General features: G+C 50.0%; 2 protein-coding genes and 2 non-coding genes across 19 annotated transcripts; all 4 read right to left on the minus strand.

Moving 5' to 3' along the window:
• Window positions 1-626: 626 nt before the first annotated feature.
• Baz2a (bromodomain adjacent to zinc finger domain 2A) lies at window positions 627-39,625 on the minus strand. Of its 16 annotated transcripts, none has more exons than XM_076554025.1 (30): window positions 39,446-39,610; window positions 39,027-39,221; window positions 33,942-34,026; window positions 21,675-21,812; window positions 19,421-20,014; window positions 17,936-18,121; window positions 17,011-17,229; window positions 15,755-16,147; window positions 15,407-15,467; window positions 14,079-14,187; window positions 13,864-13,965; window positions 13,547-13,757; window positions 11,744-11,844; window positions 11,372-11,437; window positions 10,895-11,128; window positions 10,526-10,780; window positions 9,201-9,415; window positions 8,860-8,934; window positions 8,501-8,681; window positions 8,344-8,403; window positions 8,032-8,180; window positions 6,285-6,930; window positions 5,934-6,156; window positions 5,662-5,817; window positions 5,417-5,568; window positions 4,469-4,891; window positions 4,232-4,378; window positions 3,680-3,906; window positions 3,454-3,597; window positions 627-3,308 (listed from the first exon to the last, which is right to left on the minus strand). In XM_076554025.1, the coding sequence occupies exons 4-30, from the start codon at window positions 21,808-21,810 to the stop codon at window positions 3,143-3,145; spliced, it is 5,631 nt and encodes a 1,876-aa protein (XP_076410140.1). In that variant the 5' UTR covers window positions 21,811-21,812; window positions 33,942-34,026; window positions 39,027-39,221; window positions 39,446-39,610; the 3' UTR covers window positions 627-3,142. The 16 variants fall into 16 exon arrangements, with proteins under 16 accessions (XP_076410140.1, XP_076410143.1, XP_076410138.1 ...); XM_076554028.1 differs by having other exon boundaries at window positions 3,680-3,903; window positions 39,446-39,608; XM_076554023.1 differs by having other exon boundaries at window positions 3,680-3,903; window positions 5,910-6,156; window positions 39,446-39,608.
• A 1,200-nt stretch (window positions 39,626-40,825) lies between these two features.
• Atp5f1b (ATP synthase F1 subunit beta) lies at window positions 40,826-47,671 on the minus strand. The gene is made up of 10 exons (XM_006987361.4): window positions 47,289-47,671; window positions 46,702-46,884; window positions 46,301-46,475; window positions 45,732-45,853; window positions 45,316-45,500; window positions 44,754-44,912; window positions 44,544-44,666; window positions 42,431-42,643; window positions 41,929-42,130; window positions 40,826-41,066 (listed from the first exon to the last, which is right to left on the minus strand). Exons 1-10 carry the CDS (start codon window positions 47,413-47,415, stop codon window positions 40,966-40,968), a joined length of 1,590 nt encoding a protein of 529 aa, XP_006987423.1. The 5' UTR covers window positions 47,416-47,671; the 3' UTR covers window positions 40,826-40,965.
• LOC121823860 (small nucleolar RNA SNORD59) lies at window positions 45,584-45,655 on the minus strand. Its single transcript, XR_006065497.1, has one exon. It is a non-coding gene; the product is annotated as a small nucleolar RNA SNORD59 (small nucleolar RNA).
• LOC121823861 (small nucleolar RNA SNORD59) lies at window positions 46,554-46,629 on the minus strand. The gene has a single exon (XR_006065498.1). It is a non-coding gene; the product is annotated as a small nucleolar RNA SNORD59 (small nucleolar RNA).
• Window positions 47,672-57,467: the final 9,796 nt, after the last annotated feature.

Consider the following 57,467-nt stretch of genomic DNA (forward strand, 5'->3'; position numbering starts at 1 on the left):
GAGGGCTGTTTGTGATTTTTTTTTCTCTTTTGGGTTTTCTGAGACAAGGTTCCTCTGTGTAGTTTTGGTGCCTGTCCTGGATCTCGCTCTGTAGCCCAGGCTGGTCTCAGATATCCGCCTGGCTCTGCCTCCTGAGTGCTGGGACTAAAGGCGTGCGCCACCACCGCCCGGCTCTGTGACTGATGGGCTGGAATGGATGGGTCTGCTCCTGCCAGTCTCTGGGGTGAGTGACAGCTCCACTGGATGCACTCATCACCCTGGAGAGGAGGTTTAACTTATACTTAGAACACATTTTGTACATTTCCCCTTTACCCAGAAACCTGTAGTTTTATATTCTCCCACATCTGCCAATACTACCTCCTGCTCGCTCTCCTCGGCCGACTTCTGGTTCCCATCGCTCCCCTGTGATTTGGAAGAGCTTTTGCTAACTTCAACCTTTTCTTTAAAAAATAATAATAATAATAAAACACAAAAGCCTGTCTTGGCGTCTTATCCATGGCTAGTGACCTGCCCACTCTTGCCGCCATGGCACACGGTGACACTGTAAGAGGAGCCCTGAGTGCCCCACCACACAAGCAGAGGTCGGGCAGCCTGCTGCCCCAGAGAAACACGCCAGTCTTTCCGAGTCTCTATCAAATGTGGTTTTATTCAATGACAAGCACTTTCTACAGCCGCACCTGTGGAACATCACATGGCAAAAACGAGGTGGTTTTTTTTCTCTAGACTTTTTTTTCCTTTTTTTAAACCTTATTAAAAATGAGATTGGTCCTAAAAATATAGAAAGAAATAAATTTAAATTCACAAAAAACTGTACATTATCAAAAAGTCACTAAAACACCACATTTGGTTATATAAAAGTCAGTCCCTTTTGTTGTAAAGGAACATGGGAACTTGTTGGTGTTGGTTTCTTGCCGTTACCAGATGGGGAGGGACACAGAGGGCAGGGGTGGGTGTCTCTTTATTTTAACCTGCGTTCCCTACCAAATACTCTGCCAATAAGAGGAGATCCACCTAGCTGGAGGGGCAGTAAAGATGAGAAAGAAAAGCGAGAAATGGCCCCTTGGATCATGCCCTCCCCCAGGACCCCTTCACCCCCCACTTCTTCAAGTCTAGGACCTCCGCCCCCGTAAGAGTGCCTGGTCCCTAGGACGGAGCTGGAGCTGGAGCGGAGCACAAAGCCGACGCGACGGCCTCTCTCCCTCCCACTCCAACCGCGAATGACTCCAGTACATCTTATGCTGAGGGGAACTTGCCACGGGGAGAGTTGTCCCCGGTCATAACAGTTCCAAACATCTAACACAAAGTTTGTTACGGCGCAGTTATTTAGATAAAATATAAATATTTATGCATAATATAAAGTCAATTCAAATATTCTTCAATCCACCTCTTATTTAAAAGCAAAAAAAAAATTCTCAAATAAAATTAAGTTTTGAGGTTTATCGACAGAAAAGGCGACTTTAGAAATAGGCAATAGGGAGTGGAGTGAGGGGGGCTGGAAAGGAGAGGGGCTGCCCGGGAGCCGCACTGCCCCACCCCTCAGGACTGCTCAGTCCAAGGACTGCTCCTCCTCCTCCTCCTCCTCACCTGGCACCCTCTGCCCCCACCAATGGACATGCTTGGACGCCTCAGCTCTCTGCTTAGGCCCTACAGCTAGCAGCCACCTCCCCAGTGCAAGTACCCGTAATTTCTGATGGGAGGGGCTCTGCTGAGCAGGAAAGCAGGGGCCAGGGGCCCATGGCTATAGCTTGGAGTTAGCAGCTTTCCTCTCGTGTGTTGGGGGCTTAACCTGGGCTTAGTCACACACAGGGCAGTGGTAGACCCAGAACCTCTCCTCTCTACCCATCCTGTGCTCCAGGAGTTTGCTCGATGCTGGGGATATGAAGTAGATTAGATGCAAGGGAGGAAAGACACTAAACCCGACACTCATGGTTAGGAGAGACCCAGTTCTACCCTCCCCAGCAAACTCTCAGGACTCAAAGCTGCTGAGAGGAGAGGGAGCTCCTGCTGAAAAGATTGCACAGTTTGAAGAGGCTGGAACAGAGATAACCATGAGGGGAGACAGCACTGTCCCCAGAGAAATAGTTCCTGTGTTTCCCCAAAGACAGAAAGTGATGGCATGAAACAATGGGAAAGGTGAGAACAAAACATCTGCGGAAACACGGATGGATCCCATTACACAAAACAGGGTCACGGTCACAGCTCTCATTTGTGTGCTCCCGCACACACACACACGCACACGCACACGCACACACACACCCTCTCCCCCTCTCTCTGAGGGCCTCCATCTCGGAGCAGCACTCAGACTCAGCAGTAGTTGTCCCTGAGGAGTTCCCAAGAGGGAGGTTTGGGAAGCGGGGAAGAAGGCTGGAAGGCCCAGGGCGCCCGCCTGCCCGCCTGCTCACCCCCCAGTCAGAGTTTCAGGCAAGGCTAGAAACTCAGCGCACGAGGAGAAGGACATTTTGGAGGGTAACTATTGGCAGGAGGAGGAGGACAGTGACAGGGAGCTCTGAACTGTTTTCCACACAAGGGGAGAAGAACCCGTACACGATAGTTTTACATTATTGGGTGGGACAAAAATCGTCCAACTAGGGAGGAGAAAGGGGAGAGAAGAAAGGGCGAGAGAAGCAGGGATCAGGGAAGGGACTGAACATGGAAGCAGCATGTTCAGGGCCCGGTGTCCGGCTGACACACTGGGGAGTTAAGTCCACTTTACTGGCCGTCACTGCGGGTCCACACACAGTACAGAGTGTTTCTCGGTTTTACACATTCACTAGAACTATTGCTATTGTTAAATAGCCCCAGGAGGCTGGGGCGTGTACAGGGAGGGGAGGAAGCCAGGAAGAGGAAGGGACTTCTTTACCCCTCTCCATTTTAATTAGTTAAAAAAAAAAAAAAAGAGGAAAAATTCTTTTCTTTTTTGGCTTTCCGTCCAGAAGGACCTCATCTCTGCATCTCTTCTTTGAGGAGCAAGAGGAGGAAGGGAGGAAAGAGATTGGGACAAGAGGATGTGGTCTGCCCAGGCAGAGGCAGGCATCAGCACTGTCTGATGCGTCCGCCCAGGGCAGCCGTCAGCAGGTCAGAGTGGCAGGTTCTCGTCAGGAAGGCTGGGAAGATGGAAACCAGTGGTCTCCACCTTCCTCCCTCACAGATTGGCCTGTTTTCCCTGATAAAATTCCTCCCAGCGGCTCTCGAAGAAGCGGCGCATGATGTGCCCAGCCTTGCCCACTTCAGAGTCATCCTCATTGAAGGTCTGGCAGTTGTCAAAAACCAGAAGGGCATCAGCTGCAAACTCCTCTGAGCTAGTGTACCTGGGCCAAGGGGAGAATGGGTTGTGAGCTCTTCAGAGCTGAGAGAGAGAGAGAGCCAGAGAGAGCGAGAGCGAGAGCGAGAGCGAGAGCGAGAGAGAGAGAGAGAGAGAGAGAGAGAGAGAGAGAGAGAGAGAGGTCTTCTTACCCTCCCCGGAGCAGCCGTTCTCGCATGGTGGAAAAATCCATAGGGTTCTTGATGACTCGCCGGTACCCACTCACCAAGCGAGGGTTCACAGGCTCCAGGAAAGGCCAGGCTGCGTCGTGGGACTCCATCTCCATTAGGATGATCCTATTAGCACGGGAAGCACACACTGACTCCTCCAGCCCCTCTGGCACACACAGCCAGCCATCCCTACGATTCACTAACTCACTCGCAAAATGTGAGGTCACTGTGGTGGCTTCTCATTGAAAGTCGCCGTCTCTTGGAGGGCGAAAGGCCGTCTTCTGGGCACCGAGACACTGCTGGGCTTTCTCGACTCCTTGACAGAACCCGACGTCGACGGCTGTCACCCTCTGGGAAGTTCAGTGGAAAACTACTTTTCCGCTTCTGGCCTCGTTTTGGGAAACCAGGCCTCTGAGAGAATTCTTCTTCTACCTGCTGAGGATGGGCAAGGGAAGGGCAGCAGTGTGGGTGTGTGCTGCGTGTCCTCCTGTTCATCCGAGTCCCGCCTACCAGTAACTGTGCCTTCCAATGGTCAGACACACGCCAGCATGTGAGCTCAATCAGGTGATCAGCGGGAAGCGGGGCGATCATTATTACCATTGGACAGAGACATGGCTGGGGCTAAAGACTGACTCAGTCAAGGAGGACTCAACCCTAACATGCCGTCAGAGGCTCATCCCAGGAGAGCCGGGGGACAGGGACATCTGCGGTTTAAAAAAAAAAAGCGACGAGAAGGAGAACCAAGCAGCAGAAACCTTACCTGGGCCAAACAGACAGTGCAGAACCAGTCTCCTTCTGGGACAGCCTCCATCTTGGGCCGATGACAATAAATGTGGCAGCCCCGGTCACAGCCATCACAGAGCAGGAGAAACTCGTCATTGTCGCCCTTCCGGCAGACCAGGCAGGTCTGGACCAGAGTTGTGAGGAGGCAGAGTGAGGCCTTCGCCCCCCTCTGCCTGTCGCTGACCCCACCCCCACCAAGGCCCCAGACACTCACCACTTTGTTGACAGACTTCTCCCAGGCGATGGACCTCTCCAGCTGGCCCATGCACAGGCACACTTGGGCTGCGCTACGGCACCTCTCGAGTGTCTGCCGCCAGACACGAACACGCGGGGTGATCTCGTACGATATCTCGGTAGTGGTGCCATCAGGGGCACCGTCGGGGGTGCTCAGCAGGGCCTTCTCCACCACCACCTCCTGGGCGGCCCAGAGGGGCTCCCGCAAGTATCGCCGCTCCACATTCTGTTCCAGAGCAGCGAGCCGCATCACAGCCAGGTCCAGAGGGTTGGTGTTCTGGCGCTGAGGGACAACCCCATCTCTGCCCCGTCCTCTCCAGGGGATCTCCTCCGGAGAGTCGGGCAGATGCTCGCAGTAGGCCAAGTCTTCTCGGGTAGAGTCTGGGCCTGGGCATGTCCAGCCCTTCCAGTGGGAAAGAGGAATAACACACATTGTAAAGGGAGGCGCTCCATGTCTTGGTAAGTCACTCGGGAAGAAGAAACCAAGGGCTTTTCCCGACACCCACCCCACAGCTGGGCGCAGTGGCTCCTGTCAGCAATCCCAGCGCCTGGACAGCTGAGGCAGGAAAAATGCCTTGAATCCCAGGCAGGTCTCAACTACAGAGACCTTGTTTCAAAAACCAGCACCTAGGGCCGGAGAGAGGGCGCAGCAGTTAACGGTGCGGGCTGCTCTTCCAGAGGACCCATATTCAGTCCCCAGCACCCACAACGGGGGCTCACAACAGTCTACAAGGCCCAGTTCCACAGGATCTGACCCTTTCGGTCTGAGGGCACTGCACACCCGTACCATGTGGACACGCAAGCAAAACACACACACACACACACACAGACACACAGACACACACACACACACAAATCAAAACAAAAAGCTAAACGAAACCACAACCCCCCCCTAAATAGCTCCCACGCAGTGCTGACCCCAGTGTACCCGAATCTGCAGATCAGACAGGACAACCCTCTGCTCCAGCTCCTCCACCCACTGGAGCACAGCTAGGTCCGTCTCGTAAGTCTTCTCTTTGGGACACCAGCTCTTCAGTCCTTCTTCCGAGGCAGGCAGCTGACTAGGCTCAAAGATAGGGTCTGCGGAGAGAGAAAGCGGGGCGGTGGCCCGTCAGGCCCCTCTGCACAGCGGCCACTCCCGTCGAGCTGGCCGGCTGGGCTTCTCTTACTCACCAGTTAAGGGCTGTACGCAAACTTCCTGCAAGAAGTCCTTGTGCTTGCTAAGATGTTTGTGGAGCGCCTTCTCCCTGATGCCTCGGGGATGCAGTGCCTTGAGTATGACATCCAGTGTCTCAGGATCTCGGATCCACCACCAGCCAGAGCACATCTCTGTGTACAGAGGGTATGTATATGGGCCAGGGGATGGAAACCACATGAGTCACACTGCCCATGATGACAACTGCTATTACCTCCATGCTTACCCCATCCTAGCCAAGCTCGCTCACCAGGGGGGATAGGCTGGGCTGTCAGCTGGGTTAAGTAATGCTGCTCCACCTGCTTGAAGAACTTGCTAGGAGGTCTCCCCCTCCGCTTGGGTTGTCCCAGCCCGGTGGGACTCTGTGGCATTTCTTCAGAGTCTCCTGATGGCCTCTTAGAGCCCCCTCCAGGCAAGTGGGTGGAAGAGAACTGCCCTGGAGAACAGGGATTGGCAGCACCGGGTGTATTCATCTGTAAATACGGAGACATGAAGGAATGGAGCCATTTTATGTCTATAGGTTTCCCAACTTCAGGCTACAGCCTCACAGCTAGACACAGGAGCCCGGGGCAGGAGAAAGCAGACGGATCTGGCTACTTACTGGCTTAGAGGAGGCAGGCAGCTGGAGGGAGGGAGCAGGCTGGTCCTCAGAAACTGCGGGGGGTGGTGTAGGGGCAGCATCACAGGGTATCTGGGCTGAGAAGCTAAACCAGGGTCCTTGAGGGGCAGGACAGGGTTCCGGCTCATCAGGATCTGGCTCCCCCAAAGACTGGGATGCAGCAGAGTCTCCCTTCCCTGGGCTGCTATCAGGTGTGAGGACGGAGCTGCTCAGCAGGGAACTGTGGTTCTGCGTCTGGCTCAGCCAAGACAGGAAGGCCGACTGGCTGAGGTCATGCTGGCTCTGACCCAGGGACAGAGGGGAGCCTTCCGGCTCTAGGAACCCATTATTTGATGGGGGATGGGATTGAAGATGGGGCTGGATGGAAGCCTGAAGCTGCAGATGAGACTGAGGTTCTGGCTGAACTTGAGGCTGGGGTTGTTCTGAATCATGGTCCCGAAGAGCAGATTTAGGGTGCCTAGGCTGCATAGACCCAGGCTTAGATTTTCGAGGTCGGCCTCGGGCGCGGGCAGGAGAAGCAGAGGTGTTGGAGCCAGTTAACTCTCTCTTTCCGGAGTCTGGGGCCGAGCAGGGGGTTGAAGGGACTGCTTCTGTCAAGTTCCCAGCTTCCTGCTTTATCCCCTCTTCACTACCTGTAAAGAGACAGAGAGCTCCAGACGGACTGCTGGACAGTGGGAAAGAAGGGAATCTACAAACGCGGACACACTTGCTTTCTAAAACCTGTTAGGATTCTACTGGTTAACAGCTTAAGTCAATGGACAGAGCATCTGAGGAAGAAGTCTTGTTTTTGAGACAGTCTCTCTCCATGTAGCCCTGGCCAGCGCTGAACTCACTATGTACACCAGACTGGCCTTGATTCAAAAGACAGACCTGCTCTAAATAATGCCTAGTCACAGCATAATCTAAACTGCTTTACTGGGAAACAACCACAGGTTAAGCACTTGTTTTCCGAGACAGGGTACTGCTATCCAGTTCCGTCTGTCCTTGACCTCGAGGTCCTCTTGGCTCAGCTTCCCAAGCACTGGGATCAGTCTTTAGCTACACCTCAGTTTAGTCCCAAAGATACCCGTGCAACGCCCGCCACTGAGCCACACCTAGACTCTGTCAAGCACTATCAACATTTTAATCCCTCCCACCCCTCAAGATAGGGTGTCTCTGTGTAGCTCCAGCTGTCCTTGAACTCAGAGATCCACCGGCCTCTTCCTCTCAAGTGCTAGAATTAAAGGTGTGCACCACTACTCTCAGGCTTACACATATTTATTCTTAGTAGTCATTGAAAAACAACTATGTGAGGCAGGCGGATCTCTGTGAGTTTGAGGCCAGCTTGGTCTACAGGGCGAGATCCAGGACAGGCACCAGAACTACACAGAGAAACCCTGTCTTGAAAAACCAAACCAAACAAAACAACAAAAAACAAACAAAAAAAAAAGGGGGGGGGGAAGAAAAACAATTATATGTATGTATGGACTCCTTGAAGTTACAAGCCACGTGACACGGATGGGTGCTGGGAATGCACCTCAGGTCCCCTGGAAGAACCGTGCATGCTCTTAACCATTGTCCCGTCTCCAGCCCCAATTCTCAGGTGTCTCATGAAGTACATTACTACCAACACGGCCACTGTTCCCAGATGAAGAGACCGAAGCGTGCAGCCGGCAAGCAGTTTTACACTAGAGCCGGTGCTGCATCAGGAAACTGAAGACTGAACTCAGAATTCAAGCCTCAGACACACCTACCTGAGCTCCCCTCTGAGCCTTCCACAAAGATTCCAGCCAAACACGGCAATACCCAGTAGTGGCGTCTGTAGCGGTCCTGACCCAGAGACACTGCCCGAAGCATCTGGGATGAGTGAAGCAGCTTTTTTCTAAAGAAGAGCTGACGCTGGGTATGAAATGGAAAAAGACGATGAATAAACCATTTCCAGCGAGGCATGACGGATTTTAATATGTAGGAGGACTGAGGCTTATCTGCTTCCCTGGACAACAGATATAATCTAAAGAGGGGGACGATTCCTGCCAACTTTTGGGAGACTCAAAGACAATACCTTACTGAGTTTTTCTATCTGGCGCTCTAACTCTGGAATGCTGGATGCTGCAACATCAATCTGGGCAGAAGCAAACACACATTGAGAAGTGTGAGTTTCCAGACCCAAGAAAGAATGTTTTCTGGCCCACCCCGCCCTCCTTCCGTTGGGTCAGTACCTCTCCATCTCTTCGAGCCCTGCGGCCATGGACAGCTGCTCTGGTTTCCTCCTCCTCCTCCTCCTCTATGCCGCTGGCTTCCTCCATGATCCGAGAGCTGCGCCTCCGGCCCAGGCCTTCTTCTAGCCCTTCCATCATAACCTCAGGCCGCCCAGTTCTCTTGGCCAGAGCAGTTTTCAGTCTTGAAAAACAAGAGATTAGGGGAGACTATATATGGAGAAGAACATAATGCCCAAAAAGAAACACCTGAGATGTACATTTTCCAGAGCCCCGGCAAAGGGCCGACCGAAGAAGGGCATCATAGCCAGGCAACATCCTGGCTGCCCTCTCTCTCTGGGTTCTAGTCTGCTGTGTCCTACCTCCGGAGTCGGCCTTCAACGATCCATTTGTTTTTCCTGTAGCTGGACATATTCTCCAGAGTCTTGTCAATCTCACTGCAGAGGAAAGGCAGATGATTTTTGAGGGAAAAGGGGCAGCAAAAAAGAAAAGAACAATAAGGTCTTACAAGGGGATTTCTGTCCGGTCACAACCTGGATGAATGACCAAGGCAGGCTTACACTGCCCAGGGAAGGGACCACGATTCTATCAAGTCATCATGCCAGCATCCTCAGAGAAGAGCAATGGACACTCACTCACCCTGGACTTGTGGAGAGCTAACCCTCCCCACCCCACCCCCTCCCACCCCAGCCCCGCCCCTCACTTGATGACCACGGTGGAGCCATTGAGCTCGTGCACGAGGAAGGCTAGAGCAGCAGCCTTCTGCTGGGGGGGCTGGGCCTGGAAGGGCTGGGTGCGCAGGCTGTCACACAAGGCCGGCTCCACGCGGTAGGCCATGAGGAAGCAGCGCAGTATCTCAGACACATTGTCTCTGGTCAGTGGGATCTCAGACACCTTCTCCCCCAAGATCTTCAGGGACTATTTGGAAGAAAACACAGTGGGAATCAGAGGGGAAATAGGAACAACTCAAGTTCGGTGAACCTGGGAGAAAACTACAAGGGCGAAGATAAAACTCTCAGAGAAAGCCGGGTGGTGGTGGTGCACGCCTTTAGTCCCAGCACTCGGGAGGCAGAGGCAGGCGGGTCTCTGAGTTCGAGGCCAGCCTGGCCTATAGAGCGCGATCCAGGACAGGCACCAAAACTACACAGAGAAACCCTGTCTGGGGGGTGGGGAACGGGGATGGACGACAAGGAAAAAAGAACAAAAAAATGTAGCCCTGGCTGGCCTGGAACTTGTTATGCAGAACAGGCTTAAAGAGGCCTGTCTGGCCGGGCAGTGGTGGCGCACGCCTTTAATCCCAGCACTCGGGAGGCAGAGCCAGGCGGATCTCTGTGAGTTCGAGGCCAGCCTGGGCTACCAAGTAAGCTCTAGGAAAGGCGCAAAGCTACACAGAGAAACCCTGTCTCGAAAAACCAAAAAAAAAAAAAGAGGCCTGTCTGTCTCCGTATCCCAGGCACTAAAGTTAGAGGTGTGCATCATAACCCAGCTAAAAGAAATTCTTGTGAAAAAAAAAAAAAAGAGAAAAAGACTAAAAACTGCCAGGACGCGGGGCTGGAGAGATGGCCCAGGGGTTAGGAGCACTGGCTCCTCTTCCCGAGGATCTGGGTTCAGTTCCCAGCATCCACAGGGTGGCTCACAACTGTCTGTCACTCCAGCTCCAGGAGACGACACCCTCTTCTGAATCAGGAAGGGGTCTCACACCAACCACTTCTCTGGGTTCTTGGGGAGGGCAGGGGGGGGTCTCACACCACTTCTCTGGGTTCTTGGGGGAAGGGAGGGTGGGGGGTCTCACACCACTTCTCTGGGTTCTTGGGGGAGGGCAGGGTGGGGGGTCTCACGCCACTTCTCTGGGTTCTTGGGGAGGGCAGGGGGGGGTCTCACACCACTTCTCTGGGTTCTTGGGGGGAGGCGCAGGGTGTGTGTGGGGTCTCACACCACTTCTCTGGGTTCTTCGGGGGTGGGTGGGGGGCGCACAGGTACGTGTTCTCAAAGAGAAAGCAGAACTGACTCCAACCCAGGGAAGCTCACCTGGCAGTAGGCGGGCAGACCGGGGTCACGGAGTGCAGCCCTCAGGAGCTGCACCAGCAGATCTTGCACTCGGCCCAAGCTGTCTCCTTGACACAGGAGGCCTTCCTGCAGGACTCCCAGACTAGGGACATCTTTGGTAAGGTCAAAGCCTAGCACTTTGCCAAAACTATGCAGGAACTCCACGATGGTTAAGCAGTCTGAGAAGGCCCTACTGGACAATGTCAAACCAGGGATGCGGGTGAAGTCAGGCAGGGGCTGGGGAGATAAAATCGGGTAGGCATCCTGTTAGACTGACCAAGAGGCAATGTCTGGGTATTCAGAGGTCTTCTGTTAAATGTCCCAGAACTGGCCCTTCCATGACCTTCCTACCTGGTGGTCAGCTAGACACATGTCCTCCGTGGGCTTCTTCATCTCCTCCAAGATAGCCTGCTGCCTCTGCCGCTCCTGCAGACGCCTCTGCGTGGCAAGGCTCCTCTCTGGTTTGCAGGGGGGTCTGGCTTTGGCCGCCTCTTCCTTCACCTTTACTTTCTCCTTTTCCTTCTTTTCCCTCTTCACTTTTCCCGTTGGTTTTTCCTGCTTTGTCTTTGTCTTTTCTTTCTCGGCCTACCCACCAGGAGAAAGGAACAAGTGTCAGAGATACCTGTCTAGCCAGGCCTGATCTTAGTCCCTCCCAAGCAAGAGTCCAAAATTACACCAGCACAGGAGCGTTTGGAAAGTCTCTGTGGTGGCTTCGAATCAGCCGTGAGAGATGGAGACTTGGCTCTGTGGTAGCATGTCTGTCTAGCATGCACAATGCACCCTGGAAAGGAAGTAAACTTGGCGCACACACTCATCACACGTACACACCTTGGCTTTCTTCTTAGTGTCCTTCTGCTTTGCGCTCTTGGCCTCTTGTCTCCTCTTGTTTCTGGCCTGTAAACCATAAGGGAAGTCATTTCTCCCCAAACTCTGAAAGCACCTCTGCTTGGGCTAGGATTCAAACACAGAAGGGTGCTGGGGAGGAGAGGTGAGAGATGGGATGATGAGGGACTGGCAATGGGTCAATTCTCTCACCCTAGAGATAGATGCCCTATTTTTCTTGAACAAGCCCGTTTTTCTAAATCAAGCCCAAACAATTCCATTTTATGAAGGTGCACTGCTACACTGAGGAGGAAACGGAGATGGAAGAAAACGCGAAGCTGCCCATAGAAAACGTTTGCGCACGGCTGTCCTCCTCACCTGCCCTTGGACAGGAGTCTGACTCTCTCCCCGAGGTACCTTCTGCCTCATCTTCTTTTTGCTTTTACTCGTCTGTGCTTTATCCTCCTCACTCGGTGTTTCTGTGAGGCAGAAAGGAAACGGGGAGAAGTGAGTGTGGAAACCGAGCGTGGCATCCATGGCAGCCATGCCTCCTACAAAGCTGGCTTCTCATACAGCTTCATGAACAAATACTGTTTTGCTGTTGGTTTGTTTTTTCAGTAGACAAAATAAAGCATTTAAGAGAAAGGGGTCAGAGAGGCACCTGCTCAGGTAGCTGTACAATGCACTCACACAGCATTAGCAGCCCAGAAGCCACAGGCTGACTCCAGCTGATGGAAGAGGCTACCAATGCAGAGTGAGTGCCTTTATAATCTCCTTCCCGGCCTATGGAGCAAGCATAGTAACGCTCAGACTGATGCACACAGCCTGGTTTTAGTGCAAGGAGAGCTGAGAATGGAAACAAGAACCTAAACTGTCAGCGAAGAGGGTATTGGTTTGTAACACTGGCAACCCAGACTCCTCTAACTGTCATAGCCAGTGTTTACACTCAGCTTTCAGAGCTCACTCCACTAACAGATTCAAATAAAAGTATAAATCTGCAAATAACTCATTTCTAATTGATATTCTGACCCAACAGTACCAATTCTTTCATTTCTGATATAGAAGCATCATGATACATTTTTTATGGCAAGCTTCTAAAGTACTTTGGGCAAATAAGTCGCTTAAAGCTTTTATTAAAATGAGACAGTGGGCTAGAGAGATGGCTTCGTGGTTAGGCACTCTTAATGCTCTTGCAGAGGACCTGGGTTCAGTTCCCAGCACTCACATGACAGCTCACAACCATCTATAATTCTAGTTCTAGAGGATCTGACACCCCCTTATGACCTTCACAGGCACCAGGCACACATGCATGAAGTGCCTATGTGTAAAACACCTGCACACATAAGATAAACCTTTTTGAAAAAATGAAATACACTGAGTTTGGGGTTTTAACTCTGATAGAGTACTTGATAGACAAGTGCAAAGGCCTAGGATTGACCTCTAGCATAGAGGGGAAAAAGATATAGACAGATAGCAGAGCAGGAACTCTGAATGGAATTAACAAGACTATTCCATATTCTGCACACCGTACATGTAATACTTACTTAGATAAATACAATGCTTACTTAGAAAATTAGACATTTTTGCTGGGCAGTAGTGGTGATGCCTTTATTCCCAGCACTGAGGAGGCAGAAGCAGGTGGATCTCTGAATCCAAGACCAGCCTGGTCTACAGAGCTAGTTTCAGGACAGTCAGAGCTACACAGAGAAACTGTGTCTTGAAAAACAAAACAAAACAACCCCGTCCCCTCAAAAAAGTGAAAACAAAAAAAACACAGACATTTTCCTATTTACCTATCTGACTAAAACAGTGTACCAATTATCTTTTGTATTCAGGATGAACTGCAATCTCTACACAAAAACCTTGGAAATTGTATGAATGCAATCAATACAAGCAAGGAGCTGGAAGATGGACAGGAAAAGCATGGAAGTCTTCTCCTTTGGCCTTTACGGGGACAGCCCCAGGCTTTACTAGTAAAAGCAACTCAAAGGAAGAAATTATCTGGAAAAAAAATGTAGCAAGAAGCTGGGATTCTGATCATGCTTTCCAAGGGAAGAACAGATTTAGATTCATCTTTCCAGATGTCAGTCCCTCCTGGGAAATCCAGGTACCAACTGCAATTCAGCAACCTTTCAGATACCTTGTGGAGGGAGAATACCTGAGCTACAAATAACACTGTACCTTGGGGTTCCAGTTTCTTTGGAGGTCGGTTGTCTGTTTTAGTCAATAGCTCAGAGATCTTGACCTTAGGTGGCCGACCTCGGCCCCGCTTCACTTTGGGAACTTCCTTGTTCTTGGCCTTTTCATTATTTCGAGGTCGGCCTCGTTTGCCAGTAATTGCTTGAATTCTGGAAGGGATCTCCTCCGGCGATAACTGGACCCACTGCAAGCCCTAAAGGAACAAGGAACCCTGTGTTACAAGGGGACAATCAGTGCAGGCCACTACGCCCTCTGAACTATCCCGGCCTCCTGAAGACCCCAAACCCGTGGGCCGGCACCTCTGGCGTGTCTCTTTCTTCGAAGAAGTCTCCGACAGGCATGCGGGGGCTGAAGCTGAAGTGCTCCCGGCGGACACTGTGCACCACGTTTCGGCTCAGGTACTGAGAGGAAGGACAGTGGGAAGTCAGAGCCCTGCCACGTCTGTGGCCAGCTGCAACACAGGCACAGACAATGCTAGCCAGAGTCCTTTGAAAGCTACCAGTGCTGCCGTTACCTTGATGACTTCTGGAAACTGCTTCATCCTCTTCCCACAGGGGCCGTAGTACCACGTCTCCCCCTGCCACCGATGGCAGCCCTTCTTGATGCGCACTTCTCGCCGCCACCTGCCAGAGAAGCACATGGGCCCTGCCACCAGGTCACACCCTACCCACTCCCGTGCCACCCAGGAGCCCAGCCCACCGGGCAGATGCCCACACCTGTCCCACCAGCCCCGCATGCACACCGTCCCGCAGACAGTCCGCACACACAAACAACACAGCAGCACAGGGCTTGACAAACGGGCTCACGCTGCTCGAGCTCATACTGCAGCAAAGACTCTGGGAGGAGCCAAGGCGCCAGAGAGCGACCATGTACAAAGACCCCACTCTTCCTTTCCTAAGCTACTGAAGTGACCCCTGCAGCTAGAGACTCGAACGGCCCTGGCTCGGGTGCAGAGGGAGCCTAAGAACAAGTGGAGGCTGACTCCATGCAGCCACTCAGTAGGCCAGGTTTTAGTCAGTGACTGTTCTGACAACAGATTGTGACAGCCAGCCTTATTTAGCCTCATCGCCAGTGTGGCAGCAGTACTAAGACTTGGTGACAACCAGTAGCCTAGAATGGTTGTGGTGAAAATTAGGAAGACGGTTATTTCCAGAAGGTTTTCGATGCTGTCTGGTTTGGTCATTAAGTAGTTACCATTCCAGAGCTTAGCTCTCAGAGAGCACTAATTACAACAGAAACTACCACACCACAACCCCCAGTTCACTGTGGGCTTCAGCCCCTTCCCTCACTGCTACCCCCCCTCTCTGAAAACAGCCCTGCCTGGCTACTCTGGGTATTTGCGCCTTGGTTTGAAAAGGATCCTTGATCAAGACCGAGTAACCAGCAGATGAGCAGGGGAGACAGGGGAGACAGACCCTAAGAAAGAGAACACGTAGCCGGGCAGCGGCGGAGCACGCCTTTAATCCCAGCACTCGGGAGGCACAGGCAGGCAGATCTCCGTGAGTTCGAGGCCAGCCTGGGCTACAGAGTGAGTTAAAGGACAGCCAGAGCTACACAGAGAAACCCTGTCTCCAAACCGCCCCCCCCCCAAAAAAAAGAAAAAAGAGGAAATTGGTCTAGAGCAACAGCCCAGCAGTTTAGCACACACGCTGCTCTGCCAGAAGACCCAGCCCCACAGCAGGTGGCTTCCTAACAGCCTGCAACCCCAACTCCAAGGAGTCCGCACTCTCCTGTGCACTGTCCTGGAATCCATTCCCACCTAGACCAACCCTCTCTCTCCCACAGTAAGAGTCATTCCTAGGCGTGTTAAGGTCGATGCATGCATCAATCTAGAGCATTTACCCATGTCGGAGGGGAAGACGAACTTCTTCTGGGGTAGCAATGCGTCTCTTCAGTACATCACCTTGAGATAAGACCAGAGACAAAGGTTAGAGGTCAAGCAAGGTTACAGGACAGAGCTGAGCTGGTGGCACAGCACTTGGAGGCAGAGGCATGCAGAGCTCTGTGAACTGGAGGCCAGCTTGGTCTACATAAAAACCAGCCAAGGTTATATAGTGAGATCCCGTCTCAAAACACAACAACAAAACTTTTTTTAAATTAAATTACAGGTTAGAAGAGGAGGGATGGATGCAGTATGTAACAAATTGTTGTAGAAACCAGACAGGGACAGAACAGAATTTGGACACTTACTACTACCAGAAATTGTGACAGCTTCTCCAGTGGCCTCTTCCAAATCAGCAGAAGCTTCCGGGACGCTGCTGACGTCTTCATTTGCTTGGGAAACTGTCTGGAAGGTGGCGACTGGAGAAGGTGCAGGGCAAGCCTGAGGAGAAGTCCCTGGAGCTGCCAAAGCCGCTTCCAAAGAGGCTGCGGGGAGGGGAGGGGAGGGGGCTGGAGAGACTGCTGGGAAGACTGCAGCAGGGACAAGTGAGGAGGCTGCTGGGGAGGCTGCGGGATGAAGCTCAATAGCAGGCAGCTGGTCAGGGGCCGGCGGCTCAGTCAGGGGCGGCGGGAAGTCCGCAGACTCAGGCTCCATTTCTTCCTGTTCAGAGTCACTGCCATTATTCAGGTCAAAGCCGTTATCTAAAATCCAAAGGGTAATGTAAATAAAAGAAAATGATGCCGGGCGGTGGTGGCGCACGCCTTTAATCCCAGCACTCGGGAGGCAGAGGCAGGTGGATCTCTGTGAGTTCGAGGCCAGCCTGGGCTACCAAGTGAGTTCCAGGAAAGGCGCAAAGCTACACAGAGAAACCCTGTCTCAAAAAAAAAAAAAAAAAAAACCAAAAAAAAAAAAAAAAAAAAAAAAAAAAAAAGAAGAAAATGGTATCAGGTAAAAGAATTTATTCAGTCAAACCTACACTATGGCAACCATGGTTATCCTAAGGGCTTTTAGTGAAAAAAGAAGGCCAACTCCTCCAGGCGCTGGAGTGACGGCTCACTGGCTGCCCTTCCGGAGGACCACTGTTTGATCTCCAGCACCCACATGCAACTCCAGTAACTCTCTGTGACTCCAGTCCCAAGAGGTCTGACACCCTCTTCCGGCCTCCCAGGGCCCCACACACTTGGTACATAGATACCTATACATACAGACTGACTCATACACATAAAATTAAATTAAAAAAAGCAGTGCTGGCTACTCTCCCTACCACAAACGTCCTTGAAGTTAACGGGTAAAACCGGTGATGGTCATCATCACAACGAGAACAGCTTCTCCTGAAGCTACAAAGGCCTCTGGCCTTTTCCTTGACAACTCCCAAGCTGCTCAAGCTCTCCACAGAATACTTACCAAGGTATAATGGCCAATGCCTTTCTATTCCCACTAGACACCACCTCAGCGTCTGTCACCAAGACACCAGTGCATACTTCCCATGTTAAGGGCTTAGGTATGGAACACTGCACTGTTTTTGCAAGTGAGGATTGTATTTGTCCTACCTCCCTTCACTTACCTTGCAAGACAGACTCCCCTAGAACAGGTGGAGAGGTGGGGCTGACAAAGAGAGAGGCTGGTGTCTGGCTGTCGTCTGCCAGAAGACTGAATGCAGCAGCGTTCCCGAGAGAAGGGCAGTCGAGGGCAGAGATCCCAGGGCTGACCTCGAGAGGCAGCTTATCTCCTGCACCCATCAGCTCCGTGTCATCGATACCATAAAGTCCTCCGCTCACTGGCTCTGTTTATGAGGGTGAAAAAAATGACAAGCAGAACATTAAGAAAAAAAAATTAGCAAGCCAGAGTTCTTGAAGAAATACTAGCCAAAACAATGTCCAATTCTAGTGTCTCAGGTATGAGTTGGGGAGAAGTAGGGAGGAAATAAGAAAGGGTCTCACCTCCAGCTCAGAGTTGACTTGAAATTCACTATGTACCTCAGGATGGTGTCAAAGTCACAACCCTCCCACCTCAGCCACCCTATGATGACATTAAAACTAGGGGGACATACAGCCCGCTTAAAGAGCAGAGCCAGAAAACTAAAAATGAAGGCAAAGAGACTAGACTGTCTACCTACCCATAGATTCTTGCAGAAATCTAGCATTTATATAAAATAGGCCTTGTTTTTATATTTAATTGGCAAATGTTTCCTTTCCAGTTAGTTAGAACCCAAACAGCCCAACTGTGTGGTAGTTACAGCCTATTCCGTGAATTACTGCAGCCAAGGGCTCTGGGCCAACTGGAAGACAGAAGGAGCCTGGGAAATGAACCAATGCATCTGAGTAAAGCTGGCCCAGCCAGCAGTACTGACTATGGTTTACTAAAGGGTTACCTACAAGCCCCAACACCCCAGGTTCCCTAAAACTCTCCTGTGTTTCCAACTTTCCTAGGTCTCGGGCTGGCCCCCCCTGCTCAGGTAAGAGGGAAGGGACGCATCCTCCAAAGCCCACCTGGTGCCAGAGGGTCAAAGGGCTCAAGGGAGTCCTCACTGAGGATTGGAGTGTCTTCCAGTCGGTCAGGAAGGTGTGAAGGGTCATCTAAACAGCTCACGGTGGGATCAGGGACCAGGACCGAGACTTCTTGGTGTAAAGACTCCACAGAGGACACAGAACCATTGTAGCCACACATCTTTAGTTCTAGGTAATCCCAGGAGAAACCCAAAGTCAAAACTGATGCCTTCGATTTAGCTCTATTAGGTGGTTATAGAAATGTGTGGAGATGGCTCAGTGGTTAAGAGCACTGGCTGCTCTTCCAGAGGACCCAGGTTCAATTCCCAGCACCCACATGGCAGCTCACAACTGTCTAACTCCAGTTCCAGGGGATCTGGCACCCTCAACAGATAGACATGCAGGCAAAAACACCAACACACATAGAGAATAAATAAATCATTAAAAATGCTTTAAAAAAAGAAAGAAGGAAGGAAAGAAAAAGCGTTCAGGTAACTCTTTCAGTCAGCCCACGCCTGCACACGGTGTGGACCGCTCCTGTCCTGAGTGCCCCTTTCCCCAGCCACCCTGGTACTCAAATCTGTGTTAAAACACTCTTAGTAAACTTTGTTTAAAAATAAGATGTTCATTCAATCAACATTCCATCAACAGATCCTATCCAGACATCTAAATGAGTAGAGATGTGCTGCTAAAACACAGGCAAGTAGGAAAAGGGAAACCAAGGCAGAGACAAGAAGCCTACCATGTACTCAGCTATTTGATCCAACAAGTGGAACAGAGAATATATCCTTTGATTTGTGTAGGGTAGCTGTCCTTGCATTGAGTATTAACTACAAATACAAACTAAGATTTTACCTATTTTGAGGGAAACAAAAGAGGTCACACATACAACATTAACACACAAAAAGGAGCTGAGCAGACAGGCAATGGTGCGCTCTGCCAGTCACGAGAGCCTCACGGTTTCAGTGCTCGCTGCTCATGTCGTAACGTCTCTTCTGTTTTAGAAGCCCTACCCACCCAACCCTAGCCCACCTATGTGACCCAGGCTGACCGTGAACACCTTCTTCTGCCTCCTCTCCCAAGGGCTGAGCTATAGGCATGTGCCCGGGTCCATCATTTGTGCAGTGCTGGAGGTGAACCCAGAGCCCCATCCACGCGTGCTACACACCACACCAGCCTGCATCACCGTTCGTGAAGCAGTGTCTGGGCTGTCTCAGGCTTGCCCACCGCCCACCTGCCCTCTCCCGGGAGGCAGTGGCTCTGCACGAGCGTGAGGTAATCTGCATGAGCGTGAGGTAACCTGCACTCCCACTCTGGACGTGAGCTGCTGCTATAGAACACCAGGCACTTGGCTCTGCTAATCACCAACACGCAAATCAGCCTCCACTGCAGAGAGCTGGAAAGACGAGTTTTCCTCACCCCCAAAAGTCACTGTCCTCCATGACCCTGCTTCCCGTCTCCACGCCCAGCTCACAGACCCAGTCATACCTGGCTGCTCTTCCTCCAGCTCCAGGCTGCCGACCAAGCCAGTGCCGTTCTCCGCCACAACTGAAGCCAGCTCCTTTTCTGCTGCCTCATCGGGACGGACCCCATTGCCCACGTCCTGGGAAGGTGCAAAGGTCTGGATACTAGATCCCAACATTGGGGAAGTCTGTGGGGAGGTGAAAAAACTTGGGGGTCCATTGGGCATCACCTCAAAATTCTGGTCAGGAAAGGAATCATACAGCTCCTGTGAATCGAAGTTAAGCCCCATTGGACTCTGGGTACCATTGGCCCAGAACTCTTGGCTCCCGGCTCGAAGATTAGTGTTGTGACTTGGGGACGAAGGCTGTCGGCTGCCCCCCAGGATGCCGTTGAGCGGGTATTGTCCCCCAGGGAACTGAGAAAGAAGGGGTGGGTCCTTGAGGTTGTTGCCAGCATTGGCAGGTGGGTACTGTGAGTAGTTCCAAAGACAGTCGTAGGCCACGTTAGGGTGATGGAGGTGTGAGGTGCTGGAGGAGTGGGGAGCAGAGTTCAAAATCCCTGAAGTAGTAGTGTGAGATACAGTAGATAAGCCATTAACATTCACATCCCCATTCAAACCTGGTGGAGAAACAGAAGAGCCAGCTATAAATACACATGCGATAATGCTACCAACAAACCTCACATTAACAGTGAAGGGCTCCTCTGTTACCTTTAGCTTTTGGGTCTCAAGGGAGCACCAGACCTGGATGCCCCTGTGATGCCCCGTGCCCAAGCTTAGCACTGCCGCTGAGACAACTGAGTAAGGGCTAGGGAGTGGCGCAGGTGTGCCACGGGGCTGGTGGCAGCTGCCGATGCCGCTGCTGCTGCAAGCTTTCTACTGCACGAAGCTGCACACAGGCTTCCTACGATGACTTGCATTCTTTCTCACCCTCACCCTTATGGGAATTCCTCCCTTGGAGGGCACGACTGAATTCCAGTCCCCGCTCCCCTTTCCTTAGTGCCTGTCTGGCCCTACGGTGGCACCAGAAGGGGAGCCTCCACCTCCCTGGCACATGCAGATCCAGCACTTTGTGCTGGGCTAAGAATAGAATTTGCAGTCACCACAGTGACAAAATCCAGCTCAGAAGGCTGGGTTTAGCCCCTCCCCAAAGGCTCAGGAGGGGAATGGGGAACAGGTAAAAAGCTCTGCATGGCCAGTGCTACAGAAACCAGCTCTGAAAATAGGAATCTTTGAGTTTTCAACAGACAACAATCAGGACCAAGATACTAAAGAAACTTCAAGCAGGTGTCTGTGTATGGGGGAATTCTCCAGCAGGTGGGTGGTTATGTATGTGTGGGAAAAGTCCAATAAAATAACGGGACTTATATTTATCTGCAAGTGCCAGATATACGACAGGAGAGACAGTAAGTACAGGTCAGAATTTTTCTACTTCTAAGCACGCTGCTGAAATCCAGGCAATTTAAAAAGATAATGACAGAAGACTAAAGCAGGAGACTGTCGCCAGTTTACGGCCATCTGGGCTAGAGATGGTTCGGTGGTGATGGGCACTGGCTCTTCTTCCACAAGACTTGGGTTTGATTCTCAGCACCCTCATGGCAGCCAACAGTGTCTGTTAACTCTAGTCCCGGGGGATGGGTCCATTGCCCCAAAGGAGACAGGGAAACACCCTCAACCAACAGCAGCAGCACTTCCACAGAGAACGAACGGCAGGCGTCTAAGGGAGCACTGCACACCCTCCTCCCCTTCTGGGCACTTCTGCTGTGCCCCTCCCGCTGCACAAGCTAAAAGCATCTGACCACGACCTTCGCCCACCTTCCTCGCCCGAGTCCCAATCCAAGCCCATTTTCTAATTCCCGAACACAGCTCCCCGAGGGCTCTCCCTGTCCTAGGCGAAAGGGACAGGACTGGCGAAAGGGAAGGCTAAGGCGGAAAAGCCTCTTGTTTTTTCTTATCTTTCTCAATCTAAAGGCAAGACAAAAAAACAACAAACAACAGCTTCTCTAAGTCCCTATAACTTGTTCTCAGAAATCTGATTTCTCTCCAGCAATTAGTAAGTTCTCTGGATTTATTCCCTCTGTCACTACCTGCCAGGAAAGAGTTGTTGTAAGGCAGCTAGCCCAAAGTAGACCTCAACCTCCTTCCATCAACCGGGTCCAAAGCAGCGGTGCCTATTCCCACCCAGGTCTTGGGGCCTCCACACTCACTTTTCCCTTGCTGGGGGAAGTTCATGGGAGACCCGTTAGTGTAGAGGCCCTCCCCTGAGGATTCCACACTCACTTTTCCCTTGCTGGGGGAAGTTCATGGGAGACCCGTTAGTGTAGAGGCCCTCCCCTGAGGAAGGAGAGGGTTTCAGTCCTGAGGCAGCTGGTGCAGGAGGAAGGCCAGTCAAGTTAAAATGGTCGTTTGCCTCCATTTCTGTAGGAGGGAGAAAAGGGAAAAATAATCACGGTTAAGCAAGGTTCTGTCATCGTCCAGAGGCAGTGAGTGCCCCTCCCACCCCGTTACTTACCCTTCAATGTAGGGGTGCTGTGAGAAGGTGCAAGTTGAAAAAGAGAAGAAAATATGCCCTTAACCTGGGCAGAGACCCAACTCTAAGTCAAGCATGGTATCACACTATAAACCAGCACATAGGGGCTAGGGTAAGGGATCACAGGTCTAAGGCCGAGCTTTGAGACGCTGTCTAAAAACAAGTTGCTAGGTAGGCAGACAGACAGACAGAGTTCACTATCAGTCACAGAGTTAGTGGGAAAAACAACAACAACAATCTAAGGCTGGAAGAGTTAAGTTCTACCCTTCTGGTAAGTTCCACCCTCTTCATTCCTGGCCCAGGCTGTAGTCCTCTTAGACATCTGCTTTTATTTTAACATTAAGGTTAGGATCTGTGCTACTTTTTTCTAAGATTCAATTTTTTTGAACAGTAGGTTTTGCCCACATGAATGTCTGCACACCACATATATGCATACCCCACAGAGGCCAGAAGAGGGACTGATACCCCGGGACTAGAGTTAACAGACACTGTTAGCTGCCATGAGGGTGCTGAGAATCAAACCCAAGTCTTCTAGAAGAAGAGCCAGTGCCCATCACCACTGAACCATCTCTCCAGCCCCATATTTGATATTTTTTTTCCTTTTGTTTTCACCCTGGATGTAAGACCAGGGTCCTACTCCCAGAGTCCACAAAAGTTGTCAAAGCCATCTTTTTGGCAGAAAGCCGTGGATGCACAGTGTTAGCAGGAAATGTATACTTGATATATATCCTGTTTCATTACTGTTTTGTTTTGACAGAATCTCTTTATGTAGTCCAAGCTGGCCTTGAACTCTGAATCCTTTTCTGAGACTTCTAAGTGCTGGGATAACAGTGTCTGTCTACATACCTAGCTTAACAGTGTCCATTACTTTCTCTGTATAGCCCCATACATAAAAACACTGTAATATAATGGTTTGAAAAATATATTGTAAAATACACTGGCTAAAAACCTTCTCAGTATCTACTGAATAAAACATATATTACTAGGAATAGTGAGACATGAAGCCCTTGATCAAAACAGACTTAACTCTGATTGATAACAGTCGAGGAGGGATGAAAGCAGAATTAAGAATTATTGGAAAAGTCTGAGCGATCAGATACTTGCAATGTACTAGTGCACATTAACCTAATAAGTGAGATTCTATTTTTTTTTTTTTTTTTTTTGGTTTTTCGAGACAGGGTTTCTCTGCGTAGTTTTGCGCCTTTCCTGGAGCTCACTTGGTAGCCCAGGCTGGCCTCGAACTCACAGCGATCCGCCTGGCTCTGCCTCCCGAGTGCTGGGATTAAGGCGTGCGCCACCACCGCCCGGCGAGATTCTATTTTTTATACAAAAAAAGAAAGCCCGTGGATTATGTTAACAGCTTCTGGAGGGCAGAATAATTCACACTGAAAGTTCTTCTTTTTTATTTTTCTTTTCTTTTTTGGTTTTTTGAGATAGGGTTTTTCTCTGTGTAGCTTTGCGCCTTTCCTGGGTCTCACTCTGTAGCCCAGGCTGACCTCGAACTCACAGAGATCCGCCTGCCTCTGCCTCCCGAGTGCTGGGATTAAAGGCATGCACCACCACCACCTACGAAAGTTTTCTTTTTCTCTTGAGACAGGTATTCTATGTAGCCCTGGCTGTTCTGAAACTTGCTCTGAAGCCCAGGCTGGCCTTGAACTCAGATCCACCTGCCTCTGCACGCACACACACACACACACACACACACACACACACACACACACACACACACACACACCGCAACATACTGGGATTAAAGGTGTGAACCACTATGGCTGAGCTGTTTGCTTGTTTTTTGAGACAGTCTTCCAGGTAGTCTAGAGTGGCAACAACTCATAGCAACTCTCCTGCCTCAGCTTTCTGAGTATAGAGATTACAGGCATATGCCACCAAGCCCAACTCAGGAGAAGTTTTCAGTACTAATTTATCTCCCATATAGAATCCCAGCTTCATTCTAAAATTACAGTAAGGGCTGGCAAGATAGCTCAGCAGGGAGAGGAGCTTGCAGCCAAGCCTGATGACCAGAGTTCAATCCCTGGAACCCACAGTTGAAAGAGAGAACCAACTCTCAGACCATCCCCTCCCCAACATGCCTGCTGTGGCACCTGTACACCAGCATGCATGAGTGCACACATGTGTGCACCCCCACCGCACCCCCACATGTTAACATTAAGTAGTGATCACTTCTCAGCTTTTGGCTAAGACCAAGTATAAATTGAGTAGCGGACTTCAATCTGCTGCACACCATGGAAACCCAATCAGCAGAGAAAAGACTGCCGTCTTCCAGGGCTTCCCCAGCACAGGGAAAGCCCATGCTTCAAAACACGAATCCAACAAAAGCAGCAGCATGAGATTAACAATCCCGAGTAACACACACACACAGTAACACTAAGTCCTTGTTTTAGGCTGGGTCACTTCCAACGCTTACACCACAGAGCAAGGAACATGCAGCGGCTCACTTTGGAGGAACTAACTACCCCGCCCCCCACGGCCCTCTCTCCTCCAGTTTAGGCAATCACACACCACCTGGCACGCAGGAAACAGTAACACATCTTTCTTCCTGTGTCCTCTGGATTATACCCTAAAAGATGGGTCACGGTTCATTTTTCTCTTTCTTTTGTTGTTGAATCTATAAGGCAACTAGTGACCTTATCCTTTTTGTTACTCTGAGAAAACAGCATATGCTACTTTACAAATTACATACTGTTCACAATAAGTCGACAGTCCAAAGAAATCAGAGATGTAAAAGAAACAAAAGCTACTTGGTACCTAAGTCTGTTTCTATACCTGCCCCAGCTGCAGGGCCACAGGGGCCATAGCCATTTCATTTCATTCCTAGGTCAGTGTAAGAAGGCAGGCTCAAATCTCAGATCTACTACTTACTTACTGGCTTCTTTGGTTTTGGACAAATTACTTGTTGAGCCTTAGTTTTGTCGTTTAGAAAAAATTTATTATGCATTTCTAGGGCTTGAGGGTTGAACAAGAAAATCAATCAATCAATCAATCTGTCTACCTGTCTATCTAAAAGCCCTTGTAGTAAATGTTATGTTTTGTTTGTTTGAAATAGGGTCTCACTGTGTAGCCCCAGGTGGCCTGGGATTCAGAAATCCCCCTGCCTCAAAGCCCCAAGCCGTGGGATTAAAGGCATGTTCATAATGCCCAGCCATGTTAGCTGTTTTGTTTTTCCTTAAGACTTATTTATTATGTACAGTGTTCTGCCTGCATGTATGCCTTCATACCAGAAGAGGGCACCATAACGCATTACAGATGGTTGTGAGCCACCATGTGGTTGCTGGGAATTGAACGTGTGTCCTCTAGAGAGCAGCCATCGCTCTTAACCTCTGAGCCATCTCTCCAGCCCCACACCTTATTAGACAAAAGAGTGAAAAAATGTTTAGCTTGTGTGTATGCACACATATGCAATTTTTAAAAATGGTTTTAGAGTTTCTCTGTGCAGCCCCAGCTGTCTTAGAACTCCTGTAGACCAGGCTGTCCTCAAACTCAAGGGATCCACCTGCCTCTGCCTCCCAATTGCTGAGATCCAAGGCATGAGTTACAACTCCTAGCTTAAAAGTGCATACATAATGCACACACGCAAGCTTTTCGAGACACGGTTTCTCTATGTAGTCCTGGTTGTCCTGGAACTCACTATATAAACTAAGCTGGCCTAGACTTCAAAGAGATCCACCTGCCTCTACCTCCTAGTGCTGATGCTAAAGGTGTGCACCACCATGCCTGGCTTTAAAAGGTATGTTTTTAAAGCTACTCAAATGGGAGATACAAGAGAGATGAGGTAGCCAGACTTAATACATACAACTTAACTTCTGATTTCAGATGTCACATAAATAATGGGATCACAATATAAGAATGCAGGAAAATGTCAGGTGTGTGGCATTTGCCTCGATCCCAGCACTTAGAAGGCAGAGGCAGGTGGATCTCTGAGTTTGAGGCCAGCCTGGTCTACTTAGCTAGTTCCAGAACAGCTAGGGATACATGGTAAGACCCTAGAAAGTGCTAGGATTCCAGCTGCATATATCATCATGCCAACTTGCTTCTCAAGCATATAAAAAAATATTTAATGTTCTGTGTGTATGTACACCCCACACAGAGACAGGAGCCCTCAGAGGTCAGAAGAAGAGCTGGACCACTGAAATGAATTGTGGACAGTTGTGAGCCATGATGTGGTGCTGGAGAGAGAACCCAGGTCCTCTTCAAGAGCTGTAAGCAATCCTGGCTTCTGAGCTGTCTCTCCCACCCTGGTTTTCAGCAGTGTTTAATGCACAGCTCAGTCTTATACAAATGACCCAAGGTCAACATCGAGGCTGAGAAACAAAAGTTGTACGGATCCTTCCCCACACATCCGCTGCTCTCAGTTCCTGACACTGGAGACAGTGATCTTAAACTTCCTATCTAACACCCCTCGTCCCTGCCTAAGTCATCCTCTTCCATGCAAGCTCCAAACGGCAAACACATATTGAAAGATGCCCTCTTACCTGGTCTATCTGACAAACTTCTCTGGGAACTCTGATTCAGACAAACTGTAACATGTTCTGACCAAGGCTCAGGCTCTTTCAAAATGTCCTTTCTTTAACCCCATTTCAAACCAGAATTCTCAGTGAGGTAGAAGGAAGGTGATGAAATTGTACACTGAGGTAGGAAGGCACTACTCAAAGAAAACTGCCATGTCCAGGCAGGTTCCCCAACATCCCCTGGATGTTAAGTTCCACCATTAAGTCTCCAGGTTTTAATTTAATTCTTAGTAGAGAGAAGAGCCAAATGAAGTACTTGTTGAATACATGTGGCTTAGGGTTTTTGTTATTGCCACTATAAGCTTAGTGTAAGCTTGTTCCTATTTTCAGAGAATTAAATTCAGTTTTTTTTCTTTTCTTTTTTTTTTTTTTTTTTTGAGACAGGGTCTCTTCTACATAGCCTTAGCTGTCTTGGAGCTTACACTGTAAAACGTGCTGGCCTCAAACTCAGAGATCCATCTGCTTCTGCATCCCAAGTGCTGGAATTAAAGGTGTGCACCATCATGCCCAGCTAGTTTTTCAGACATAGATTTTATACTTGTACTATTTGCATGCCTGGTGCCCATGGAGGTCAGCAGAGGACACCAGACGCCCTGGAGCTGAAGTTAAGGATGGTGTTCAACCACTGTGTAGATGCTGGGATTGGAACCCAGGCCCTCTGCAAGTGAGTGCAGGTGCCTGCAGAGGCCAGAGTTGTTGGATCACAAAGGCTGTGGTGACCTGCCTGAAGAGGCTGCTGGAACCCAGCTCTGGTCTTCTGCAAGAGCAGCATGCATCCAAATCTCTCCAGTCCCTCCCTCTTTTTTTTTTGTTGATTAGTTTTTTGAGACTGTGTCTCTATGTAGCCTTGACTGGAGTGGTACTTACTCACTATGGCTAGCTTCAGAGATCTGCAGCCCTCTGCCTGTGAGTGCTAGCATTAAAGGCAGGCACTACCAAACCCAGCCCCCACTTTTCTTTATGTATGTATGAATATATATGTTCATATGCATGCCAGGGCTTACGTGTGTCCACATGCATGTGGACCAGAGTACAACTTCAGAAACACCACCCGTCTTCTTTGAGTCCCTCAATGGCCTGAGTATACCAATTAGGGCAGACTGCTGGTCAGGGAGCCCTGGGCACCTCCCAGTTTCTGCCTTCCCAGTGCTGGGACTACAACCACACACGGCTGGGCCTGCCTGACATTTGACTTGGATAGGCTCAAGTCTTTCATCCAGTACAAAGTCACAGCAGAGGCAGGTGGACTTCTATGAGTTGAAGGTCAGTTTGGTCCATGTTTCATACAGTTCCAAGCCAGCCAGGGCTACACAGCAGGATCCTGCCTTTAAAAAAGAAAAAAATCCTAGAGGGGAAGGTGCTAATCTCTGGACTTCTCCTTTCCTATAGTGCTATAGACTAAAGCCTTGTACGTATATACTAGGCAAGCTATACCATCCTTAGCAGACTTCTGGCTAGCTAGCCCTTGTACAAATTAAGGTAAAAGAACAGAGAAGTGGCCGGGCGGCGGCGGCGCACACCTTTAACCCCAGCACTCGGGAGGCAGAGCCAGGCGGATCTCTGAGTTCGAGGCCAGCCTGGTCTACAGAGCGAGATCCAGGACAGGCACCAAAACTACACAGAGAGACCCTGTCTCGGAAAAAAACAAAAAACAAAAAAAGAATAGAGAAGTACTGACAGTGTTAAAAAGTCAATAAACTTAATTCTAAATTTAATGTTCTAAACAGACTTAATTTATTAAAGACTGGAACTGTACCTCTGTCGGTAGAGTGGTTGCCTAGCATGCACAAAGCCCTGGATTCTATTCCTAACACCTGTAAAGTGGCATGGAGGTACACACATATAATCTCAGTAAGAAGCTCAGAAGCTCAAGGTCATCTGTGGATATATTCAAAACCAGTCTGGATTACACAAGAATGATTATTATTTTTTTAGTATGAACTAAAGGAATCATATCGCAACCTGGTTTTCTGCCACAGTTCTTAGTCACTTCATTGTCAAGAAACAGTCTCAAGTGTTTCCTGGTGAATGCACTTCCCTACTACGCACCAAGTCCTACACCACACGGCAGTACAAAACTGTCCCTGGGCTGGGGCGGCCCAGCAGTAAGAGTTCCACTTGTGGAGGACGCAGGTTCGGGTCCCAGCACCCACGCAGTTCTCTACCACCTGTCACCCACCTCCAGGGGACCCGTGCCTTCTGCCGTCCACAGGCACCTGCACTCATGTGCACAAACCCCCAACACACGTGTGTCTAAATACCACTCGGAGGCCAGTGAGCACCGCCACTCGAGAGCAGCCACGCACGAGGCAGCTCACAGCCATCTGCAACGCCAGCTCCCGCGGAACCAGCATGAATACAGCATGCACATACAAAAGTGCAATCAATACACGGATAAACATTAACTGTTTTTAATTATTATTATTATCAGAAGGATCCCAAATTCAAGGACTGCCTACTTGGGCTACAGGAGTTCAAAGCCAGTCCAAGCTGGTTGTAATGGGGAGCAGGCCTTTAATTCCAGCACCCAGTCATAGCAGAGGCAGGTGGAGCTCTGTGAGCTGAAAGCCAGGCTGGCAACTGTGAGATCCTAAGCTATCACCCCAGCCCAAGAAAGATTATTCTAGGTGGGGAAGGGCTCCAATCTCTTGACTTCTCCTTTCCTACAGTGCTGAGGACTAAACACAAGGCCTTGTACACACTAGGCATGCTTACCTTAACAGAGGCAGAGGTAAGCAGAGTTCTCTGAGTTCAAGGTCACCCTGGTCTACACTGAGTTTCAGGGCAGCCAGGGCAACACAGACAGACCCTGTCTCACTTAAAAAAAAAAAAAAAAAAAAAGCTGGCCTGAGCTGTATGATGAGATCTTATTGCAAAATTATGGGGAAAAACAGCGGTGGAGTGGGGGAGAGAAAAGGGAAAACCCAGAAAATCCCTCTATGTCACATCACTGTCTCACTTTACGCATCACACCCGAGATCAAACACTACACCAATCAGTAACTTTGACATCACTCTAACAGTCTAAGAATAGAGCAGTTTGGCTTAATTTCTTCTAAGGTGATTTCAGAATGCTGAGGCTTCCAAATGAACCTCTCAGTCTTCTAAAGGTTTAGCCCATCTAATTCTCTTCATACCACCCGTTTTTCTCTTCAGGTAGAGACTTGCAAAATACAACACAGGCTGGGTGGCAATGGCGCACACCTTTAATCCCTGTGCTCTGGGAGGCCAAGGCAGGCCATTTTCTGAGCTTGAGGCCAGCCTGGTCTACAGAGTGAGTTCCAGGACAGTCAGGGCTACCCTGTCTCTGAAAAACAAAAACCCTAAAAGCACGTGGGATAAGATGGTGGCACACTGAGCACTGAGGCAGAGGTCGTCAGACCACTGTGAGTTCAAGGCCAGACAAGGACATACAGAGATCTTCTAAAAATCCAAAATTATCCAGGCAGTGGTGGTGGTGCATGCCTTTAAACCCAGCACCTGGGAGGAAGAGGCAGGCAGAGGCCAGCCTGGTCTACAGTGTCAGTTCTAGGACAGCCAGGGCTACATAGCGACACTCTGTCTCCAAAGCCAAAAACAAAAAAAGAAGAAGAAAACCCAAAAATAAATTTAAGTAAAAGGGGGAAGGTGTCTTAGGCATATAGCCCAATGTGTCTAAAGTCCTGGTTTCTACCCCCTCACCCCAGTAGCACAAAGACAAAAAGAAGAGGGAAAAGAGAAGAAAACTACTCCCTACACCTCCTGCCAAAAAGTGAACAGTCAACATTAAGAAATACACGCTGGCCGCTGCCGCTGGTGGCGGCGCACGCCTTTAATCCCAGCACTTGGGAGGCAGAGCCAGGCTGATCTGTGAGTTCGAGGCCGGGCTGGTCTACAAAGCAAATTCCAGGACAGGGTCTAGAGCTGCACAGAGAAACCCTGTCTGGGGAGAAAAAAGCCAGAAGAGAAATAAAGAAAGGGAGGAGAGTAAATTTACTTCGGACAGGAAAATGATTCCGTTTTACAAGAAAGTTATCAAAGCTTCAACTATGAAGTCCCTTTGTATTGGGGTGGAAGGGTCACTGTGGAACTCATGGTTCAAGAGTCCTTTTACTACTAAATTCTATGTTTTTCCAGACAGTTTCTCTGTACAGCCCTTGGCTGTCCTCGAACTCAGAGATTGCCTTCTGCCTTCCAAGTGCTGGGGGTCAGAGGCGTGCACTACCACCGCCCGGGAGTTACTACTAAAGTCTTCCTTCCAGGCCTCTGCCATCTTTTAACCCCAACAAGGAAAACTTACTTTTCTTTTCTGCCAGGTCCCAATTTAAGTAAGTGAAGGCCGAGCAGGATAAGTTAAAAATCAATCAACGTGGAGGTGGTGAGGAGACTCAGTGGTTAAAAGCATTTGCTAACAAACCCCACAGCCCACATGGTAGGGTAGCTGTCCTCTGATCTCCACCCACACCCTGTGGCAAACACAACTACAACAAATAAATGTACCTTTTAAAAACTAAAATGATAATTAAAGCATCGCATACCGGAGACCTTGAGTTAAATTCCCAGCACACACACAGAAGACATCGGTATCACCTAGATGTCTGATACCATCTAGCTCAAAAGAGAAGTCAAAGGAACCCCAGTCTACATCAGGGAGGCAATGAATCAGGGAGATAAGGACACCACACTTTTTAAAAATCGGTTCCAGATTATCAACCACCCCAGGAAGAGCAATGATCCCATCTTACTTGTAAGGAGACCATTTTCACAAAAATCACATATGCCTGCTCTATCCTAGATCTTGATCTATGGATTTATATGCTATTGGCAAGTTTCTGATAGGAAAAAAAAATCATGATTTCAGTGACAGGTGCATGTAGTTTTCAGGGCAGTTCAAATAATCTTATTTCAATTCTAAATATTTAAACTCTTGTCCCTAATGAAACCCAAATGGCAACAAAATGGGATCTGGCCAGGGACGGGGCACACAACTAATCTTAGCATTTGGGAGACAGAGGCAGGCACATCTCTGCAAATTCTAGGCCAGCCTGATCTACATAGAGAACTCCAGGCCAGCCAGAGCTACCTAAGGAGACACTGTCTTGGGGGTGGAGAGGGAAACTCAAACAAACAAAACATAACAAAACGGAGAGATACTCAGGAGGCTGAGGCAGGCGGATCTCTGAGCGTTTGAGGCCAGCCTGATCTACTTAGGGAGATCCAGGACAACCGGGCTACAATGATACCCTGTTTTAAAACAAACAAACAAACAACAAAACAAAACCACTAAAAATAGTTTAAAAAAAAAAAACAAAAAGCCTCACAGGGCGGTGGTGGTGCACTCCTCTAATCCCAGCCCTTGGGAGGCTCAGGCAGGTGGAGCTCTGTGAGTTGGAGGCCAGCCTGGTCACGGAAGAGCTGGTTCCAGGGCAGAAACAGAGCGGTGAGGGGATGGCTCAGCAGTTAAGAGCAGTGGCTGCTTTCAGAGGACAGGAGTTCAGTTTAGAGCACTCACATGATAGATCAACCATCTTTTAATCCCAGTTCCAGGGGATCCACAGCCCTCTTCAGGTCTCTATGGGCACCAGGCACACCCATGGTGCACAGATATGCATGTGGTCAAAACACCCATACACATAAAGTACAACAATAAAAAAAAAAGTTTTTTAAAGGGAAAAGAAAATGTGGGCACAGGCACAACTATACACAAGGGGAAAAAATTCCCACATTTCAAGAAATGTTCTTTTTCAGACAGAAGAGTTAAATCATGATAGCAAATTCCCCTATTAGTTCTATAGAAGGTAAAACTTCCAGGAACCCAAGTCAACGAATAGGTTTCCCTGCAGGACTAGGCTAGAATCATCACTAAGGAACAAGCTTATAGCCCTCATTTATAATCAGTCCCCATCCCTACATACGAATCATAAAACATACACCGACCCCATTTCCTCTCTTCCACCTGTGCCGTTAGGTGCTGAGATGCTCTGCGATAAAGAGACTGTCACACTTAAAAACATTAAGCAGGATTAAGAAGCCACTCTCTTTCCATGAAGATCCCAAGTCGTCTTGGCAGCTCTCTAAGCCGAATCTGCACCACTTGCAATGAATGTACAGCTGGTGGAAACGGAGTTTGAGAGCTTGGAGCGGGGGAGGGGGCGTGCAGAAGAGACCCAGGCTACAAAGGAGGGCCAAGTACAGCTGACTACTGGGTGACGGATGACTGCTGCAGGGAAAAGTCTAACGAAAGGTCTCTCGGGCCGGCCACGCGTCTGGCATGATCCAGGCTTGCCCACAAGGCCTCAGAAAATGAAACCAAATCAGATTAAAATGGACATTTCAAAACAACAAGAGACGCAGCATCGAACGCACAGCTGCCATTTCCCGGCCACTTCCTGCGGGAGGCTGGGGGAGGGGCGGGCGGCCTGTGTACAGATGGAGGTGGTGGAAGCGATCCCCCCGCCACCCCGACGGGGGCAAATCCCCGGCTCCGGGAAGCGCCACAAAGGACGCCTGCTCTTGGCATTGACTCCTGGAAGTCGGGGACGCCGGGGACGAGGGATGATGGGAGCGCATCCCTCCCGCCGCGGGGACGGGGATCCCCGGCGAGGGTTTCCTCGGAAAGGAAAGGACTCCCTCTTCATCCCCGCCGGGGCGGCCCGGCGCCCGCGGGTCTCCGCAGCGGGGGGCTCGCCCGGGGCTGCCGGCCCCGCCGGCCCGGTCCGCCCGGGACCCCGGGCCCCTCCCGCCCCGCACACGCCTCCCTCCCGTCATCCCACCCGGGGAAGCCCGAGCCCGCCCGGCACGCGGGCAGCCCTGGCCGCCGCCCGGTGCGGAGCCCTCCCGGGGACGCCGGCGGCGGCCAGCGCAGCCCCGCCCGCCCGCCCCGGCCCGGTCCGGCCGGGTCCCGGTCAGCCCCGGGGTGCAGCGCCCCAGGGACGCCCGGCCCCGGGCCGGCCACACGCCCTACCGACCTGAGGCGACGGCGTCCGGCCGGCGGGGGCTCGCTTCTCCCCGGGGGGCGGGCGGGTCACATGGCCGCGCTCCGGGCGGGGAGACGGGCGCGGGGCGCGGGGTCCGCGGCGGGGAGGCGGCCGCGGCTCAACCGCGGGGCCCGAGCGCAGCCAACATGGCCGGCGGGGGCGGGGGGAGCCGGAGGGGGCGGGGAGCCGCGGCCGCCGGCCCCGCCCACCGCGCCGCGGCCGCCGGGTCCCAGCGCCCGCCGCGCTCCGGCGCAGCCCCGGAGCTGGGTCCTAGCGCCGCTCCGAGTCCCAGACCGCAGGTCCCTGCTTCACCCGGGTCACACGGAAGGGCAGGCGAGCCATACCCCAGGGTTAACCCCAACGGCTAGAGCACCTTTCTAGGGCGGGAGGCAGATGGTGCTTTTCTGACTGTGAGGGATGCCTGGAGGATAATTTCGGCACTATTTCCGCAGCGGGGTGGTGAAAAAGTGGGGGGTGATGGTCGGGGAGCGTGTTACACCCGGTAAAGGGATGAAGAGACACAGAAGTCCGCTCACCTCTGTTCTGTAGGGACAACCTGGTCCTGCCTGGATCACCACTTTGCTGGCGACATCTGCAAGGCCTTGCACGTCGGAGAGATTCCTGCATGTGGAGAAAGAAGACTCGGCTTTGAGTCTAAACGTGGCCAAAGGGTCGAAGATCAACAGTAAACTAACCAACAAATAAAATGTCCCAAATGTTTCCTGTTCCCATACTTTATTTTTTTTCCCGAGACAGGGTTTCTCTGTGTAGCTTTTGGAACCTTTCCTGGAACTCGCTCTGTAGCCCAGGCTGGCCTTGAATTCACAGAGATCCGCCTGCCTCTGCCTCCCGAGAACACAGATTAAAGGTGTGCGCCACCACCGCCCGGCTTCCTGTACTTTTTCTAACAAGGCTATATAGCTGTGGGGAACTGGAAAATAAGATCAAGCAAGGAATCAGAGTTTGGCCTTCACCTAAACGTGTATTGCCGGAACCAAGATGGGAAACAGTGTCATATGATGTTACAGCTTAACAGTTTGTTGTTTTTTTTTCAAGACAGGGTTTCTCTGTGAAGCCCTGGCTGTCCTGAAACTCACCCTGTAGATCAGTCTGGCCTTGAACTCACAGAGATCCACCTGCCTCTGCCTCTACAGTGCTGGGATTAAAGGCGTGTGCCACCACCACCCAACACTTGATTGGTTTTTTTAAATTCTAACTTCTCATTCGTGAGATGAAGAGATTGAGAGCCACAGTAGCTCACTGACTTGCTCAAGGTCATGCATTAGATATGGCTAGTAAAGAAACTTCATTCACTTTCCTTACAATTCAAGACTTTTCTGGCTCCATAAATCCCATTCAACTCAATGAGATGTAATTCTAGAATGTAAACAATTGCTTAAACCATGCCAAGCTAAGTCTGAGTACCTCGGAAGAGCAACAGACAGAAAAAGGATAATGAAATTCTGGCTGATGGGGAAGTGTCAAAAATACCATTTCCTTTTGGGGGATGCGAAGAGCTTGGATAGCTGGATAGCTGGCTGTGGACAGAATATAGTAGAGCCAAACCCAGCAGTCTAAATCGGATTTCCTAAATCGGAGGGGGATTCTGAGCGTGGGAGACATATCCCACCCATCATTTCAAATAGTTCAGAAAGGAATCAGAAGGAAGACCTTTTTACAAAAGCCTGCCAACAATGTGGGCCAGCAGAGGCTAAGGGGGTCCCTGTCCCCAAATGAGGTAAGTAAATTACTGAGAGACGGAGGAGACAGGGAGAAACAAAATCTTTCTGTCCCTGTCCAAATGTCCAAATAAAGTCGGTCATGGTGGCCCACGCCTGTAATTCCTACGCTGGAGAGACAGAGATGGGAGGATCGCCATGCGCTCAAGGCCGGCTTGGTCTGCATATCGAGTTCCAGGCTAGCCAGGACTGCAGGGTGAGACTTTGTCTGGAAAAATCAAAAGGAGATTTATAGGTCACCTGGGGGGGATACGCCTCTCCCCTCCGACAGCCCGCTAACCTCAAAGCCCTAACTAGAGGCCAAGCTCAAGGGAAGGGAGTTCTTCCTTCAGGAGAAAGCAGAAGTAAACTTATGCTAAGGAATGCTAGCCAGCCCCAAAATAAAAAAATATATATTTATATAAATTTCTTTAAAAAAGGGTTACGTTGGAACTGGCACCTGAGGACAGGAGGGGAGGAGGCTGGTGCACAGGAGAGCTGGTATCCTTTTTTCCTCCTCTTCCTTTTCCAGGGCAGATGAGAGAATCTTCCTACCTCCCACCACCGGGCTAACCAGTCCGAGACCGGGCAGGCAGGGGAGGAGCCTTCGCCAGCCCGACGCCCGTGACCACGCCCCTTCGCCTCACCACACACACCCACACACACCCACTGCTGGCTCCGGAAGAGCCGGTTACTCCTGTGCCCCACTGTCCCCACCCCTTCCGAGCCCCAGGCCTAGTCTCCTGGGCAACCTCTAGGCCCTGACCCAGCCCGGAGCCGGGGAAAGAAAGGTGTACGCTGGACGACCACCGGGGGCTCGAAGGGAAAAGCGGGGCGCGATGCGTTTCCCCCATCTGGTACAGGAGGGCAGCGATCACCTTCGACCCCGGATAAAACCCTCCTTTATCCCATCTAATCTAATTCCTGCCCTCTGAAGGGTAAGGGTGGGCTGGGAATAGGCCCCAAAGCCAAGTGCTCCCCCTTTTTTTTTTTTTTTTTTTTTTTTTTTTTGCCAGACGCCAGGGCATGCAGCACTTGTGACCCGCCCCCCCTACGCCAACTCGAGACAACCGAGGGCAGACTGACCCCGATGTCCCCAAACATTTCCCAACCCGGTAAAACGCAGCTGGTTGTCCAACAAGCCTCCCCTTGAGAGGCTCCTAAAAAGGGGAGAGGGGCCGACGGTCATTCCATCCGCAAACTCGTGAGACTGAACCAGCCCCCAAACAAGCCCGAGGGTGAGAAAGGAGAGGCGGGGAGTGTGTGTGTGTGTGTGTGTGGGGGGGGGGTGAGCACCTGCTTCCCCTTTCTCACACTCTGCGTGTTCCTGCTGCACCTCTCCAGCTCTGGGTCAGCTGCCCTGGTGCCAGCCACGCCGCAGCCAGATGGCCGGGGCTGTGGGAGCCTTGGTGGTGCACAGCCTTCCCCTCCCAGGCACTCCTGGCATCCGACCGACCCCAAGCACCACGGGCTCCCCCCATCACTTACACACGCACACACACGCGCGCGCGCACACACACGCACGCACATGCACGCACACACTATGCCCTCCCAGCACCCTGGGTCGTGACTCAGGATAGCACAGGAAATCCCGACACCCAGTCCTCTAACTCCAGAGGCGGGGGCTCCGGGGAAGGAGCCCCGGGCTCGGCGGGACCTGGCGGAGGGAGTCCCGTCCCCCCCGCGGAAGGTGGGATAACTGTAAAGACCTCCCACTCGCTGGCGGAACCGGTAACTGTGGCGACTGCCCTCCGCCCTGCAGCGGTCTTCGCATCGGTCCCCTTCGCCACCCGGGTTCGGACCAGGCGACCCCCAATGTATGCTGGGGTGGGGTGGGGGGGCAGGCTCTCTCCTAATGAACCAAGAGGACTAGAACCCCTGCCCTTCTCCAAGTGGGCCTGTGCCCCTCGGGCGGGAGTCCTGTCCCCAGGTTTCCAATGGGCGGGCAGCTCCCCGGTGGGACTGGAAGGCAGCGACAGCGCTTTTTTTTTGTTTTTTGTTTTCCCCTGGAGTCACCTAAGACAGAGAAGATCGGGTTTCCTCCTCCTTCGCCTTCCCGGGCACCCGACATCCCTGAGAGACTTCGCCCCAGCCTGCTCCGCCCGCGCCCGCCGCCGCCGCCGCCGCCGCCGCCGAGGCCCAGCATCCCCGGGTCCCCGCAGCGCCGCTCGCTGCCCCCGGCCGGCCGGCGCCGCGGGGCCGAGGGGAGGGGCCAGCCGCAGCCCCGGCCGAGCGCCCTTCCCACCGGCATCAGGGGGCGGTGCGGGTCCGACCCCAAACTCCGGCGTTGGGTGGGACTTGATCGAACTTGAAGGGCGAGCCCAGCCCGGCGGACGGACGGACGGAGGGACCGAGGGACGGAGGGAGGCTGCCTGCCGTGCGCCTCGTCCCTCCCCGCCCTGGCGACGACCCGGAGTGGTTGGGGCGGCGGTTACTCCCCCTCCCGCTGGGGTTAGGATGGCGTGGGAAAGCCGCCGGCTCCCGAGCCGGGGAGGCGAAGCCCAAGACCGCGGGAGACCGGCTGGGGCGAGCCGGGCGCGGCGGGGGAGGGGGCGACGCGGGGCCGGCCTAGGGCGAGGAGGGGCTCCCTCCCGGGGGGTGGCGTGCGAGGCATCCCGGTCACCGAGGACCGGGGAGGAACGGCCGAGGAGGAGACGGTGCGGGGGAGAGAGAGGGGAAGGGCAGCCGGCGCGGGGAAGGTCAGACCCTGGATCCCGCGGGAGGCGGCGGCGGCGGGGACGCCCTGCCCGGGGCTCCCTCCGGGGCCTGGAGGTGTGGATGCCGGGCCTCACCTGGAGCAGGGCCGGGCCGGGCCGGACGGCGGCGGCGGCGGCGGCGCAGGTGGCGGAGCCGGGCGGCGGCGCCTCCTCCTCCCCCAGCCCGAGGCCGGCGGTGGCGGCGGTGGAGGGGGGGAGGTGGCGCTTAAAGGGGCAGGAGCTAGCCGGGTGCGGACGGGCGCTCGGGGACGGCGGTCGCGGAGGCTCCGCGGGGGGAGGGGAGGGGCGGGCGGGCGGGCGGCGTCTCCTAGGGGCCAGAACCGGGGAGGAAGGAGGATCCCAGCGGCAGGGAAAGGCAGAAACTTGTGCGGCGCAGCTGGGGACGGTGGTGGGTCTGGACCGGAGCACTCGGGAGGGTCTCTCTGTCTGCGGGCGCTCCCGGGGCGCCAGCGCAGACTTATTCGGGGAGCCCGAGGGGGAACGCGAGGCCGAGCGTGTCGGGGGTCACACGCACAGCGCCCTGCTAGGTAAACACGCTTCTTCCGGGCCCGATCCGTCCGTACTACAGCTGTGCAGACTCCGGAATCAGGAAGCCACAGAGGCGAAAGCCAACCCTGCCTGTCCTGTCACCCCTCTGGGTATGGTGGAGGCCATCCACAACGGCGCGGGGAGGCTGGGCAGGACTGTGAGAACCGGCTGTAGTCATTGCTCGGTGTGGCCCCAGCCGCCACCACCACCACCCTTGCAGCAACCTCTGGGGCAACAGGAAGCAGCTGCTCACAGTGCAGCCCCGACCTGGTGGTGGCTTAAAACCGGGGGAGGAGGAAAGACTGGACTTGAAAGGCCCGAGAGAAACTAGGGGGAGGGGAAGCATCTCCAGCAGGACCAGGAGTGGACTTAGTAATGAATTTTGTAAAATACGACTTGAATCTCAGGAGTTTAAATGGGGGGCGGGGGAGCCCTAAACCTAAGGTACAGCCCCAAGCTCTTCCTGAGAGCTGAGTTTGCCGACGCTCGGGTCTCATTTCCAGAATCTCACCAGCTGAGCCCTGTGTACCCCCACAGTCCATTTCCTCTCCTTCACCCCCAAAAGAGCAAAGGTTAGGCCCCTCCCCTGCTGAGTCAGCCAGCGGGGAGGGAGCCCGGCATCCCTCAGGCCTTTCCCAGGGGCGGCTGTCTTACTTACCCATGTCAGGCTGGCAGGACTCCAGATTGGGACCCAGCTTCTCACCGCCCTTGGGTCTCGCTTCAGCTGAAGGCTGGAGTTAGGCCCTCCCCAACTGTGAGCTGGGAAAAACTCGAAGAAACCAAAAAGCCAATGTATGCTTCCTGCGAACCACAGAGTCTGAACTGCTGTAGGGTGATGTCCCTGTATGACAGACTGGGGTGGGAGGGAGGAGAGAAGAAGGGCGGGGCTTTCACTGGGTGGAGAGAGGGAGGAGGCGAGGACAGGGCCGACCGGGAGAAATATGGAGGAAGGTTAGAACTAAGTTAACACTCAGCCTGGTGGAGGAGGACAGTGGAGGGAGGAAACAGTTGTAGCTAACGAGAGGGTAAAGGTTCTCGGCAAATGCTGGAGGGCAGGAACACCGGCGCGCCAATGACCTTTAGTGTCCAAGCCTGTGTCTGGGTGACAAAGCAGGGACCTGTCCCCTTAGGGTCTGGAGGAGCCAGGCTCCGCAGGCGGCGTCCCCGCCTTCATAACCACCTTTCCCCCCATCCCGAGCTTCTACCAAACACAAACAACTCAGGGGCGCCACCTCCTGTCCAGATGTGGACACGGGCGGCACTGGAGTCAAGGACGTCATAGACGGGTGGAGGAGGCTCCTAGAGCCCTTCCTCGGCCACAGGGGACTCGAACGGGAGTTCAGCTGACTGCGGGCTCTATCCTATGTGGACAGCCTTGCAGGTGGAGCTTATGGATGTAGGCTCCTCCTCGGGACAAAAGCTCCGGCTGGTTTTGTAAACAGTCATTAGATGACAGAAATACCTCCTAGCAAATAGCTATTAATAGATTCCAAAATGGTGCGATTCCAGTTCTTGTAGTCTTAAATGCTGCCACAGGACACTAGCTGGACATGCTGCAGGGCACAAAACACACCCTGTGTATTACAGTAAGGCACACGTTGAAGAGGAACTTGTTCAAAAGCCCCAATGGCAACACTAAAAGCTGGTCTTTCCTTGTAAAATTAAATCTTCCTAAATTTTCATAGCCAACAGAACTTCAAACACAAAACATGCAAGTCTAGGCTTGTTGAAGTATCTGGAGGCTGTATATTAGGAACTTCCTCAAGAACGAAGGTCTAGACAAAGCCCAGAAGACCCTCAATTATAACAAATATTCGACACTTCCTAAAAGCCCGTCTTGAAATAGGCCAACCTGTTTTCCCTGATACCTCTTTATAACAATCATCCTGTGGGCTGGAGAGATGGTTTAGTGGTTAAGAGCATGGGCTGTTCAGAATACCAGTTCAATTCCTAGCACCCACAAGGCACTCCAAACTGTCAATAGCTTCAGTTCCAAAGGAACTGATGCTCTTCTGGCAAAATGGACATTAAAATCATCTTGCACCTTGTCTGTGTGTACATTTAATTCCATTTGGGAGGCAGAAGCAGGTTCTGGGTGTGGAGTGTGATGTACTACACATTTGTGGAGCATACTTGCAATCTTAGCACTTGGAAGGCTGAGGCAGGATCACTGAGGCCAGACCAAGACTACTCAGAAAGATTCAAAAAACAACAAAGAAGTCATATGAAATGCTTGGAAGCAAATAAGTAGATTTGTCTAAAATACTGTAAGAACCAAGCTGAGATCTTATGACCTCACTAACCACAGGAAACTTCACAAGACCCACAGAATTTCATTCATGAATGGATCTTCATTTCTGATAATCCTTTCAAGCATATAACCTGACTTTATGCTAAATTTGACCTCTCATAGTCAACTGCATTATAGGCTGTTTCAGAGGCAAGACAGACGGCAAATGAGGGGTGTACACTTTATTGAAAACTTTAAATACTCTTCAGATAGGACATCACATCTTCAGTCAAGGCTCTTGTAAGGCCTAAACAGAAACCGAGCTTTCAGCACGGAGAATACAGTACAGAGTTTGCAGAATGACCCCTCATGATGCATGCTCTTCTGCCAGCTTATCAGCCTTTGCCACAGCTTCTTCAATGGGTCCCACCATATAGAAAGCTTGTTCTGGGAGATGGTCATAGTTACCTACACAGAGGAAAATACAATTGGTAAGAAGTAGTAGAGTTATATCAACTTTCTGCAGTATATTCAACCTCAGCAATTGAGGCCAGTGGCCAGACTGATGAATTCTTATCATCCAAGGAAACTTTCCTCAACTTCCAAGTGAAATTTACTTTGTGTTTTGGGACAATGTTTCATTATACATAACCCTGGCTGGCTTTGACCTCAAGAACCCACAGAAATCTACTTGGAAATACTGGGACTAAAGATGTGCACCACCACACCTTTCTCCTCCCAAGTATAAGGTAAGACAAAGATGTAGATTAAGAACATATAATTAAACCAAGTATGGTGGTGCACACCTTTAATCCCAGCACACGGAAGAGGCAGGAGATCTATGGGTTCAAAGACAGCCTGGTCTATGGCTAGTTCCAGGACAGCCAGGGCTACAGAGAAACCCTGTCTTGAAAGGGGGGAAAAAAAAATCACAGTTGGAGGCTGGAGAGACAGCTCAGGATGTTAAGAGCATGTCCTCTCTTCCAGAGGACACCAGTTCAGTCCTTAGCACCCACATGGTGGCTCACTTGTAACCTTTCCGGCCTCCACTGGCTGTTCAGGAAACCTAACTCCTTGTGGGTTCCTGCATGCACACATATAAACTCAGGCACATAAACATTGAAAAATATATACATATACAGTTTGGAACACCAGAGTTCAAATTCTTATTCTCTGGCTCAGTGTCATGGGACAGTTTAATATTTTCTGTGCTGTCAGAGAAGCAAGGTAGTGGCCCCTTGAATGAAAGGTATACAGTATATATCATTGGTTAGAGTGGGAAGACAGCACAAAGAATCATGTCTATGGTTAGCTTGGTAGAAAATCTCACCCGCTAAAATCTGCTGGAACCCTTTAATGGTCTCCTTCAAGGGCACCAGCTTTCCCATATGACCCGTGAAGACCTCAGCAACCTGGAATGGCTGAGACAAGAAGCGCTGTATTTTCCTTGCACGGGACACAGTCAATTTATCTTCCTCAGAAAGTTCATCCATACCCAAGATGGCAATGATGTCCTGGAGAGATTTGTAGTCCTGAAAGAAAACAAGATGAAAGGACAGAGTTAAGTACACATTCCTTTAACTTGGAACTCTATTAGAAAAGTTCTAGGTAAGCCCTGGCCAGGATTTTGTCTGCTGCTTCCCGAGTCCTCATCAAGTGCATTAGAAAAACTGGATTCTAAAGGTGAAGTACACTGAAACTGGGACCTCATCAGCAATACCAACCCACTCTCAACTTCCCTCCCTCCAAGACAATGGCACAAATGACCAGAAGACCCAGGCCGTAAGCAGCTCTCAGACTCCTTCCACTGACCCCGAGGAGCACACACTCACCTGCAGAATCTTCTGCACCCCCCGGGCAACATCGTAATGCTCGTTGCCAACGATATTTGGATCCATAATTCGAGAGGTGGAGTCCAGAGGATCCACAGCTGGATAGATGCCCAGCTCGGCAATCGCACGGGACAGCACAGTTGTAGCGTCCAAATGGGCAAAGGTGGTCGCAGGGGCAGGGTCAGTCAAGTCATCAGCGGGCACGTAGATAGCCTGAAGTGAGTCGAGAACGCATGGAGACCAGCAGCAACCAAACTAATTCCTACTCAGGCCATCTGCTTTTCCAACCTCTCTGTCTCACTTTGTCTTACTAAAAAGGCCCAGGCTAAAATCTCAAAATGAAGAACATTTCGTATTAGCATCCTTGGTCGGCTGGTGGTGTCACATGCCTTTGATCCCAGCAGGTGGGAAGCAGAGGCAGGAGAATCTCTAAGTTGAGGTCAGCCTGGTCTACAGAGACCCTGTCTCAACACCGTCCCCTCAAAAAAAGAGAGAATAAAACAAAGAAACTTCCAGCACATTAATGGTTAAGTGAACATGAACCTAAGAGTGCACAATAGGGGGCCGGAGAGATGGCTCAGCGGTTAGAGCACTGACTGGCTGCTCTTCCAGAGGACCCGGGTTCAGTTCCCAGCACCCACATGGCAGCTCACAACTATAACTACAGTTCCAGGAGATCTGATACCTTCACATAGATATACATGCCAAGTAAAACACCAATGCACATAAAACCTAAGAGTGTACCTCAGGTGATAAGGTATGTTTAACATTCAAAGCCTTGAGGTCGAGCCCCAGAATACTTGTCCCACAACACACCAAGGAGGAAACAATGAAAGCCAGATGTGATGAGGGCTCCCATCTGTAATCCCAACACTTATGAAACAGAGACAGGGTTGGGAAACTAAGCTGGGTAGACAGTAAGCACCAAGCCAGCTGAACCACACAGGCAGATCTAATCTCAAAACACAAGTTGTGTTTTATGATTATGGGGTGTCCTCATGAGTTTATGATGTATTGATGTGTCTGCAGGAGGCAGAAGAGGGTGTCAGGTCCTCTGGAACTAGAGTTACAGGTAGTTGTGAGGCACCATTAGGTATTGGGAATAGAATCCAGATCCTTTGCAAGAGCACAAAGTATTTTTAACTCCTGAGCAATTGCTCCAGCCCCAGACACCTTCACATCATTACATGAATGTTTAATTTTCTGGGTTTTGTGAGACAAACCCCGAGTGTCATGTAGTCAAGTTAGCCAGGAACTCGCTCTGTAGCTGAAAACAGCCTTGAATTTCTGATCCTCCTGCCTCTTCCCAGGTGCTGAGATCATAGCATATAACACCAGACCCAGCTAGGAAGCATTTTTTTTTTAATCCACCCTTTACAGTCTGGCATGCAAACCCAAAATTTTACACATTACTCTAACTGGTTAACTCTCCCTATTCAAAAGCCTTTTTGGGAGTAGGCATGCATTTAATCCCAATACTTGGGAGGCAGATGGATCTCTGAGTCTGAGACCAGCCTGGTCTACAGATCAAGTTCCAAGGCCATATAATGATCAAACCCTGTCTCAGACAGCCCCTCAAACAAACAAGCAGGCCAGCCTCCTTTTCCTGAGTCCAGGTTGATATTGAACTCAGAGATCCACCTGCTTCTGCTTTCTGAGCGCTGGAATTAAAGGTGTGTGCATGCCACTCTGCCCAGACACAAACTGCCCCCCCCTTTGGTTTTTTTCCCCGAGACAAGGTTTCTCTGTGTATCTTTGGAACCTGTCCTGGATCTCACTTTGTAAACCAGGCTGGACTTCGAACTCACAAAGACTCACCTGGCTCTGCCTTCCGAGTGCTGAAAGGCATGCGCCACCACCGCCCAGCACAAACTACCTTTTTAATACACATGTATGACCGAGTATAGATGTTCACCATGTGCGTGCAGGTTGTCGAGGAGGGCAGCAGATCCACTGGAGCTGAGTTACAAATGGCTATGCACCATCTGACATGGGTAGAGGGGACTAAACTAAACCTAGTCCTCTGGGGAGATACAAGAGCTCTTAACCACTGAACTCTCTCTCCAGGCCAACATCTACCAACTGAAACCTTTACCCACTTCATTCTTCTTACCTGCACAGAGGTGATAGACCCCTTCTTGGTGGTGGTGATTCTTTCCTGCATTGTACCCATGTCAGTGGCGAGAGTGGGTTGGTAGCCTACAGCAGAAGGGATTCTGCCCAATAAGGCAGACACCTGAAAGACCCAAGTGAAGACAAGGTTTATGTGTCTGCATCTTTATCCTAATATGTCCAACTGGTCCTCGATAGGCTTCCCTCATACCTCTGATCCAGCCTGGGTGAAACGGAAGATGTTGTCGATGAACAACAGGACATCTTGACCTTCTTGGTCTCTGAAGTATTCAGCAACGGTAAGACCAGTCAGAGCTACCCGGGCCCGAGCACCAGGTGGTTCATTCATCTGACCATACACCAGCGCCACCTGTGGTAAGTACGCAAATCAGAAGAGTTAGCAGGTTCCCAAGCAGAGAAAGAAACCACCAGGGGACTCCCACGTAGGCACCAATGTTTCTGTTTAAATCTCTTCTCCCATTAGACATGAAATTCAAAACACTAAAGACAATTTCCAAATTGGAAATATATACAAATATATAAAACAGGTCTTGAGATATGTGAATCACCTCCATTCAATCCCTGCAAATTAGTTTTCAAACAACTGGATTATCTACCAAAACTAAAGACTAGATACCCCACATCAGAGGCAATGTACATTGGTATACTGTAAAACACTGGTGAGAAATAAAAGTACTTTGTTTACAGGTCCTGGGACACTTAGCACCAAATATAAAACACGGTTTCAGTTGGCACTAGTTTTCTGAGCTTACCTTGGAGGTGGCGTCTTTTAGGTTGATAACACCAGATTCAATCATTTCATGGTACAAATCATTGCCCTCACGGGTCCTCTCGCCAACACCAGCAAATACAGAGTAACCACCATGGGCTTTAGCCACATTGTTGATTAACTCCATGATCAGGACGGTCTTTCCAACACCAGCCCCACCGAAGAGTCCTACGTTAAGAAGTAGTATTTCAGATCTCTGCACTCCCAAATTAAACCACCTTCAAAAAATGTCCACTCCTGTCCATCTTTTCCCTTCTCAGAAATGGCATCTGGCTTCAGCAAACTCAGAAGAACGAAAGTCAGAAGCTAATCATCAGTGAAGGATATCAACACATACTCAGAAGATGGCATGTCCCTTCCTTACTATATTTGGAAAGCATGTATCAACCACCAACATACCGATCTTGCCACCCTTGGCGTACGGGGCCAACAGATCCACAACCTTTATACCAGTCACCAGGATTTCCTGTTCCACACTCATCTCTATGAACTCAGGAGCTTCAGCATGAATAGGAGCATATCTGTAAGGTTGAAATAAAGAGAAGAGGATCAGTTAACTGTTCATTGTGCTGAAAAGTCCCTGCCAACAAGCCCAATCCCGTCCAGGTAAGCTGTCATGTAACATTAACTTTCTACAATCAAGACTTTGTCTTGGGAATAAATAACCCCCTTTCTTGAACCTTAATGCAACAAAATTCCTTTACATACCAACAAGAAATTAAAGACCTGTAAATTTCAGAGACTCCATGACCTACGCCATGAACTCAAGCTTTAAATAACCAATAGGGGGGCTTCTAACAACCAAGTTTTCAACAATCCTAACTTCTCTACCTCTCGTTCCAATAACTGAACACAACAGAAATTGAAGCAGTACTGTAGGAAAACCGTGCTTTATTACACGTTATTACCTAATGTGTAAAAACTGCAACAAGAGTCCCCGTGTTCACAAATCAAGGAGAGGAACTTACTGTTTGGTTTTGATTGGCCCTCTCTCATCAATAGGCTCTCCAATGACGTTCATGATTCGGCCCAAGGTCTCAGGACCCACGGGAATTTTGATTGGTGCGCCTGAATCCAGTACTTTCTGGCCTCTCACCAAACCTTCAGTACCATCCATAGCGATGGTTCTGACGGTGCTCTCCCCTGTCAGATAAACGAATTAGAGGTTACACGCACCGACGCGTAACAGTACTTAATGGTGACCAAAAGCACACAACGCTCCCTCTCTCAGCAACCGAATGCGGCTTCAGCAAACTCAGAAGAACGAAAGTCATTTTGATAAAATCATCACAGAAGGGAGACAGCATGGATTTTGTGATTCTTAAGTTTAACTAGCTCTTTACCACTCCTTAAAAAAAATGCTACTTACCCAAGTGCTGGGCCACCTCTAAAACCAGCCTGGTATCCCTGCCCTGCACTTCCAGGGCATTCAGGATGGGTGGCAATCCCTCGTCGAACTGGACGTCCACCACGGCGCCGATGACCGCCACGATCCGGCCGGTGGCGCCGCCTGCCTTGGGCGACGGAGCCGTCTGCGCCGCATAGTCCCTGGCTAAGAGACGGAGAGATACGGGGAGGCGCAGGGGGGTCAGGACGGCTAGAGGTCAGCGGGAGGCCCGACGTGTCCCCGAGGAAGGGCGAGTTCAGGCCGGCCTCGGTCTCCGGCGGGCTGGGAAGGCGTGCGGACCCCACCCGCTCCGCTCCGCAACCTCGTGCACAAACCCGACCCGCCATGATCCCCGAGTCTGCGTCCCCCGCCGCGCCACAAGGTCAAGGCAGCGGCCCCGCCGCCTCCCCATCGCCAAACGGGGCCCTGCGGACCCCACGGGCGACCGTGCTCGTCCCCCCGCCGCTGGGCAGCCGCCCGCCGCCCCGGGCTGAGCCCGCATCGCCTAGGCCCAGGCTCAAGGTCACGGGGAGAAGGGCCGCGGCCCAGCCCTCGAGGAAGGCGCTTACCGGGGTGGACCGCGGCCGGGGCGGCTCGCAGTAGGAGCTGCGCCTGGGGCAGCGACGCCGAAGGGCCGAGTCCCCGCAAGGCCCCGGAGGCCGAGGCCGAGGCCACACGGCCCACAAGACTCAACATGGCGGAGTCCGGGTGGAGACTGAGCGCCGCAGCCGTCCCCGCCGCGGGTCCTGCAGTCGGGGCGAGGCCTCCCCTGCCGTCGGCGCAGCCATTGGGTGAGTGTGCTGCTCGTCATTCGCCGCGACGCTCCTATAGGGTGGAAAAGCTCGGCGCTCCCCAGCTATTGGTCTAAGCGGGTGCCAATCTGAAACGCCTTTTTTTTAATTGGAGGAGCGGCCCTCGGAGCCTCGAAACCTAATTGAGCCCTTGGAATGTCAGTTGGAGAGGGTGCTCGGCGGAAGTACGTTGAAGCAAAGGGGCGGGGTTCCTGCTGAACGCGTGCAGCAGGCTGTCTTTGACTGTCCTTGGACCTTGAGTTAGGTGACGGCCTCGGAGGTGAACCGGAGGGGTGGCGTCCTGGAAGTCAGGAGCCTCCTGCGGCACCCGAGCGCGCGTGTCCCCCCACAGGAGCGAGGGTGGCACTTTCCAGGCGGCTCAGCAAGCCAGAAACCTGGCTATCGTTTAAAGCCGTGCAGTGGAAGAAGCTCGCCACCCGTCCTTCGGCAGGCGATGCTCTGCATCGAGGAGACGAGGTTATTTATAACCCTCGAGGGTCAGTTTGGGTCCCGTAGCCATGTGACGTGGTGGCCGAACCCTGTGACCCCAGAGTTGCACAGGTACAGACAGGAGGATCAAGAGGTCTCAGGTGGCCCACTTGAACTGCTCGAGACCTTGTCTCCAACCCAAAACGAAAGGACGGAAGTAGTAAGATTTTGGCCGTGATATGTATGCAGAAATCCCTAAGGTAAAGGGGAAAGGAAGACTATGCCAAGGTCACGTTTGCCTGAAACCACGGCCCTTTGGTTTGCAGCTAAGGTGAAAAGCTTGAAAAGAGAAAGATGAGCCCAGAGTGAGAGGCCCGAGCCAGGTCTCAAAGGACTTTGGAATGAAAGTGTGGGTTCCTCCAGAAGGGAAAGTCACAGTCAATGACATCCTTTCCCGAGACACCGACTTCCTTCAGCGGCAGTGGGGATGATGGGGGCGGGGCGGGGAGAACACACACAGCTGGAGTGCTGCGCTGGACTGCTTCCCGTCCCCCTCCATTACTTCTCGTTTTCCCTCATGACGATGATTTTTCTGCACCACTGTTTGGCAGTGGAGAGCTAGCTAGCAAAGGCTGTGTGTAGCCAGGGGGGGGAAAGAATGCTGAGCTGGAAGTGCCGTATCTAAGCACAGGACATACTTTTGTGTGTCTGTGGTACTGGGGCTTCACACGTAACAGACAAGCACTCTACCACTAAGTTATTTCTCTAGACCCACTCACTTCAACCCAAGATCCTCCTGCCTCTGTCCTCCATCACGAGTGCTATAGTAACAGGCATATGCCGTGACTCCTGCAGAAAAAGGAGTTCGTAGTCTTGCTTTGCTCCACAGCAATCCTTTTTGTTTGGTTTTTAATGTTGATGGGTATTTTGAGGTTTGGGCGTAGGAGGCCAAAAGATACGATCAGATCTCCTCCGAGAACCGGAGTTACTGATGGTTGTGAGCTACCTGACATGGGTGTTGGGAACGGAACCCTGGAAGAACAACTGTTAGCCACTGAGCTACCGCTCCAGGCCTCACCCCTTCCACCTTGAGGCAGGGTCTCTCTTGTGGTTTGACTGAGAGCGGCCCCCAGAGGGTGGAAGTGCTTGAGAAGGAATAGGAGGTGTGGTCTTGGTGGAGGAGGTGTATCACTGGGGGTGGGCTCTGAGGTTTAAGAAGTCCACTAGGTCCAATCTCCCCATCATCCTGCCACTCCTGCCCGAGGATCAGGATTCAGCTCTCAGCTACTGCTACAGCCCCATGTCTGTTTGCTTCCCATGATGATGATCATGGACTAACCTTTTAAAATTATGAGCAAGCTCCCACCTAAATGTCTTCTTTTATAAAAGTCACCTTGGGCATGGTTCTCTTCACAGGGGTAACAGTAACTAAGACAGTCTCACTACAATGTATAGCCCTGATGGCCTCTAATTTACTGTTATGTAAACAAGGCCGGCCTGAAACTCTGATCTTCTCACTTCTACCTCCCAAGTTACAGGTATATGTTACCATTTCCAGCTGATTTTTTAAAATTAATTATTTAAAGACAGGGAACTTGCTATGTAGACTAACCTGGCTTTAAACTCAGAGGTTTCAGTCTGCCTCTGCCTCACTCATACATGCTGGGATTAAAAGTGTGCACTACCATGCCTGGCTAAGCAAGTGCTTTTAATTGAGACTACTGTCATGCGTGTGTCTTTCCTCCTCTAGAGCTCAAGTTTCTAGTTCAGCTAGAATACTTAAGAAAAGCAGGAGCCAGATTGGGGTAAAATCTTGGTATTTGTCACTTACCAGACATCACCAGATAAGAAATTTCTCTATATTACCAGTTTATTTATGTATAAAAGGTCCAATAATGGGATGATCTCACCAGCTGTTCAGAGAATTAAACAGAATAATATATGGAAAACAATTCAAAACATCTGGCCAGGCAGTGGTGGCACACACTTTTAATCCCAGTACTCAGGAGGCAGAGGCAGGTGAATCTCTGAGTTTGTCGTCAGCCTGGTCTACAGAGTGAGTTCCAGGACAGCCAGGGATACACAGAGAAACCCTGTCCCGAAAAAATAAACAGTATCTAGTGTATAGCCCATACATCTTAGCTATTATTTGTACTTAAAAAAAAATGTGTATGGGTGTTTTGCTTGCATGTTGACTGTCCTCTCTGAGGTCAGAAGGGTGTCAGATCCCTTGGGATTGGAGTTAGTGAGAGGAATTGAACCCCAATCCTCTGGAAGAGCCCCCAAGTTCTCTTAACTGCTGAGTCATCTCAAATTAACTTTTTATTTTAAGGGCTAGATGTCAGTGGTTAAGAGCACTGGCTGCTCTTGCAGAGGACCAGGATTTGATTTCCAGTACCCACATGGACGTTCACTACTATAACTTCAGTACCAAGGGATCTGGCAGCCTCTTCTTGCCTCCTCTGGAACCAGGCATGGATGTGGTGCACATAGAAACAAACACAGGAAATACTTTTTTTTGCTGTCCTGGAACTCACTCTGTAGACCAGGTTGGCTTCAAACTCAGAGATATGTTGCTGGAGGGCTTCTCTCCAGGTTCCCCAAGCCCCGCAGTCCCACAATCCACGTATAAAATAATCACTCAGACGCTTATATCACTTATAAACTGCATGGCCGTGGCAGGCTTCTTGCTAACTGTTCTTTTATCTTAAATTAACCCATTTTTATAAATCTATACCTTGCCACATGGCTGGTGGCTTACCTGCGTCTTTACATGCTGCTTGTCCTGGCGGTGGCTGCCGTGTCCCTCCCCTCTTCTTCCTGTTTCCCTAATTGTCTTCTCTCTTTGTCCCACCTATACTTCCTGCCTGGTCACTGGCCATCAGTGTTTTATTTATATAGAGTGATATCCACAGCACTTCCCCTTTTCTTTTTTTTTTTTTTTTAAAAAGGAAGGTTTTAACTTTAACATGGTAAAATTACATATAACAAAACAATTATCGAGCAAGAATTACAGTTACAATATTAAAGAAGATGTCCTATCTATCTTATATTTGTGAATTTAAGGTTTTATATCTAACTTATCTTTTATCATAACTGAGGAAATTACAACTATCTAGTTTTCAACCACATCAAAGACCTGAGAAGGAACATAATGGTACCTGAGAAATGGTAGATGGATGCAAGCAACTTTCGGGAATCTTGCAAAAGTAGACCAAGACAGCTGGCAGCCTGGACAGTCACCTAATGTTTCTCAGCATTGTTGGTGCATTCAAATTGGCTACAGGCCTAGAGTATCTGACAGACCATTTTCAGAAGCAGGAATTCTGAGAGACCATCTTACCCTGTCTTGGCAGAGTACAGTGGTCACTTTCCTTGTGTCCCGCTTGTCCAGAAAGGTCAGCATTGCATTTGAACTGTCAGCCATCAAGGCAAGGGCAGTTCTTTGCCCAGTAGGCCATTTTGTGCCAAAAAGACAAACTTCCAAATGGAAATGTCTTAGAAGCCCAACATTCTCTCGGGATCAATTGGTGCAGCCAGGGGCAATTGTGTCTCGCGTCAACAGAATTTTAAGTTATTTAAATGCCATATTCTCTAGGTCTATGAAGTGTTTGAAGATTACCTATCTATCTGAAATATATCTATGTATACCTAGAAGACTTAACTAACATGGCTACAAATATGATTATCATAGATGACTAATTATTAATCTATTTTTAATTATCCATTACAATTTTAAATGAGTTATATAAACAATACCTCAAACAAGAATAGAAATATATATATATATATATATGTATGTATATATATATATATATAGTATAACAAAATTAACTTCAAGTTTGTATCAATAAGCTAAAATTTTTACCAATGTAAAACATTTTAAACATAAACTAAAATCTATACCAATGTAAAACATTTTAAACAAGTTCTTTAAAAGTAGGTTTGTTAATCTACCCTTTTATCTTATCATCTCTATATCCTCCTATATATCTATATCATGTGCCCTTTTCTTTTTTAGAAAGAGATCACATTTATAATCAACCTGTTTTAAATAAAAATATTGTTTTTTTTTTTCTGTCCCATACCAGAGGGCTCTTCTGAATTGGGACACAAGAATCTCTTAACCATTTTTTTAAGCAATATGTCTGGGTTTAGAGGGGGAGTGAGCCAATTCCACCTCTAAAGCCAGCTTGGTATATTTGGGAATTTGGGCATAGCATCTCTTACTACTTCCTGCTGGAGGGGGGCGCTGTATCTTATGGGGATGCAAAGAAAATTTTAGGCCTATGGGGTAGTCCTTGAGGCTGTATTGTGGGAGCCAGTTGCCTTGAAATGTTCTGGATGTTGGATCATCTGGGCCATGGTGTCATCAGAGACCTTTCAGGGGGTCTTGGCTGTTGAAACCTGATGTATCTTAATCTGGAACAAATCCATAGCCTCTGGCTTTCTGTGGAAACAAAAGCAGAATCTTTTCCAAAGCAACATATCCTTAAATCCAAATTTTGAAGTCAAGGTACCTTTAAAATATACAATTTGGCATAACTCAACAGCTTTTGAAATCAAATGTTTTTCTTCAGTTACGAATATCAAAGACAACATAATCCAGATTTTGTGTGTGGTAGCCATCTTTACGTGGCTTTTTTATATTAATTTATCTTTTTTTTTTTTTTGTCTCTTTCAAGCCTACGTATTGTGAATCTGTTGCTTTAAACTGCACCATTCTAAGACTGAAATGGCGCTGTGGCTGCTGGCTCCTCCCATTTCAGCTTACCATCATGGCGTTTTCCGTCAGTTCTGTGAGTCATCAAGTCTCAGAAAAAGTGGGTCTAAGCTTTTATCAAAGTAGCGTGTAGCCCAGAAACCTTTTTTTTTTTTAATTTTTTTTTTTTAAAATAATAGTAAAGACTAAATCTACCACACAGCTTAATGTGCCGCTGGCAGACGCCTCATTCCCACCATAGTCCTTAGGTTATTTCGGTAGATAAGATTTATAGATTTATGGTCGCCTATGCCTGTCATCTCTATAGTTACGTTAGTTAGGTTATCCAGATTTACAGATACATAGGTCAGATGGACAGGTAATCTTCAAACACTTCATAGACCTAGAGAATATGGCATTTAAATAACTTAGAATTCTGTTGACGTGAGGCACAATTGCTCCTGGCTGCACCAATTGATCCCGAGAGAATGTTGGGCTTCTAAGACATTTCCATTTGGAAGTTTGTCTTTTTGGCACAAAATGGCCTATGGGGCAAAGAACTGCCCTTGCCTTGATGGCTGACAGTACAAATGCAATGCTGTCCTTTCTGGACAAGCGGGACACAAGGAAAGCGACCACTGTACTCTGCCAAGACAGGGTAAGATGGTCTTTCAGAAATCCTGCTTCTGAAAATGGTCTGTCAGATACTCTAGGCCTGTAGCCAATTTGAATGCACCAACAATGCTGAGAAACTTTAGGTGACTGTCCAGGCTGCCAGCTGTCTTGGTCTACTCTTGCAAGACTCCCGAAGTTGCTTGCATCCGTCTACCATTTCTCAAGTATCATTATGTTCCTTCTCAGGTCTTTGATGGGATTGAAGACTAGCAGTTATAGTTACAACTTAGTATATATAATATCTTAGATAGAACATATTAAGTATTAGATTCAGGTTCTTTAGGATAGGACACCTTTGAATGATCTTTGTAACATGCCGTTTACCTATGCTCTATACTTCTCTGGATTTTAGAATGTGTTTCTTGCTTGATATTGTTTGCATTGGTTGTAGTTACATCTTATCTAGGTCATTATCCCTCATTATTTCTGGACAATATTTGATAACCATTCCTTTCTATATAGTCTTGTATTAGTTTAGAACCTTCTTATTTAGACAAAAAGGGGGAGATGTAGTGGGTAGCCATTCCAGCTTGGATCTGGAAGCTCCAACCCCCATTGAGACTCTGGCAACTGTCACGCCTACGAGGCGGGGCAAGGGGAGGTGCTGGAAACCTGAGAGCTGGATGGGCAAGCGCTCGCTCGGGGCGCGCTCTCTGCGCCTGGACCCTGGATGGTGGAGATTGATTGTGCAGAGCTCCAGAGAACACCGCTGGATTGCTAGTCGCCTTCCCCAGACCCCCGCGACCTATCCATTCTTTCATTTGTAAGTCATCCACTAAATAAATCTTCCTTTTAACTACGTGGAGTGGCCTTTATAATTTTCTCCAATAGAGATACTTCTGCCTTTGCCTCCTGAGTGCTGGGATTAAAGGTGTGTACTAATCCTGCCTGGCTATATTTGACACCCAGATTATGCAAGTGATACTTCATGTCAAGTGAGTTTTCAGCCAGGTCCCCTTGGCACATCTGTATTTACAAGTGACTGTGCCCTGAAGTTGCTAACTGGAAGCCTCACCAATTTTATGATGAAATTATTTCTCACCAACTCATCTTACAATATTGATATCCACACTGGTCATGCTCCCAAATTCTTTCAGAACTCTTGTAATTCTTGAAATTGAAACACAGTTTTCATTATCCAGAAGAAACACAGGATCCTAGTAGATATCCGCAACCTTGGACACCAGCCCCAACCCAAATGTACGTTTTCCTTGTATGTAATTGGTTATGGTAAAGCTGAACTTACATATTAGGTACTAATAGAACAATTACTTTTTTCAGGGTTGATGACCAAATCCATGAATTCCTCAGTGCCACATGCCCAGTCCACAATAAATTTATTATATAAGTGGCCTTTCTCAAAATTCACCACCGTACCGTAACAGTCCTAGCTGTCCTGGCATCATCCTTATCATGTAAGAAAAATACACTGCCTACAAGATGAGCTGAGCTGAGGCCAACGACAGAGCTATGACTTAGTGTCGGGCTGTTAACTAAGGTTGGGAACTATAATAATCCATCCATTAGTCTAGCTTCAGAGACCCTTATCCCCTTAAATTATGGTTAGCTTTTTCATTTAATTTATTCAGCCTATTTCCACTGCCATTCTCAACATTATCACATTGAACCCAGTTTTCTCCCAGGACTGTAAAACAGAGCAGGAGGTTTTAACTCAGTAATAGGGTGCTTACTGAGTACACGGGAGACCACAGAATCCACCCACCCCCAACACCATGAGGAGCAGAGCATGCGGGTACAGTACCTGTGATCCCAGCACTGAGTGAAAGCAGGGCTGCTAAACATCAAGACCAGCTTAAGATATCTAGCAGGAACCAATCAAAGGACAGAAACATGGGCCTGGAGAAATTGGCTTAGCAGTCTAGAGCACTAGCTGCACTTCTGGAGGAGCAAGGTTCAATTCCCAAGACTCACATGGAGGCTCACAACTGTAACTCTAGCCCCAGGGGACTTGATGCCCTCTTCTGGTCTCCAAGGGCATGAGACACACAGGGTACACAGATTTACATGCAGACAAAATATACATGTACACATAAAACCAGAAGAAAAAAACCCAAATTCCAAAACCAAACCCCTCCCTCGAACTCATGCTATACCCCTTCAAACTACGACTTTGATGTGTTCATTTTTGCTATTATTCCAGTAGTTCAGGAACATACTGTCAGTGGTTCTCAACCCGTGGGTCATGAATCTTTTAGGTCTCCTAAAACCACCTGCAGATCAGATATTTATAACAGTAGCAAAATTAGCTACTTCATAACTCTAGATATCTTATATGTAGGATATTGATATGAGGACCCATAGGTTGAGAACCACGTAGTCATGTACAGGAGTCTTCCAGCAGGAGATAGTTCAATGCTTTCAAAGGATCAGGGTTCAGTTCCCAGCACCCACATGGTAGCTCAGCAATTTGCAAACTCCAGTTCTGGAGTCCTGACACATATACATGCAGATCACTCATAAAGTATCTTAATAAATTATACTGTTGCCTAAATCCTACTTCCTTGCTCAGAAATAACAAGTCAAAATGTTTGTTTTTTGAAAGTGTTTCTCATCATGTAACATTCCTGGTTGTCCTGGAACTTGCTTTGTAGACCAGGGTGGCCTCGAACTCACTGAGACCCACCTGCCTCTGCCTCCCGAGTGCTGGGATTGAAGATGCACACCACCACACCTGGCTACAGCCAAATGTTTAATTAACAAGGGTAGCTCAGTGGTAGATCATTCTCCTGCTGTGTCGGAGTACCCAGACTCCCATGTCCAGCACTCAACAATTGTTTTACACACACCCTGTTTACTCACACCCTGCCCCCCATTTTTGAGACCAGGGTCTGTGTAGCCCAGGCTGTCCCAGAACTGCCTCAAACTCCTGACCTGCCTGCCTCTGCCTCCTGTCAGGATTAAAGGAATACACCACGCCTGGCAGAACACAGAACATCCATTTCTGGGTTGGTTCAAATGTTTCTAAGCTGTCAGACCAGTCCTTGGAGTTTCAGCCCCATTACTTATCTGTTCCACATGCCAGATTGCAACAAAGAAAGGCTTACCAAGACTGGCAGAAACTCCCACAAGAAAGAACAGGGACAAAGTGTATCAATAGTTTCCCAGTCTCTATCTGTGTGTTCCTCTACTGCTTTGTTTTCCAGACAGGGTTTCTTTGCAGACCAGGCTGGCCTTGAGTGCTGGGACTGAATGCATTCAGCCCCTGCGCTTTAATGATAGCACTGCCCTGGAGCCAGGCTTGCACTATGGAGACCGAGTCTCCTTTAGCCTAGGTCGGTTTTAACTGTACACAGTAGCCAAGTAGGAGTGGACCCCTGCCTGTACCTCCCGAGTGCTGGGACCACAGGTGTGAGCTACTAGACTGGACTGTTCCTGCTGTAAAATTCCTTTTTTTTTTTGGAATTAGGGTCTATGTGGACTAGGCTGGCCTGAAACTCAAGAGCTATTCTTGCTGGTCTTATGAATGTTTGCAAGTTTGTGTCCAATTTTTCAGATAAAATTTTAGAGCTAGATGTGGTGGTATGTGTTTTTTTCACTCAGCGGTCCTAACTTGTCAGTTAAGTGTGCTTGCTACTCAATGAGGACTGGAGTTCAAATCCCAGAACCCATGTAAGTTAAGGTTCACAATCACTAGTAACTCAAGTTCCTAGGGACCGGACACCTTCTTGCCTCCCTCAGTACCCCCCCCCCCGCCCCCCAATTTAGGTTGTTAAAGATCTCAACAGTGAAAAGCGTTTACTGCTCTTCGAGGACTTGGGTTCAGTTTCCAGGACCCACATGAAGCTTCAGTTCAAGGAAGTTTAACAGTCTTCTGGCATCTGAGGGGACCTGCATACACATGGAGCACATTTTTTACTTGTTTTTCAAGACAGGGTTTCTCTGTTCAACAGTCCTGGCTATCCTAAAACTTGCTCTGTAGACCAGGCTGGCCTTAGCCTGGTCTACAGAGCCAGATCCAGGACAGGCACCAAAATTACAGAGAAACCCTGTCTCGGAAAAAAAAAAAAAAACCAACCAAACAAAAAAAGTAGGCTGGCCTTGAACTCAGAGATGACACCTGTCCCTGCCTCCCATAGCGCTGGCATCAGAGGTGTGCATCATCAAGCCAGTGGAACACACATATAACCTCA

Source organism: Peromyscus maniculatus, chromosome 18 (genome assembly GCF_049852395.1).
Source record: "Peromyscus maniculatus bairdii isolate BWxNUB_F1_BW_parent chromosome 18, HU_Pman_BW_mat_3.1, whole genome shotgun sequence".
NCBI lineage: Eukaryota > Metazoa > Chordata > Mammalia > Rodentia > Cricetidae > Peromyscus > Peromyscus maniculatus.

Bases quoted from the DNA above. Each gene is read 5' to 3' on its own strand.
- Baz2a (XM_076554018.1), bottom strand. From the start codon at position 21,810: ATGGAGGCAAACGACCATTTTAACTTGACTGGCCTTCCTCCTGCACCA. The intron at 17,230-17,935 runs GTGGGCTTTGGA...CCTCATAAACAG, and splicing joins CTTTGACCCTCTGGCACCAG to AGCCAGTGAGCGGAGGACTT. The intron at 14,188-15,406 runs GTAAATGCTCTA...CTTCTCTGGCAG, and splicing joins CGTCTTCCCCTCCGACATGG to GTGGCGGCGAGAAGTGCGCA.
- Atp5f1b (XM_006987361.4), bottom strand. From the start codon at position 47,415: ATGTTGAGTCTTGTGGGCCGTGTGGCCTCGGCCTCGGCCTCCGGGGCC. The intron at 46,885-47,288 runs GTAAGCGCCTTC...TCCGTCTCTTAG, and splicing joins CCCGGCCGCGGTCCACCCCG to CCAGGGACTATGCGGCGCAG. The intron at 46,476-46,701 runs GTAAGTAGCATT...TTTATCTGACAG, and splicing joins AGAGGTGGCCCAGCACTTGG to GGGAGAGCACCGTCAGAACC.